The sequence below is a fragment of the Nicotiana sylvestris genome, chromosome 8 (genome assembly GCF_000393655.2).
Source record: "Nicotiana sylvestris chromosome 8, ASM39365v2, whole genome shotgun sequence".
Taxonomy (NCBI): Eukaryota; Viridiplantae; Streptophyta; class Magnoliopsida; order Solanales; family Solanaceae; genus Nicotiana; species Nicotiana sylvestris.
The window spans coordinates 161,364,399-161,436,487 of NC_091064.1; the positions used below are offsets into that span (position 1 = coordinate 161,364,399).

General features: G+C 39.3%; 2 protein-coding genes across 2 annotated transcripts; both read right to left on the minus strand.

Annotated features, from left to right (window-relative positions):
- Positions 1–14,002: 14,002 nt before the first annotated feature.
- On the minus strand, positions 14,003–14,629 carry LOC138875922 (secreted RxLR effector protein 161-like). Its single transcript, XM_070154801.1, has one exon. The coding sequence runs from the start codon at positions 14,627–14,629 to the stop codon at positions 14,003–14,005; it is 627 nt and encodes a 208-aa protein (XP_070010902.1).
- Positions 14,630–14,695: 66 nt separating this feature from the next.
- On the minus strand, positions 14,696–16,266 carry LOC138875923 (uncharacterized). The gene is made up of 3 exons (XM_070154802.1): positions 15,790–16,266; positions 15,441–15,643; positions 14,696–14,993 (listed from the first exon to the last, which is right to left on the minus strand). Exons 1-3 carry the CDS (start codon positions 16,264–16,266, stop codon positions 14,696–14,698), a joined length of 978 nt encoding a protein of 325 aa, XP_070010903.1.
- Positions 16,267–72,089: the final 55,823 nt, after the last annotated feature.

A 72,089-nucleotide genomic window follows, 5' to 3' on the forward strand; every position in this document is an offset into this window, starting at 1 on the left:
AAGGAACCTGCTCATTGTTCAAGTTTATGTTGATGATATCATTTTTGGAGCAACAACTGACTCTCTGTGTGAAGAATTTGCAAAACTTATGGGAAGCAAATTTGAAATGAGCATGATGAGGGGAATTAAACTTCTTCCTGGGTCTTCAAGTAAAACAGTTCCCAAAGGGTACTTCCATTTGTCAGCAAAAATACATCAGGGAACTCTTGAAGAGGTTTGACATGGAAACATCAAAAGTGATAGACACTCCCATTACAACTGCCACTCGACTGGACATGGATGAAACTGGATCTCTTGTGAATCAAACAATGTATAGAGGCATCATTAGGTTTCTCCTCTATCTTATTGCCAGTCGACCTGATAGTGTTTTCAGTGTGGGGCTGTGTGCGAGGTTTCAATCAAATCCCAAGGATCTCACTTGAAGGCTACCAAAAGAATACTGAGATATCTCAAAGGCACGCAGGACCTGGTGCTATATTATCCATCAGGTGACAGTTTTAATCTGATTGGGTATGATGATGTAGACTATGTAGGTTATCTTGTGGACAGAAAAAACACTTCTGGGATGGCTCACTTCTTAGGATCATGTCTTATCTCTTGGGGGACAAGAAAGCAAAATTCAGTGGCTCTTTCAACAGCTGAAGCTGAATATGTAGCTGCAGCATCCTACTGCACTCAGCTCCCATGGATCAAGCAACAACTGGAGGATTTTGGAGTTCTCACTAAGAGTGTGCCCCTCCTATGTGACAACACCAGTGCACTCAACATGGCAAAGAATCCAGTTCAACATAAAAGGACCAAACATATTGATGTGAGACATCATTTTCTAAGAGATAATATGGAGAAAGAGTTGATATGCATGAAGTTCTACAACACAAAAGATTAAATTGCAGACATTTTCACCAAGGCACTAAGTAGGGAATAGTTTGAAAGAAATAGAGTAAATCTAGGACTGTTGAAGCCAAATTAAGAACCTGATTCCTCTTTGGCTGGCTCGTAGTCTTAAGAAATAATTAGTTTAAAGTGTTTTCTGGCTCTGTCTAACTCACTTCAATACCATTGCAGTTAAACACGCATAATAAGCATAGAAGCAGTAGATGCAGTGCATGACTAATAAAAGAGGATTAATTCTTTTCAAAAAGGGGATGGTATGAAGAAAATGTTTTTTTTCAAGAACCAGGTTCTTGTAATAAAGGTTAGTAGTTCTGTGCATCCCTTTTAATACACGTCTTAAAAAGGTACAAAATACAACTGCCATATCATCAACTTTTCAGATCCTGGTGTCACGTCCCTTCAATTCAAATGTTCTATCTCCCTATGAAACATTGCAATTCTCCACGCCCAACCGCCGTTTCAGAACCGGTGCCTATTCCTCTCCCTTCATAATTATTCTTTTCTTTTTAAAAAAACCCTCTCTTCTGTTCTTCTTGACCATAAGCCCTACTCTAGATTCACCCAAAAGGGAAGGATCGTTACACCTCTTCTCCCAATGGCTGAGAAATCTTCCGATTTCTCTGCCTTAGTGGTTACTACCTCTGACCTATCTATGGAACCTCTCGCTTCTACTAAGCCTTCGTCACCCTCTATCACTCCTACCGCTACAGCCACACCTTCCCCAGTTTTCAAATCTCTTCCCAACTCAGAAACCCTTGACACTGTTGTTTCACTTCCCCGTCGTTTATTGTTCCCACCAGTCAAACCCTAAGTAGAGAATAAGGTCAAAATACTGAGATCACAAAAGGTTCTGCCATCGCTGCAGTCAATTTCATGGTTGTGGAATCATCGATTGAAGAATAAAAGACTGTGTTTGTGGTATCCGCTTATGGGGTATTGCACGAAGTTATTTCCTAGAAACATAAGTAACAAAGCGTGTGGGAAGAAGGGGCCATTATGGTTGTTAAAGGGGATGCAGTAGTATACACTACTGGGGCATCATATACGGAACCTAATCCCTCTTTGGAGGACTCAGGTCAGGACTCTCATCCCCAGGACAGTGTTGTTCCTGCATTCGATGCTGTGCCCCTGGAAATTCAAGCACCAGAAATGCGATCTAGTGATGAAGAAGACCTGGACAACGTGGCCCTTGATGCATTCATAAGTAAGCGAAGAGTTATATCCACCCCTGAGTCTGAAATCAAGCGGCCTACTACCAGGCTTCAAGTCGAGGCCTATGATTCTGCACTCTAAAAGAGCAAGAAAAGTAGTAAAAAGAAAAGAAGAAAGTTGGTAAAGGATGGTGTACATGTAAGAGATGAAGTTATTCTTGTAGTTGAGGTAGAAGAAGGAACCCTTGAGGAACCTGGTTCCCTTGTTAGGCGGTCCTCGAAAAAGGCTGAGTCTATTTCCATAGAGAAAGGGTCCACTTTTAAGTCCAAGATGAAGGAGGTAATGAGTGATGAGGATACTCTTGTCAAGTCCAAGGGGAAAGGTAAAGTCAGTGGAGAAAAGCATAGGAAATGCAAGTCTGAAACAATTGAAGAACCTAGTTCTAGGAAGAAAGCAAGAAGTGAGGTCTGCCTTGGCTTTGAGCGCGTAAGGCATCAAAAAGTTCTATTGGGTCGTACGTTTGACCCAACAATCTCAGAGATGGCTGGAATGCGCCAAATTGTAGAAATGGTGGAGTTTCAACAATGGATGCATATATTCTACATTGATGCCCCTAAAGTGTATGAGGAGGAGGTACAGAGTTTCTTCTCCAGTCTCTTTCTTGTCGATAGTGACCATGTTTGTGCTTTGGTTAATGGGGTAGACATCGTCTTTGACGTGAAATTGCTTGGAGAAATTCTGCAAGTTCCAATAGTTGTGGTGTCGAATGTACGAGATGTTTGTCAGTACAACTTCAGAAATGTAGTGGTGAAAGATAATTCTAATCATAAAGGGGACCAAATCCATAAGAAAGCACTACTTCCTGTATACCAGCTACTGTTTGAGCTGGTTAACAAAGTTATGTTGCCTCGAGCAGAAAAGAGGTCTGTAACTTGAAAATTTGATATATTCCTAATGGAGCAACTGGACGGTTTCAACCATGTGAGTCTGCCTGCCATAATGATTGAATACATGCAGAAGGTTGCCAATTTCAAGGATGGTAATCATGGGCTTCCCAATGGATTCTTGCTTACTCAAGTGTTCAAATTCTTTAAGGTTCCACTAGGACCAGGTAAAGTTGGGACCCAGACATTCTCACAGACAACCTTGGAAGAGTGCGAGTGTATTGAGAAGTATGGGGGGGGGGGGTAGGAAGTACTTTAGCTGTGTCTCAACTCATCAATGGCCAGAACATTGCAGATGAGGAAATACGTCGATTGAAGGCCAGGAATGCTATCCTGGAAGGTCAGCAAGCCCGAGCGGTTCCCATGTCGAATGATGAGATCTCAGGGCCCAAGTTGAGAACCTGAAGGCTGAACTGCTCAACGAGCAAAAGTCAGAAAACACCCGAATAGACCTTGTTCTCCAGACACTTGTTGCAGCTTCCAAGCCTTTTCCTCCTAGTGCCCCCTAAGAACCCCTTCAATGACCAGTTTTCTGAATATGTTTTTTTTCTTGTTTCTGTGTTGATGGTTGGTGGATGTTTTTTTGTTTCTTTTGATGGTTGGGATGTACTACTGCTCCTGTGAACAAGTCCAATGTTGCCTCTTCCTTTTTCAAAGGAAGATGCATATTAAAAATTATTAATATGAATCCTTTTTTATTATGTCTCGTACTTTCTCTTTGTGTTCTATACTTTTTCATGATTGTGTGCACATATGTAGCATAAGTTAGCTTAGCTAGATATCTTTGTGTTGTTGTTCTTTTTAATGATGCCAAAAGGGGGAAAAGAAAGACTCAATTGGGGGACTCAATTGGGGAACTGGTTCTTATACTCAGGGGGAAACACATTGGCAATTGGGGAACTAGTTCTTATACTCAGGGGGAAACACATTGGGTAATTGGTTCTTATCTGGTTGGGTTTTTACTGCCCCAATTCCGATTTATAATTGTTTAAGTTTGTCATCATCAAAAAGGGGGAAATTGATAGATCTTAAATGCTCTTGCCTGATGTTTTGATGATCTAACAAACTTACTGTTAAGAACCAGATAGGGAACCTGACCTACTTGGATTGCTGCAAACTTTAACGGATTTCAGCTAAAGATGAACTGCTACAGCTTCAGAAGCTAGGAACCAAATAAGGACCTGATGCTCTTGTAGTTTCCTCATAAGCAGTGCAAAGTCATTTGGACACAGCTAGAAATGAAGTGACCGTCAGCACTGTTTCTGCTGCACTGTACCACATTGTCAGCCCACTCATTCTCTAACCAAACAATGTACTCACATCATTTCAAGCGATGTGATCAAGATGTACCAAATGAGCTTTATACAAAAACATCACTGGAAGGTTTCTGTTTCCCATTCAAGCATCTTGCAAAAATAGAAAAATCATCCTCACAAGCTTGAAGAACAAGGTTGAATGCCCCTACAGACTAGTTCCTAAAATATTGATTATCACTGTCCTAGTTGAGTTGTAACCTTGTTATTGTATTTACTATATCTCCTAAATCGCTTATCTAGAAGCATGCTGATTAGGAGTCCTCTTATAAATCCGTAAACTCATTGAGTTTATATTGTGACTCAATTTAGTCATAAGGAAAAATCTTTGTAATCGTAGAATTAGAAAGTGGCTTGTGGTGATAGCATCACAAGTTAGAAAAAGCCTTTGTAACTAGGATAGTCACAAAGTGGCTTGTGGTAAAGGTACCACAAGTTAGTTGAGTAAATTCTTTGCAATAGGGAGTATTGTAAAGTGGCTTGTAATAGGTAATATTACAAGTTAGTGAATTAAAAGCCTACAGGGTAGGTCGTGATTTTTTGATCCCCTTGTGTGAGATTTTTCCATGTAAAAATCTTCTGCCTCATTTGATTACTGCTTTACTAAGTGCTCTCAGTAGAATCTTGTAGAGGACCAGGTACTCTACGATTTGGTGGATCCATACAAACTAACAGAATCTGACCAAATCTATGCACTGGTCAATGGTGTTGATATTGTTCTGGATGTTGCTCTGCTTGGAGACATTCTTAAGGTCCCTACTGATGGTATATCTTCTTTCAAAGATGTCTATGGTTTAAATTTTAGGCACGCTATTGTAAAGGAGGGCGCAGTCCAGCAGGGGAACGAGTGCATAAGAAAGCTCTGCTTCCTATTTATCAGCTCATGTTTGAGTTGGTAAACAAGGTCCTTTTACCCCGTGCTGAGGGAAGATCCATCACTTCCAAGTCTGATCTATATTTGATGGAAGCATTTGATGGGTTCTTAGCTATTAATCTGCCAGCCATAATAATTGAACACATGCAAAATATGGTAGCTTTCAAAGATTGGAACCATGGTCTTCCTTATGGATTTCTTCTCACGCATATCTTCAAGTTCTTTGATGTGCCTTTGGGATAGCCCAAGATGGGGACCAAGAAGCAGATGTTCTCTCAAACTACTTTGGAGGAATGTGAATGTGTCAAAAATGGTGGAGGGGTAGGAAGTACTTCAACAATCTCCCAGCTTATCAATGCCCAAAATAGTGCTACTTAGGAGATTAGGAAGTTGAAGGCAAGGAATGCCATTCTGGAGAATTAGGAGGCTCAAGAGGAACCAGGGTCAAATGCAGAGGTTGCTCGTCTGACCAAAGAAAATGCTGATGTCAGGAAACAAGTTGAGAACCTGAAGGAAAAACTGCTCACAGAGAAAATGTCGGTCAATGCCCTAATTGATCTCGTTCTCAACACTCTTGCTGCAACTTATAAGCCCTCTCTTTCTAGTATCCCCTAGGCTAACCCTTCATGACCAGTTTCTAGATTATCTCTTTTGTTTTTGACAACTCTATGGCAGTTGTTTTTGTTCTTCTTTTGTGATGTGGATGAAATTTCCTCGTACTACTCCTGATGATAACAGTCCAAATTTGCCTTTGTTGTAATGGCAAAGGCTTCTATTTTATAAAACGTAATGAAAACTATCCTCTTTTGCTATTAATGCTTATGTTTCTCTGCTTCTCTTCTCTATCATGTGGTATGCACATATGTGGCATGAGTTAGATAGGCTAGACTTCTTTATGTTGGTTGCCTACTTGGTATTTTTTATGATGCCAAAAGGGGGAAGTATAATTGAAACTGGGATCTGATTAAGGGGGAAACATAAAGTCAGGGGGAACTTGTGAAGTTCCCTTTACTTCATCTGGTTTATTTTGCTGTAAATATGTGTTATCAACTTCTAAGTTTGTCATCATCAAAAAGGGAGAAATTGATGGGTATATAGTACCTTAGCTTTATGTTTTGGTGATCTAATAAACTTGCTGTCAAAGAACCAGATAAGGGACCTGACACACTTGGTACACAACTCAAATCAATGTACTCCAACTAATGTGAGTTGCTATGACTTCAGAAGATAAAGAATCAACCCAGGGACCTGATCCCCCTGTGTTTCTCTGACAGCAGTACAAAGTCAATTGTCTACAGCTGGAAAGTGACTGTTTGCACTGTACACACAAACAGTGCAGCACAGTATTATGATCACTCCCTTTTGACCAACCTAGTGATTACATCATTCAAGTGATGTCATCCAAGTTGTATTAACAAGTGTATTGCAACAAAATATCACTTGAACACTTGAGAATTTTTTCAAGCACTCTAACCATTCATCTGTCAAGCATTCAATTCTAAAGTGCATCAAGAACAAAGAACAACACTACTACAGACCAGTTCCTACAACAAGTGTCTTGTATGTCCTTAGTTGAGTTGTAACTTTGTAATTGTTCTTCATTGTAATTTCTACTTTGCTTATCTAGAAGCTTTAACTAGGAACCCCTTGTAAACCATAAATCTTTAGTGTTTGTATCGTAACTAGACTTAGTCATGAGTTGAAGCCTTTGTAGTAGGTATATTGCAAAGTGGCTTGTAATAGGTGTATTACAAGTTAGTGAGGGATTAAGAGTTTAATTCCTAGATTGTATAGGTTGTAATCTAAAATTGCTCATAGTGAAGTTGAAATCCTACCAGTGTAGGTCGTGATTGTTTATCCCACTGAGTAGGGATTTTTCCATGTAAAAACTCCCTGTTCTATATACTTACTGTTTCATTAACACTATCAGTGGAAACCTATAGAGGACCTGGTCTATATATAGTTTGGTGGACTTATATATTCTATCAAAAATAATATCTAAAAATCTAAACGTACAAACGACAATCATGAGCCTCTAAGGAGTAAAAGTAAAGTAATATCGGCATTCCCTTAAAATAATAAAATATCTAAATGACTGAAAGACTGAAGATATTCAACTACTGTTGGGATAAATCAATGGAATCTATTTAATAGATCTATAGGAATCCTAAAATCTACTCACGAGCTTCGTCACATGCATGCTCAATAACTGTCATATGAGGTGGTAGGACCAAACGAGCTAACTACCTCCAAGGATACCTAGTAAGTCTTGTGTACCACCTCTAAGCTGAGGACAAGACTTTCTGGACTAAACAATTATAATAACTATGCAATAAACATAACTTAAGCAATTGAATAAACTAAAACTAAAGACTTGAAAAGTTGAGCTAATACATAAAATTTTGGTTAAGTTCAAATGGATGAATATAGCTAAGTTTCTTTATCTTAAACATTTTATCTACAAATAATATTACCTTCCAGTGTGGAGATGATTGGCCCATTCCTCGGCCCTGGTGACTTTTACACTCGGGTAGGTTGACCACTTCTCCCAAATATATAAATCGGGTGGCACTTGTAAGTGCAAGGATGGATTTCCCATTCCTCAGTCCAGACAGATTTTACACTTGGGGAAACCGATCATGTTTTTATTTTTGAATTTGAATTGAATCTGAACGTGAAACACTTGTGAGTGTAGGGAAGCTAGTCCTGGCAACCACGACACTTACACTCGCTAGGCCCTCATCAATAAGATGGCTATACTAGCTCAGGCACATTAGGCCCTCATGGATAGAGTGTCCATTAGACCAACTCAAGCACACTAAGGCCCTCGAGGATAGAGTGTCCAATAGACTATTTTCTCTTTTTGTATGTGATCACATATATAAAATCTAAGTTAAATTTGAATAAATACAGACAATGACATAACAACCATCAAATCAAACTAAAGATTCATTTACTTTTAATGTTATGCGCTAGTTGAGTTATCATACAAGGAAAATATATTTTTGTAAGATAATATGTATCATGAACTAATGATAGATTCATATCATTTAAGAAATCAAGGATTTTCAAATGACCATCTCAATATTTTCACTTAAGAACATTCAAGCACCTTCTTAATTATCAATAATTTTCTTACTAAGTATTTTTTTTGTCAGGTCCTTGACTTAGGAAAATTGTAAATTCAACTTACCTAACTGAATGTTCAAGTTTCCTATTCAATAATCCTTGTAACCAATGTTCCAAAATATACATTTAAGATTATACAAACCATCAATCCTCGTCCATCTTCATAGGCTACAATTACCCTAATTTTAAATTTAATTGGATTATTGACATGGGAATTGGGTTCTTGCTAATCGGTAGTCCCATAAGATCACTTAGAACAATATTTATCATCTATTTCATCCAATCTTCTTCCTTAAAGTTTCAGACTTGTTATGCCCCAAAATCGAGGAGCGCGACCGGCGCTCAACCGAGTAAACCCGTCTGAACAAGCCTGTTAGATTTCCTTCTACCCAAACTAGTTCATGAATAAAGAAGAGATGAACTCCATTAATCAAATTCTGAAAATATTTTATTACGACTTCCATTTCATTTCCATTAACAACTTTATTCATAATTTTTCAAAATATTATAAGTTTACATATATAGTGAATGAAAACATGTTTTCCAAATACCAACATTTCTAGTTTTTGACTCCCAACATCAACCACCACCCACAATCTGTCTACGGAACCTCTAAGTACAACTGAAGAGTAATATGAAAATGCTGGTAACAAAGCTCCGGCTATACCTTGAAATACAAAGTACATGAGAAACAAAAGATAGAGGATCCCGAAATAAAGTGGGGCTCACCAAGTCAGCTGAAAAGAGTATATTGCTATAACTGATCGATGTCGCCTGCTGTGGAACCACCTGTATCAATTAACAATACAGCACCCCCGTCAAAAGGGACGTTAGTGAGAATAGTACTAGTATGTAAGCTAAATACTATCTCCATAGAATGAATAGTAATTATAAGGGTAACAGTCAAGAATATAATATGAGCTTCAAATAACACCAAAACATCAAGTTAAGGATCACATAGATCTTTAAGCCAATTTCCATGTTATTAGGTTGGGTGATCTTTAGTGCCGATATGCCACAATCCACAATACCATCATGTTCTTACATGGAGTTCGATCTTGACCCGATCGGCTAGGTCATTTCATTTGAGACATCAATCATATCTACAATTACAATTACCACTTCCAGCACAGCTACCACCATGTGTATAATATGGTGTTCGATCACGGCCCAATCGGCTAGGCTATCTCATAAGAGACATCAACCATATCCACAATTTCAATTACTATTTCCAGCATAATTACCACCATGTGTACGACATGGCATCCGATCACGGCCCAATCGGCTAGGTGGTCTTATTTGAAGACATCAACAACAATAACAATTTTAATCATAATTTCTTGCACAATTACCACCATATGTACGGTATGGCATCCGATCATGGCCCGATCGGCTTCGTCTCACTTGAGACATCAACATTTCAATCAATCATCTCTTTCTACATTTCTTTACCATTTTGCAATACTGTTAGATTGTATGGATCCACCAAATCATAGAGTACCTGGTCCTCTACAAGATTCTGCTGAGAGCACTTAGTAAAGCAGTAAGTAAATGAGACAGAGGATTTTTACGTGGAAAAATCTCACACAAGGGGATCAAAAAACCACGACCTACCTTGTAAGCTTTTAACTTTACTAACTTGTAATCTTACCTATTACAAGCCACTTTACAATACTTCCTATTGCAAAAACAACTAACTTGTGGTACCTTTACCACAAGTCACTTTGTGACTATCTTAGTTTCAAAGGCTTTTTCTAACTTGTGATGCTATCACCACAAGCCATTTTGTAATTCTACAATTACAAAGACTTTTCCTTATGACTAAATCTAGTCACAACATAAACTCAACGGGTTTACGGATTTACAAGAGGATTCCTAATCAGTATGCTTCTAGATAAGCGATTTAGGAGATATGGTAAGTACAATAACAAGGTTACAACTCAACTAGGACATCAAGCATCAATCTTTTAGGAAATGGTATGTAGTGGCGTTCAACCTTGTTCTTCAAGCTTGAGAGGATGATTTTTCTGTTTTTGCAAGAGGCTTGAATAAGAAACAGAAACCTTCCAGTAATGTTTTTGTATAAAGCACATTTGGTACATCTTGATCACATGACTTGAAATGATATGAGAACTTTGTTTGGTTAGAGAGTGAGTGGGCTGACAGTGTGGTGCAGTGATGCAGAGACAGTGTCGTCGGTCACTTCATTTCCAACTGTGTCCAAATGACTTTGTGCTGCTATGATGAAACCACAAAAGCATCAGGTCCTTGTTTGGTTCCTAGTTCCTGGAGCTGTAGCAGTTCATCTTTAGCTAAAATCTGTTAACGCTTGCAGTAATCCAAGTAGGTCAGGTTCCCTATCTGGTTCTTAGCCATAAGTTTGTTAGATCATCAAAACATCATGCAAGAGAATTTAAGGTCTATCAATTTCCCCCTTTTTAATGATGACAAACTTCAACACTTATAAATAGGAATTGGGGCAGTAAAAACCAAACAACCAGTTTCAAAGAGTTCCCCCTGAGACTATGCCTTGTCTTAAAGAATAATAGAGCATAAGAACTAGTTTTCCCCTTTTGGCATCATTAAAAAAGAACAACAACACAAAGAAGTCCAGCTAAGCTAACTCATGCCACATATGTTCACCTAATCCTAAGAAAGAATAGAACACAGAGAGACAGTACGATACATAAGAAAAAGGATTCATATTAATAATTTTTAATATGCCTCATCCTTTGGAAAAAGGAAGAGGCTACATTGGACTTGTTCATAGGAGCAGTAGTAGTAGTACATCCCAACCATAAAAAAAGCAAAAAAAAACAACCACCAACCATCAACAAAGAGACAAAGAAGAAGAAACATATCCAGGAAACTGGTCACTGAAGGGGTTCTTAGGGGGCACTAGGAGGAAAAGGCTTAGAAGCTGCAACAAGTGTCTAGAGAACAAGGTCTATTCGGGTGTTTCCCGACTTTTGCTCGTTGAGCAGTTCAGCCTTCAGGTTCTCGACTTGCGCCCTGAGATAAGCATTTTCTTGGGTCAAACTGATCACCTCATCATTTGACATGGGAACCGCTCGAGCTTGCTGACCTTCCAGGATAACATTCCTGGCCTTTAATCGACGTATTTCCTCAGCAGCACTGTTCTGGGCATTGATGAGCTGAGACACAGTTAAAGTACTTCCTACACCCCCATACTTCTCAATACACTCACACTTTTCCAAGGTTATCTGAGAGAATGTCTACTTACGGGTCCCCACTTTACCTTTTCCCAGTGGAGCCTCAAAGAATTTGAACACCTGAGTAAGCAAGAATTCATAGGGAAGCCCGCGATTACCATCCTTGAAATTGGCCACCTTCTGCATGTGTTCAATCATTATGGCAGGCAAACTCACAGGGTTGAAACCGTCTAGTTGCTCCATTAGGTATAGATCAGATTTTGAAGTTACAGACCTCCATTATGCTCGAGGTAACAGGACTTTGTTAACCAGCTCAAACAACAGCTAGTAGACAGGAAGTAGTGCTTTCTTATGGATCTGGTCACCTTTCTGATTAGAGTTATCTTTCAACACTGCAATTCTGAAGTTGTACTGACAGACATCTCGTACACTCGACACCCCAACTATAGGAACTTACAAAATTTCTCCAAGAAATTTCACGTCAAAGACAATGTCCACCCCATTGACCAGTGCATAAACATGGTCAGTATCGACTGGAAAAAGACTGGCAAAGAAACTCTGTACCTCCTCCTCATACACTTTAGGGGCATCAATGTAGAATAGATGCATCCATTGTTGAAACTCCACCATTTCCAGAATTTGGCGCATTCCGGCCATCTCTGAGATTGTTGGGTCAAACGTACGACCTATCAGAACTTTTTGATGCCTTAGGCACTCAGAGCTAAGGTAGACCTCACTTCTTGCTTTCTTTCCAGAACTAGGTTCTTCAACTATTCTAGACTTGTGTTTCCTATGATTTTCTTCACTGACTTTGCCTTCCCCTTGGACTTAACAAGAATATCCTCATCACTCACTGCCTCCTTCAACTTGGACTTAGAAGTAGACCCTTTCTCCATAGAAACAAACTTAGCCTTTTTCGAGGACCGCCAACCTAGTTCCTCAGGAGTTCCTTCTTCCACCTCCACTATAGGAATAGCTTCATCACTTACAGGTACACCATCTTTCACCAACTTTCTTCTTTCCTTCTTACTACTTTTCTTGCTCTTTTGGAGTGCAGATTCGTAGGCCTTGACTTGAAGCCTGGTAGTAGGTCGCTTGATTTCAGACTTAGGGGTGGAGATAACTCTTTGCTTACTTATGAATGCATCAAGGGCCACATTGTCCAGGTCTTCTTCATCACTAGATCACATTTCTAGTGTTTGAATTCCCAGGGGCATAGCATCGAATGCAGGAACAACACTGTCCTCGGGATGAGAGTCCTGACCTGGGTCCTTCGGAGAGGGATCAGGTTCCTCATGTGATACCCCAATAGTGTATACTACTGCATCCCTTTCAACAACCATAATAGCCCCTTCTACCCACACGCTTTGTGACTCATGTTTCTAGGAAATAACTTCATGCAATACCCCATTAGTAGATACCACAAACACAGTCTTTTCTTATTCAACCGGTGCTTCCACAACCATGGAGTCGACGGCAATGATGGCAGAACCTTTTGTGAACTCAGTATTTTGACCTTGTTCTCCACTTAGGGTTTTACTGGTGTGGGCAACAAATGATAGAGAGAACGGAACAGTAATTTCAAGGGTTTCTGAGTTGGGAAGAGGTTGGGAAACTAGGGAAGGTGTGACTGTAGCAGTAGTAGTGATAGAGGGTCACAAAGACTTAGTAAAGGCGAGAGGTTCCATAGATGGGTCAGAGGTGATTATAGTTGAGGCAGAGAGATCAGAATTTTTCTCACCCATTGGAAGTGGTGGTGTGATGATCCTTTCCTTTTGGGTGAATCTAGAATAGGTCCTATGGTTAAGAAGGACAGAAGAGAAGGGTTTTTAAACAGAAAGGATAATTATGAAGGGAGAAGAATAGGCACCAGTTCTGAAACGACAGTTGGGCGTGGAGAATTGTGATGTTTCAGAGGGAGATGGAACGTTTTGAATTGAAGGGACATGACAGTCGGATCTGAAAAGTTGATGACATGGCAGTTGTATTTTGTACCTTTAAGATGTTTATTACAGGATTCACAGAACTACTAACCTTTAGTACAAGAACCTGGTTCTTGAAAAAAAACATTTTCTTCAAGCCCTTTTTGAAACGAATTAATCCTCTTTTATTAGTCATGTACTGCATCTACTGCTTATATGCTTATCATGTGTGTCTACCTGCAATGGTATTGAAGTGAGTTAGACAGGGCCAAAAAACACTTTGAACTAATTATTTCTTAAGAATACAAGCCAGTTAAAGAGGAATCAGGTTCTTAATTTGGCTTCAACAGTCCCAGCTTTACTCTGTTTCTTTCAAACTGTTCCCTACTTAATATCTTGGTGAAAATGTCTGCTATTTGATCTTCTGTGCTACAGAACTTCATGCATATCAACCCTTTCTCCACATTATCTCTCAGAAAATGATGCCTCACATCAATGTGTTTGGTCCTTTTATGTTGAACTGGATTCTTTACCATATTAGTGCACTGGTGTTGTCACACAGGAGAGGCACACTCTCAGTGAGAACTCCAAAATCCTCCAGCTACTGCTTGATCCACAGAAGCTGAGCATAGCAGGATGTTGCAGCTACATATTCAACTTCAGCTGTTGAAAGAGCCATTGACCTTGTCCCCCTAGAGATAAGACATGATCCTAAGAAGTGACCCATCCTAGAAGTGCTTTTTCTATCCATAAGATAACCAGTATAGTCTGAGTCAGCATACCCAATCGGATTAAAACTATCACCTGATGGATAATATAGCACCAGGTCATGTGTGCCTTTGAGATATCTCAGTATTCTTTTGGCAGCCTTCAAGTGAGATTCTTTAGGATTTGATTGAAACCTCACACACAGGCCCACGCTGAAGACAATATCAGGTCGACTGGTAGTGAGATAGAGGAGAGACCCAATGATGCCTCTATACATTGTTTGATTCACAGGAGATCCAGTTTTATCCATGTCCAGTCGAGTGGCAGTTGCAATGGGAGTGTCTAACACTTTTGATGCTTCCATGTCAAACCTCTTTAAGAGTTCCCTAATGTAATTTTGCTGACAAATGGAAGTACCCTTTGGGAACTGTTTAACTTGAAGACCCAAGAAGAAGTTTAATTCCCCTATCATGCTTATTTCAAATTCTCTTCCCATAAGGTTTGCGAATTCTTCACACATAGAGTCAGCTGTTGCTCCAAAAATGATATTATCAACATAAACTTGAACATTGAGCAGGTTCCTTCCTCATTTCTTTAGGGAAACAATGTTGTCAATCTTCCCTCTCTTAAACCCATTTTCTAAGAGAAATTTTGACAATCTTTCATACCATGCTCGAGGAGCCTGCTTTAACCCATTCAGAGCTTTGTCCAATTTGAACACATATTCAGGGTGCTCATGACATTCAAACCCAGGGGGTTGCTTCACATAGACTTCTTCCTTAAGTAGTCCATTAAAAATGCACTTTTGACATCCATTTGGAACAAAGTAAATTCCATATGAGAAGCAAAGGCGATCAGAATTCTGATGGCTTCCATGCAAACCACTAGAGTAAATGTTTCATCATAGTCAATCCCTTCCTCCTGATTATAACTTTGGACCACTAGTCTGGCTTTGTTCCTTGTGGTAATTCCATGGTCATCGAGCTTGTTTCTGAATACCCACCTGGTTCCTATAATGTATCTATCTGGGGGTCTGGGTACCAGGTGCCACACACTATTTCTCTCAAATTGATGTAGCTCGTGTTGCATGGTTGTAATCCAATATGCATCTTTTAAGGCTTCCTTGATGTTCTTGGGTTCAATCTGGGAGAGAAAGGCTGAGAAGGCAAGTGAATTTCTATCTCTTGACTGGTTTAAACTCCGAAATCTAGAGGAGTGATTATGTTGTCTATAGGGTGAGAACTTTGATGTCTCTAGTTAGATGTCTGGGGTTCATTATGAGAGGAGGAAGGTATGTTTGGCTGATTTTCTTTTATCCTTCTCTCAGATGCCAGTGGAGTTCCCTGAACTGCATCATCCACTCTTTCTTCGGCTTCAGTGATTTTAATTGAAGTGATTGGTTCTTTGATGATGAGGCAACATTATCTTTGTTTGGCTCCTTCACTTGACTCATCATGTCTGCCTTTCCGTTTGTCATGTTAGTGACTTCACCAGGAACAAGTAAGGGTTCTCCATCTTGATCTTTCTCAGCACTCTTCTCAAATGATGGATGAGATTCATCAAAAATAACATGGACGCTTTCTTCAACACATTGAGTCCGCTTGTTATATATCTTGTAAGCTTTGCTTTGAGAAGAGTAGCCAAGAGATATCTCTTCGTCACTTTTGGCATCGAACTTACCAAGCTGATCATTTCCATTGTTGAGAACATAGCATTTGCATCAAATGTTCTTAGGTAAGTCAACTTGGGTTTTCTTCCATTCAGCAATTCATACGGGGTCTTGTTCAGAATTGATCTGATCATGTACCTGTTCACTAAGTAGCAGGCAGTGTTGGTAGCTTCAGCCCAAAAACTCTTTGCAAGTCCATTGTCAATCATCATTGTTCTTGCCATTTTTTCCAGAGTTATATTCTTTCTTTCTACTACTCCATTTTGCTGTGGAGTTCTGGAAGCTGAGAAGTTATGAGTGATGCTGTTTTCATTGTAGAATTCATCAAATTTGATATTGTCAAATTCTATCCCATGATCTGATCTAATGCATACAACTCTAGACTCCATCTTCACCTGGATTTTCTTCACAAAAGCCACAAATACTTCACAAGTTTCATCTTTTGTTCTGAGAAACAAAGTCCATGTGAATCTGGAATAGTCATCCATGATTACGAAAATGTATCTCTTTCCTCCTCTGCTTTGTACTCTCATAGGTCCATACAGATCCATATACAGAAGCTCAAGCGGCTTTGAGGTGCTCACATCTCATTTTGACTTAAAGGAGGACTTTACATATTTTCCTTTAGCATAGGAATCACAGACTTTTTGAGTTTTGAATTGTGACATTGGCAAACCATGGACTAGGTCCTTCTGAATTAGTTTGTTCAGAAGGGAAAAAATTGCATGGCCTAGTCTTTTGTGCCATAGTTCAGCATCATCGTCAACCACCTTCAGATAACTCAGATCACCACTCTGTAAGGATTCAAAATCAACCACATAGATGTTCTTGTATCTTTTGGCCATCAGAACTATTTCACCGGTCACAAGGTTAGTGACTGTACATATCTTGGACAAGAATTCAACCTTGTTTCCTTTATCGCAAATTTGAGAGACACTCAGGAGACTATACTAAAGTCCATTGACACGGTACACATTTTCAATAGAGTGAGTGAGTGACTTTCCAACTTTTCTAACTCCAAGAATGTACCCCTTTTTTCCATTGCCAAAAGATACACTCCCTCTTTGCAGGGCTTTTAGTGAAATACAGTTTTTGGGGTTCCTAGTCATGTGTTTCGAACACCCACTATCCATGAACCATTGTTGACCACTTCCCTTCACTGTTCCCTGCACAAAAGAATAGGAGTTAGTTTTAGGAACCCAAGCAAGTTTGGGTCCCTTGTAGTAACCAAGAGGATGAATAAGAGCTCTCTTAGTCCATGCAGGTAATGTGTGTTTCTTGTGAGTGGAACCTAGTCCTTCTTTTGAGGTCACAGTTTCAGCAACCACTTTATCTTTTGGTACTGATTGATTCTTGGCATGGACACCTTCCTTGAAGTGCCCAGTGTTCCCACATTGGGTACGAGGCCAGTTATTAGATGCAGTGGTGCTCTTACTGTGAGGGTTGTGAGGAGTTTTCTCCCTTGGGAACCCTGCTCCCCGCCCTTTTTCACTGTCATTAGTGAGCAAGGCAGTGGTAGCTTCTAAGGACCAGGTCCACTTTAGAGACCTTTCAAGATCATTCATTACTTTTTCTAGATTGGCTTGGAGGAACTCGTTTTTCTCAATTTCAGCACACATCCTATATCTCAAGGCCTTCACCTCATCTTCAAGCTTGAAATATTCCTCACTAACTATCCCCTTTCCTCTTTCAGAACTTTCAGGTTTTGAATTAGTCAAAGGCTTTACTATTAGTTCCCTTTGGTCTGCAGTTTCTTCCAAGAGATCACTCTTTTCTTTTCTAAGAATTTCAATGGTTTTCTTTTGATCAGTAATTGCAGCCACTAAGTCTTCTCTAGTATGTTCAGATTCTTCTAGCTCTAAGAACAAGGAATCCCTATCCTCCGCAAGACTACAAAAGGCAGTAATTAAAACAACGGCTAAACACATGAGTTTTTTTTGGAGAATAGGATTTCAGATTTTTCTAAACATTCCTGAAGTTTACATCTTTGTTGCCATTGTCTTCATCATTATCTGATGGAGCCATCAAAGCAAGCGTCAAGTCATATCCAATCTCCTCGCCTCCAAATGCCATCGTTGAACTATCATCAGTATCAGATTTATCTTGTTTTACTTGTGCAGTTCCCTCATAAGCTATTTGCAAAGCCTACCATATTTCCTTGGCAGTGTCGCATGTAGAGATTATGTCGTACTCTTTAGGTCCCAAACTATATACCAGAATTTTCTTAGCACGAAAGTTCTTCTCTACCGCTTTCTTATCTGCTTCAGTATATTCTTTGCTGTTTTTTTTATTGAAAATGGAAATTCATTTAGTACCTTTATTGGAACAAACGAACCATCGCAGATGACATCCCAAAGCTCACAATTCTCAGCCATGATGAAATCATGCATTCTAGCTTTCCACCACTAATAGCATTTTCCATCAAACTTGGGTGGGTGGTATAAGGATTGACCTTCTTCAAAATTTAGTGGAGCCACCATGAGGATCCTTCCTAGGTGTTAGCCTGATAGGAGGAACCTGCTCTGATACCAATTGTTAAATTGTATGGATCCACCAAATCGTAGAGTACTTGGTCCTCTACAAGATTCTGCTGAGAGCACTTAGTAAAGCAGTAAGTAAATGAGGCAGAGGATTTTTACGTGGAAAAATCCCACACAAGGGGAACAAAAAACCACGACCTACCTAGTAGGCTTTTAACTTCATTAACTTGTAATCTTACCTATTACAAGCCACTTTACAATACTTCATATTGCAAAGAATTTACTCAACTAACTTGTGGTACCTTTACCAGAAGCCACTTTGTGACTATCCTAGTTACAAAGGCTTTTTCTAACTTGTGATGCTATCACCACAAGCCACTTTGTAATTCTACAATTACAAGACTTTTCCTTATGACTAAATCTAGTCACAACATAAACTCAATGGGTTTACGGATTTACAAGAGGATTCCTAATCAGTATACTTCTAGATAAGCGATTTAGGAGATATGGTCAGTACAATAACAAGGTTACAACTCAACTAGGACAACAAGCATCAATCTTTTAGGAACTGGTCTGTAGTGGCGTTCAACCTTATTCTTCAAGCTTGAGAGGATGATTTTTCTGTTTTTGCAAGAGGCTTGAATAAGAAACAGAAACCTTCCAGTGATGTTTTTGTATAAAGCACATTTGGTACATCTTGATCACATGACTTGAAATGATGTGAGTACTTTGTTTGGTTAGAGAGTGAGTGGGCTGACAGTGTGGTGCAGTGTGGCAGAGATAGTGCCATCGGTCACTTCATTTCCAGCTGTGTCCAAATGACTTTGTACTGCTGTGAGGAAACCACAAAAGCATCAGATCCTTGTTTGGTTCCTAGTTCCTAAAGCTGCAACAATTCATCTTTAGCTGAAATCTATTAACGCTTGCAGTAATCCAAATAGGTTAGGTTCCATATCTGGTTCTTTGCCATAAGTTTGTTAGATCATCAAAGCATCATGCAAGAGAATTTAAGATATATCAAATACATTGGAATGAGTGGCCTAATTTATTAAGTCATCCTTGACACTTGGCCGTATTTCACAATTCACACATTCATTTCTTTCCTTCCATGGACATCATCATAATTATCAACAAATAGAATGTTCCAGAAATCACAATTTTAAGTTCATTAGAAATGAAGACTTTAAACACAATAGATTTCTTTCCAATAAATGGAGTAAAATGATTGGCAATCGAAGTACATGTTAAAATCATAGACAAGTAACACACCATTTAATTCTTGAAATACTTTCCCCCAAAGAGGGCAACATACAATTTCAACTCACGAATATGTAAGAGCTCAAAACATGTTGGGAATACTTACAAGACATATCATTAGTTAACACAAACATATTTGGGCATGATTTGGGTACATAATTTTTTAGGCACATCTACTTTCGAAGCCATTTATAAACACTTCGAGTCAAGGCTCACTTCATAACCTTTCTCACATCAATCATTTCATTTCATCGGCACCGTTGGCCGCCATATAACTTTCTTTCTTGGCACATTGGCCCCATTTCATATCCCCAATTCACTTATTTTACTTTCAAACATCTTTATATTTTACCAATAATAAATTTTCAATCAAGACTTTAGGTACACATACGAGCAATTATGAGGTTTAAGCATATCGAGTTTTCTCACAAAATTTGGCATACTAGCCTTTATTTGAAACACGACTCAAGCCGTAACATTTTAATATGCAACCCATACTTAGAACATATATCTTTATCATAAGGCTCATTTCGAAATAATCAAGTTTATAAGTTTAGGTAATAACCCAGAATATAGAAGTTATGAACTTTGAGTCAACCATACTTGAACTTATGGAGACATTTATGGAATTCAATGCCAACATACCTCAATTGAGCTTCCTCAAACTCAAAAATGTTCCGAAATTCTTTTCAACTTCAATCTCTTAGATGAAGATCTTGTGATTAGCTTCCTTGATTCTTGAAGATTTATGCAAGATTGGATGATTAGAATGTTCGGTATCCTCCTTATCTCTCTAAAATGCTCTCACCTCTCTCTAAAATGCTCAAAATATCATCACAAAATAATCCCCAAACCCTATTTATCAAAATGGGGTCAGGTTATGAAAGTAGAAAATTGAAGCCTCCGAAAGCAGCTATGCAATCGCACAATGCATCGCCAAATGGGTATGTGTATCGCACAACGGATCACATAACTGATGCCCAAAAGTGGTCTACATTGGGCAGATCAGCAACAATTTTGCAGTTCGCGTACTTGTTTTGTGAGCCGCATAATTGATTTGCGGTCGCACAATTGGTCACCGAATTGTATTTTTTCAGCTTTTGGTAATTTGTCATAACTTTGTGTAGGAGTGTCCAAATGACGAGCGATTTGAAGATTTAGAAACTAGACTCAAAGACCTTTCATTTAATAGGTTTTTCATCACATAACACCATATAAATATGTAGATATGCTCGTCCAAAGTGGGATCTTGTACGTACTTATTTGGAATTTTAATCTATCATATAATTTTCCAACTTGGCTTAGACTTAGACCTTTTCTTAGACCCCAAATCTCTTATAATATTTCTCATACACTTATTACCATCTCCAATTGGTATCCATCATATTAAAAGTCTTCGTTCACACACAAAATAATATAATTAGCCAACCTTGGCACCACAATATCTTAAATTACTTAGCAAAATTTTTCGAGGCCTTACAAAACTAGCCTTTAATAATTTTTTACTATTTTACCATTAACTTTATTAATACTTGTAGTCCATATTCTCTATAAATTTCAACAACATTAATTTAACAAGATAAATCGTCGAAAATTACCTTTGGGAATGATTCTCCAAACCCTATTTCTTTGTGGTTCTTGATGGGTTCTCTTGATTCCTACCAAAAAATCTATGATCTTGATATTAGATCTCATGTTCAGACATGTCAAGCCTTCAATTTTGATTATAAGAACTCACTATATGGTTAGAGTGGTCAAAAGAGGTTGTTCGAGTTGTGCCCTTCATTTAGAAGATGAGAAAAATAATCTAAATCATATGTTGGAGTCTTTTATAGGCTGAACTTCTAGGTGGGTGTGCCCTTTCGTGCTAAACCATGAATATGACTGTTTATAAAAATTTCTACAGGCAACCTCGTACCTTTTCATGCTAAAGCACAAATATTGTTGTTACTGAAAATCTATACATGCAACCTCGTGTATTTTCCTCCACTCCAAGCCTTCATTAATGTATACCATCAACTTTTTAATATATTCTAAGGGATATAACCACATGGAGGTTTACACATACCAAAATTTTCTACACATCATTAGGCATGTACTTAGTTGAAAATAAAGTTATAAAATTTATGGGACTTTACATCCCCCCATATGATATTCATCCTTGAATATTTGATCTCGGTCAACCTTGAGAAAGAGGGAAATCTTATAGGATTATGAATACTCATTCATATATAACCATGTAAGCATGAATATCACTCCATACAACAAGCTACGGTAAGTGCAACTAGAGTCACGTGCCTGAATTCTCAAATAAGTATGATATTTATCCTCATGTCCTACTCGGATTCTCAAGAAACTTCCTCAACTAAATGTTACTCCACGTAACTTTTATCGAAGCAATCTCTTTATTTTGAAGCTTATGAACTTGTCTATTTGCTATCACTACATGACCCTCTTTATAGGATAGAATATCATCAAATTTGCTCCCTTGTCTATCAGTGACTTGAATCAGGTCATAAAAATGTTTCTTCAACAGTAATACATAAAGTACTAGATGCACTGATGATAACCCTGGTGGTAGTGCTAGTCGATATGCCACGAGCCTGATCCTTTTCAGAATCAAATAAAACCCAATATACCTAGGGCTAAGTTTTCTTTTTCTACCAAAATGGATGATGCCCTTTATTAGTGCGACTTTCAAATACACGAAGTTATCTTCTTTAAACTAAAGGTCATAAATTATGGTACTTTTATTTGGGTTTACCCTTTACTCAGCTGGGTCACAATTGTGACTAGCTTCTTGTTGTTGGAGAATATATTATTTCTATGTGAAAGACGTATCATAATCAACTTCTCACGAGTTCCTAACATGTATTGAAATCTCAAAGGAAATTTCTAACTCTTTTGGTTTTTTTCCAAATCTCAGAGAATGAAAGTATGACACATAAGAGACAATAGAATCAAGGTCTATCAAAGTATAAAAAAGACGATCACAATGACTGCATTTGATGCCTCTATATTCTGCCGGTTTATGGCGGCATAGATCCTAGTTGGTTTGCTGCATGCCTAAGCTCATTCCCTACCTATACCAACACTTGCAGAGTTATTAGACCAAAGTAGATGAGGGTAGCAAGATTAGTAGATATACGAGTTACCTGAATATCTGTTGCCTACTTGAGTTGAGGGAAATATCTCATGATATGGCCCGCATCATTACAGTGGTGACCTTTCCTTTGACCAAATCGACACGGTTCGTAATGTATTTTTTGATAAATAGGGCATTGAAGGTAAGACTGAACTGTCTGACTTTGAGTAGGAGCATTGCGTCCCTAATAAGCCTGATTTCGAGCCTACTCATTCTTCTTGGAGAGAATTGGGTAGGGAGAGAAATGAGCCATTAATTGACTCTGAGTTATGTGATTTCTATTCTTTCCTCCACATGTCTACCCATTATATCCACCTATGATATTTGACTTTTTGTTATCTTTCCGTGTGGATCAAGATGGGGGCATACTTTGCTAACCTGTAAACTTTATCATACTCAGTACCTATTATCATACCCTGTCTGAGATTTTTAGTTTCTCTCCAGAGTTTATCTTGTGGGTTGGTGGCAAGAACCTTTACATGAAAGCTTGCTTAAATCGTGGCCAAGAGATCAATAGTATATGAGGACCTCTAATTTTCTCGTAAGTTCTCTACCAGACTCTTGCAGCTTAAGTCAGCCGATACTCAATCAACTCAATAGCCTAAGTATCCAGACAACCTAAGAAAATAAATATTATTTCAATTTTCTTAAAAAGTTATATTGGCTTTGCTTTCGGATCCATGCCTGTGAGTGGGAGGGTGAAGTCCAGTGAATTCTTGTGGCTTAACTCTAGTTGTAGGGCACTTGATAATATTACCTAGAGCAATTAATTGTGCCATATAAGTTGGGGGAGCCTGAAATTCATCTTCACTACTTCTGCATATGAACCATACTGATCCTGAAACGGCTCATGTGCAGGTGGCGCTTAACCACTCTAAAGCCTCAAAAATCCTATCAAGTGTGGCTTCTAGTTGTTTGGATTGATTTGTTCTATTTGGGACAAGCGGAGGCGGAACCTCTACTTGCTCCTAAACAATTTGATGAACTAGAGCATGTCTTCATCCTAAGGTCCAATCTTGGTCTTGGTTACCCCTACCTATGGAGTTCTATCCATAACCTCTACCTGTGTCTCTGTCCCTTCTTTGATTACAACTGGTGGTACTGGGGCCACTGATGTATCTCACACCACTTGGGGTACCCTTTGTTGATTAATCATTGGTACACCATCATCGTTAGCAGTAGATAACAAAAGTAGATCTTATTCTAACTATCGTGTTTTGCTAAAATGAAAGGGGTAATTGTTATATCTAGCGCACGATAAGAAACAAAGATGAGAATTTTTCGAATATGTTTTGTAGTCTCCTAGGCATTAGATGTGTTGCACTGACACCCACACATAGAACTCTACAAAACACAGCTCATGACTCCTTGGGATCTCTAATCCTGGTTGCTTTGCTACCAACTTGTCACGTCCCAAAACTAAGGTGGTACGTGATATCACTCAATCTACCTTACTCGTCGAGTAAGACTTATTCTATCTAATTGTACATGCTGATAAGGTTATTTAAACAATCAAAGTATGAATAAGTCTTATATTAAAATCATTTGAAAATAGCTAAATATAAATCCACAAACGGCAACCATGAGTCTCTAAGGACTAAAACTAAAGTAATATCTTAAGAGTATTCCCCGAAAATAATAAAATATCTGAATGACTCAAAAACTAAGAATAGTCAACTACTACTCGGATAAATCAATGGAGTCTATCAACTGGATTTATGGAAAGTTCAAAATCTATCCACGAGATTCGTCATTTGCACACTCAATGCTTGCCACACGATGTGGCAGGCCTAAACAGGCTAAGTACCTCCAAGGATACCTAGTAAGTCTTATTTACCATCCCTAAGCGGAGGACGAAAATTTTTTGGACTAAAATGTTAAAATAAAAATGTAATAAATATAATTTAAGTAATTAAGTAAATCAAAACAGATGTCTAAAAGTTGAGTTGATACATGAAATCTGAGTTAAGTTCTAATGATTGAATATATTGGAGTTTCTTTATTCTAAAATTTTTATATACAAACAATAGTACCGGCAAGTGAATGAGGGTTGACCCATTCCCCTGCCCTAACGACTTTTATACTTGGAGAGATTTGTCACTTTTTCCAAATAAATAAATTTGGAGGCACGTGCAAGTGCAAGGATGGTTGTCCTATTCCTCGATCCTGGCAAATTTTACACCCGGGGAGGTTGACCATATTTTTTCTTTCTGAAACTTAACGTAGATCACTTGCCAGTGTAGGCTAGCCCTAACCATCGTGGAACTTGCACCCACTAGGCCCTCACCGATAGGACGGCTAGACCAACTCATGCACTCTAGGCCCTCATGGAAAGTGATAGGTTACAAGCACCTTGGGAACAAGTACTTTGCTTTATGTTTTGATGATCTAACAAACTTACCATTCAGAACCAGATAAGGAACCTGTTACACATCTACAAGACCTTGAGATCACAAAGGTGAATGTTATTACTGAATCAAAAGACCTGCAGGAGCTGACCATAGAAGAGCTGGTTGGAAATATAAAGACATACGAGATGAAGAAAAAGATAGACAGTGAAAGAAGAGAACCAAAGAAAGAAAAGAACCTAGTACTCAAAGCAGTAATGACTCAAGTGAGGAAGAGTAGAAGGAACAACTTAGGGAACAGGTCCCTACCAGTTCCCGAGGAGATTGTATGAAGTCAACTCTCCAGTAGGAAAGTTGCTGCATGCACATGCTATTGTGCAGGAACAATGCAACAGTTAACTTTCTGTGGAAGGCTTTTTACCTACCTTGCTTACATCATTGTAAGTGATGTCACACACGTATAAATACAATTAAGGAAGTTAAAATGACTTACTTCATGAGAGAACTAGATAAAGGACCTGAAGCATGTCTAGTACAACCATTCAAGTTAATCGACTCAAGATAATATGGGCAGTGTGCTTTAGATTCACAGGAACCAGATGAGGGACCTGATACCTTGGTGTTCCCTTGACAGAAGTATAAGTCAATTGTACAGCTGGAAAGCAACTGCAAAAAGTGACTGCCTGCAACAGTGCAGTAGACAGTGCAGCAGTCACTTCCCATTGAGATTGGACATCACTAAGGTAATATCTTTTGTAGTATAAACCTTATGCAAGGTACAAGCTTCAGGTTCCAACACTTGAAGAATCAGAAACAAAAATAGTCTCTCAAGTGCTTGCAATAACCTCTCTCAAGAACAAAGCTACTGCAACCTCAAGGACCGGATCTAAGATTGAAGATATCTTAAGTCCTTAGGTTTGTTGAGTCTTTGTTATTTGTTATTCAATTGTAACTCCTATCTTGCTTTCTTAGAAGCTGTGTTTTAGGAAACCCAAAATCACAAACCCTCCAAGTTTGTGTCTTGGCTAGAGTTAGTTGAGTTGTAAAGCCTTTGTAATAGAGTTATTACAAAGTGGTCTTTAATAGGATTATTACAAGTTAGAGTGTTTAAAGTCTTTGTCACTAGAGAGTGATAAAGTGGCTTGTGGTGAGAGTATCACAAGTTAGCCAAAGTCTTTGTAACTAGAGAGTCACAAAGTGGCTTGTGGTGAGAGTGCCACAAGTTAGTTGAGTTGAATCCTTTGTAATAGAGGTATTACAAAGTTGCTTGTAATAGGTGTTTACAAGTTAGTGAAATTGAAAGCCTACAAGTGTAGGTCATGGTTTTTGTCCCCTTGAGTTGGGATTTTTCCACGTAAAAATCCTCTATGTTTTTTACTTTCTGTCGAGCTACTGTGATAACAATTAGAGAACCTGATTCATTGTACTGATTGGTTGCACAGTCTGTTGCTCATAGTAGGAACTGCTAGAGAATCTGGTTCTCTATACAATGGGAACTTATCCTATGTCTCATCTACATACTGGTTCCGTAGTTAGCACTGTACCAAACTGATATAGGACCAGATCGCTATATAGTTTGGTTCTTCAGTATTTTCAGTAGAAACTCATGGAGAACCCGGTTCTCTATACAGTCTGGTAGATGCTTAGTTTCTAACAATATGTATCATAGCATGTTCTTTCTAAAAGGTTAACACCTAGAAAGTATTTACATGGATGCTCTACCAGAATTTGAGGAAGGTCGATCAACCTACAGGCCACCAAGATTTCAGAAAATGGTTAGTAGAAATGGAGGCATTCCCAAGAAGGGTAGCTCTAGCAGAAACACTAAAGGATACGATTGTTGACACAAGTGCAGAAAACCAGGACATTTTATCAAAGATTGTCCTCTCCAGCATCAGGTCCATTACAAACACAATACTGACAAGGTGGGTAAGAGGAACATAGTCCCCGACAGAAAGTTCAAGAGAAGAGATGTCGCTGACAATATTGTAAAGCAAGCTCTGGCTGCCTGGGGAGATTCCTCTAGTAAATCTGAGGGTGATAATGAAAAGGAAGACACCTCCATGATGTTTGCTGAAAGAAAAGCTGCAAAATATGATTCCATATTTGCATTGATGGCAAAATCTGATGACGATGAAGAAGATGATGATGATGATTGTCACGCCCCTGTTTTCTTGCAAAATCGGGTTTATGACATTTGGGATGACAACTCATTCCCTTTTGGGAATTCGGGTTTGCATTTGAAGAATCGCCACCTAATGATTAAGCTACATTAGGATACCAAGAAGGTTTGATTTGAGTAACCAGAGATTGGGTAAGGGATTGAAATTATTTCAAGGTGAAGGTGTTAGGCACCCCTCAGAATCCACTAGTGTGGTTCCTTGCCAGATTATTGTTGTGAATTTAGGTGCAAATAACATGTAGGCAAATAAAACTTCAAATAAGAGGGTATTTTCACATAATGGTTACAAACAAAATTGGAAAGAATTAAAAGGAAGCTAATTTTCTTAAAAGAAATAGTTTGAAATCTTTAGAAGAAAGAAAAGGGAAAAGGGGGTCCTAGGTTTATTAATAATATGGATCACCCCACACAACATCCGGTAATCACTCCTTAGTGAGGGGCTACACAAGACGTTATCGCGTGATCATCATATCCATATCTACCCTTCCCCCCCCCCCCCCGTTGAGGTATTAAAGCGCGAAATGGTCTCGATTACTTATTGCATGTTATTACCCGTCCCAATCCTATCAATCCGGAGGCATTTAGGACTACTAATCCTAAGAGGGAGGGATATTAGGCTTATTTGTAGTTTCAAAGGTAAAATTCTAAGGCGACATACAAAAACATGTATAGCAAGTTGGGGAAAGCACATAACAAGTAAAAGGTTCAGATATACCCCCCTAGAACAAAGAAAGCACATAATTAGCATGACTTTCACATACTATTTATGGTCTAAGAAAGAACTTAAAGGTTGAGGGAGACAAATTTATTACATAATTTAGATAAGAAGCCCGAGTCAGGCCTACCTGCTGGTTGTAGTTAATAACACAGATTTAGTTTATAGCTTTTATCCTAAGGCTTGCCTAAGTGTCGGACAAGGATCCTATAGGCATGGTATCTATTGAATTTAGGAAAGCCATGAAATAATAAGGTCTAAAAATAAACTGAGTACATGCTAGTAAAAAAAGGGAAAGTCAGAGAAAGCGCACTTTAACGAAAGTTATAAGTTCTGAAACTGATGATACTCGTTATTATTGATTTTATATCTAACATTAAGTGAGGCGAATCAGATTCAATTAGAAACTCCTATAGGCATGCTTTCTAGGCGTTACTGATTTTAAAACTTTGAAGACGTTGTATAAAATGCAGAAGACTTATTTAAAACTATGAACATGATATCTAGATGCTGAATTCTATTTAAGACATGATGCCCAAGTGCAATTGAATGTTTAAGTCCTATGAGCATGGTATCTAGGTGCAGAAATTTGTTTAAGACCTATGAACATGATTTCTATATGAGAAAATGGATATACAGGATTCAGAAAGACCTATAGGCATATTTTCTATATGCATATGCAGAATTCAGATTGACTTATATGCATGATTTCTAGACGAGAGTAGCAGACCTATGATCATGATTTCTATATGAAAAATGGACATTCAGAATTCCCTATAGACGTGCTTTCTATATGCATTTGAATGTGCAGAATTCAAAAATATATGGACGTGGTATCTATGCAGAATTCAGAAATCCATATAGGCATGGCATCTATGTGAGAGTACAGAATTCAGAAATACCTATAGGCATGACATCTACTTTTTGCATACATAGTTACTCGCCCTTTCACTAACCAGCCCCAAATGTTTATTACAAAATTATTACAACCCAGAATAAAGTAAAATACATCAGAAGAAAATAAAAGTACAACCAAAGGAGAGCCTGATTCAGATTTCATGTCTGAAATATGAGGTAAACCAACTCCATAAGATCAAGATCCAAAGCCTTTCTCCCATTCGAGTGTGTCAAATATTCCTAAGAGCCTCAAAAAGACTCCGGGCAATGCTCACACCCAAATGTATTATCATATTAGGACAAGTGTAGTGCGGAAGGGTCAGCCCTCAAGTGTCCAAGTTCAGAGGGAACTCAAGGTCCCAAGGCAAGGCTCACAAGAGGGGGGAAAACTTAAAGACAAAGAGGGAGTGCAAGTGCAGAAAAGAATTCTGAGAGAGGGAAAGGGGAAGGGAAACATATACAAATAAGTACACATAGGGGTACAGGGGAACAAGGAGATAGTAAAGAGCCAAGGGCAGTTGTGGGCATACCTAGCAATGGTGAATGTTGGCATACCCATAAGCCTGTTAGAACACACTATTAGAGGCTAGGATCCCAAGGGATCAAGCTTAATTCATGGATAATAATTTTCATATTGCCATGCCTTAAGCCATAGCTCAAACACATAGGGGCCAGGGGTTTGGGATAGATAATAGAAATAGGCAAAAAGAAATTAGCATGCTAATTTAAGTGTTGAATTATACAGAAATAGTAAGTAGGCATAGATACAAAAGCAGTATATAAACAAATTGTCGTGGTGCTAAAGCTTAAATCAGAACATACCAGTTTCAAAGAAACAAATAGAGAAAAGCAGTAAATCTTGTAAACGGGCCACGATGCAAGCAAATAAGAGAAAATACTATTGTGTGTAAGTGTAGTTTCAGAAGAAAACTATGAGTGAGGGATGGATTCTTTTGTGCTAATGAAAGAGTAGTGTATTTATAGTGTGAAAAATACACAGAAATAAGGTAACAAAACAATTAAGGGACTGGGGTATCAATTAAAAAATCAATCAATACAAGATTTCCCTTAATTAAGGAACTCAGATTCAAACAGCAAAACTATTTAAGGGAAGAAATCAAATAAACATCTTGTGCAAAACATGCAATTAGGGGTAAATACATAAGAAGTTACTTAAGGGCAGAATTCTGAAATACACGGTTACATAAATAATGTAAGAAAAATCAATTAGTAGCCAGTAAATCAAGGATCAGAGATTTTGTAATCACTGGTCCATGAATGAACCAAGTCAGAAAAGCTGAGAAAAGTTTTAACTTAAGTCGAGTCACAGGGAAATCAGCAAACAAGGAAAGAAATCAATCAAACCTATACAGAAGGAAGTCTGAACTAATCACAAATTTGAAAGCCATTTTAGAGGGATGTTCAGTACATATAAAGAGCATACAAACATGCTAAGCTGAAAGAAAATGACGTGTCATTGCAAAATCAGTAGATAATGGACTACAGGAGCATGGTAGTCACATAGGTTAGCAATGTAGAAGAGAAGTAGCATCAAATAGCATACAAAAGGTCCAGTGTAAAAGACCTTAGAAGAGTTTAGTGGCAAATCAGAATTGCTTAAAGAGACAGAGGTTGAAACAAAGATTTCGAGACTTAGTTGAGAAACAAATTCAGAAACTCGAAATAGTTAGGGTTTCTGAAATCAGATGGTTTTAAAGATGAAGAACAAACATATCACATAGCCAATGTTCTCAAACTTGGATGAACCCCAAATTCTAGGGTTTTACCATCAATCGAGTGCCGAGATGAGAGGACAAGTAATCAAGAAGAAGATACTAGTCGAAAACAAGTTCCAAGATCTCAGAAGGGAACTAGGGCCTTCGACATGCTTTTTCAGTAATGGAAACTCATGAGAAACATAGTAAAAGAGTAACATGTGAATCACAGTAGAAGAGCTCAAAGAAACATAGTAGAGGAAGCTAATAAGAAACATAGTAGAAGAAGACTAATCAGAACACAGTAGGAGAAACATATAAAGAAACATGGTAGAAGAAACTAATTAAGAACATAGTGGAAGAAACTTAATAAGAAACTCACAGAGAACACAGTAGAAGAAACGTAGTAAAAAACACACAAAATAAAAAGAAAATCAGAGAAGCCTCTAAATAACTCAGAAACCCTAGGTCAGAAAAAAAGGGTTTTGAAAACATAGCTTTGAAAGAAATATCAAGAAATCGTTTAAAACTTAGGGAAAACATGGATCTGGAACAGATCTAAAGAGATCAGAAAAACCTCAAAAGCTAGGGTTTTAGAGGAACCCAAATGGTGAGAAAGGCCTGGATCAAAGAAGGAGGAATCGAAGCCAGGCTCGAAATAGACATAGCTTGCCAGAGCAAGGCCGGAGATGGCCATAAAACTTGAATCAACGAGGCCTGGATGAAGCTTCTTCATGGTTATTCCATGAAACCTCCGCAAACAAGCGTGTATGCATCATAGAAGGTTGGTAGGTGGTGATACCACCATAGATTCAGGCCAGGAGATGGCCGGAGAAGATGGATGGGACTCATCGGAGAGGAGGGGGAAGGGGAAGGGGAAGGGTAAGGTTCTAGGGAGAACTAGAGATAGAGATATAGAGAGAGAGTCGGTTGAGTGAGGGAAATGAGCGGGGTTTGGGGGGGGGGGGGGTCATTTGGTTTAATTTAGGAAGGGTGAATGGTGGTCGTTGATCAAAATGATCAACGGCCTGGATTAAATGGGGATCCGGGCGAGTTATTCAAATGGGTTATCTGTCGGGTAGATTTAGGATTTGGGCTGGGTAATTGGGTTTGAGATTGATTTTAATTAGGTGTTCAAATCTGGCCAAAATTGAAATACAAATGGGCTATCATTTAAATAACCATTTTCCCTTATTTATTTTATAACAAATAGTAAAATGATTTCTAGAAATAAATTAAAAGAACTAAAATGATTAATAATACATAATTAACCAATTAAAAATACTGAAGTTAATTTTTATAAATATAAACACCATTAAATCTTTAAAAAGGATAATATCGCAATTACGTGCAATTTAGCTTTAAAATTATTAAATAAATTTATAAAAAATATGCAAAATTATATTAGCTATATTTAATGCAAATATGAGAATCCAATAGATGAATCACCAAAACGATAATTTTGGGAACAATTATTGGGTTTTTCTTGCAAAAATAAGGCAATAAATTAATTTAAAAATCCTTAAAATTAAGAGAGAAAATATTAAAACCTTGGGACAAACTTATATATGCATATTCATGCTATTTTGAAAGTGTTTTGCATATTAAAAATATACAGGGAAAAATTGGGTATCAACACCTACTCCCTCTTTACCTGGAAAGGATGAAAGAGTTGTCGGGTAAAGATATGATGACCAATTTTGACCGAACGAAAGGGTTCGAGGAGACTTAGGCCGTACTCTAGTTTTTGAGCTGCCTACATATCCCTGGTTTTACTAGAATCAGGCCATATGTAGTTCAGAATCCATCGGCGGAGTAGGCTTGATGGAGACTTTCAAGAACGGACGCAATATTCAGGTTGGGGTGGATGGCTAAAATCTGATAGGGATGCGGGAACTGGAGCGGGATCGTTCCTACTAAGATGGCCATTGCTCGCCGGTTTACCTGAAAATAAACAATACAAGCATATATTTTGCGTAAAATTAAACATGATGCAAATTCCCGTCGGACCATGAATGTTTGTCCTTGGACGGTTAGGATGACGTCCTCAGACCATGGTGTCCTGGGACGTGAAGCGTATAATAAAGGATTTGCAGGCCATAAAATGATGCTCTCGGGCTGTGAGAATGATGCCTCTGAACCATGATGCCTTTGAATAATGATATGCAAGATATTAAAAAGGAAAGGGAGGGGGAATCCTCAGGCCATGGCATGGTGTTCTCGGGTTATGAAAATGGTGCCTCCGAACAATGACGCATTTGGACAATTTGGCAATCTTTCAGCCCATGAAATGCAACAGGTGGCAATCTTTCAGCCTATGAGATGCAAATGTAGGGTGGCGATCTTTCAGCCATGCAAACATAAATAAAATGGTGATCTTTTAGGCCATGAGATGCAAATGTAGAGGTGGCGATCTTTCAGCCATGAAAACGTAAATAAGATGGCGATCTTTTAGCCAATGCAAACGTAAATAAGGTGGCGATCTTTCAGCCATGCAAATGTAGAGATGGCGATCTTTCAGCCAATGCAAATGTAAATAAGGTGGCGATCTTTCAGCCATGCAAATGTAGAGGTGGCGATCTTTCAGCCATGCAAATGTAGAGGTGGCGATCTTTCAGCCAATGCAAATGTAAATAAGGTGGCGATCTTTCAGCCATGCAAATGTAGAGGTGGAGATATTTCAACCATGCAAACGTAAATAAGATGACGATCTTTCAGCCAATGCAAACATAAATAAGGTGGCGATCTTTCAGCCATGCAAATGTAGAGGTGGCGATCTTTCAGCCAATGCAAATGTAAATAAGGTGGTGAACTTTCAGCCATGCAAATGTAGAGGTGGCGATCTTTCAGCCAATGCAGAAATGCAGATGGAGGTAGAGCTGAACCTCGGAAGGCAAAATAGTAGCCTTATGCAATGCAGAAATGTAGATGGAGGTAGAGCTTAACCTTGGAAGGCAGAATGGTAGCCTTATGCAATGCAGAAATGCAGATGGAGATAGAGCTTAGTCTCGGAAGGCAGAATGGTAGCCTTATGCAATGCAGAAATGCAGATGGAGATAGAGCTTAGTCTCGGAAGGCAGAATGGTAGCCTTATGCAATGCAAAAATGCAGATGGAGACAGAGCTTAGTCTCGGAAGGCAAAATGGTAGCCTTATGCAATGCAGAAATGCAGATGGAGATAGAGCTTAGTTTCAGAAGGTAGAATGGTAGCCTTATGCAGGAAGTAAAGGCAAATAATAATAGAATTTTCTTAGCTGATAGCGGATCGCGATATTGCGACTGTTGGGGATACTGTATCTGCCAGGGACACTGCGTGCCGATAGCAGCTGTGAGTAAGTGCAACGGTTCTAAGAGTCGTATTTCTAAGCAATGTGAGTCTCGTGAGTGTATAGTATATTTGATGATTTTGCAACTCAAGTGCCTGCATCCAAAGAAAAATCATGAGTTTTGTAAAGGGGGGTGGTTAGTTCGTATCCCCGTTGGCTCTACTTGACCTGCTCGGCTTGGATCTGGTGATACTGTACGTATCATTGGGGTAGCGTTGCTAAACAAAGTGATTTCAGAAATAAACATGCATTATTTTGTAAAAAATATGACATAAGTGTATAATCAAGAACAATTTTTAGATGAACTGGCGACTGTGACGTGGTCCAAGACATGGCAACCTTCATTGTTACGGAATTTTGAGGCTCCTCCTCAAAATTCTGCCCCAGTTTACTAGGTTGCTGCTTCTGACTGTTGCTACCGATGATTGGCTGAAATTAACTTCGGAATTTTGAGGGTCCTCCTCAAAATTCTGCCCCAGTTTCCAATTGCGGGGGGAAATGAAAGTTTTGTTGAATTGTGACCGAATCCATAGGGCTGCCTACGTATCCTCTCTTAAACGAAAATTAAGTCAGGTGTAGTTCAAATTACATCACAAAGGAAAGCATAAAGATGACACATAGTAGCACTTGACTGCATCTGAATTGATCGGCTTTGGCCAGACTTTTCCGTCCATTTCCGCAAGTATAAGGGCTCCTCCTGTTAGAATTTCTCTTTGGCTTCATCTTGATGCGGGAAAGTTTTCTTTAATACCAGCTGCCCCGGTGTGAACTGTCTTGGCTTGACTCTTTTGTTGAAGGCTCTGGACATCCTGTTCTGATAAAGCTGACCATGGCAAACTGCATTCATTCTCTTTCCATCTATAAGAGTTAGCTGCTCGTAACGATTATTTACCCATTCTGCATCGTCTAGCTTTGCTTCCTGTATGATTCTTAATGAGGGAATTTCCACCTCGGCGGAAATGACAGCTTCTATACCATAAACCAGCATATAGGGGGTTGCCCCAGTTGATGTGCGGACTGTGGTGCGGTATCCCAATAAAGCAAATGATAGCTTCTCATGCCACTGCTTATGTTTCTCTATCATTTTCCTTAGTATCTTCTTGATATTCTTATTGGTGGCTTCTACTGCTCCGTTCATCTGAGGTCTTTAGGCTGTAGAATTCTTGTGTTTTATCTTGAAGGTTTCACACATGGATTTCATCAGGTCACTATTGAGATTGGAACCATTATCAGTGATGATTGATTCCGGAATCACAAACCGACAAACGATACGGTCGCGGACGAAGTCTGCCATGACTTTCTTAGTCACTACTTTGTAAGATGTTGCTTCGACCCATTTGGTGAAATAGTTGATTGCTACTAGGATAAACCTGTGCCCGTTGGAGGCAGTAGGCTCGATTGGTCTAATAACATCCATTCCCCAGGCAGCGAACGACCACGGTGAGCTTGTTGCAGTAAGCTCTCTTGGAGGTACCTTTATCTTGTCTGCAAATATCTGACAACGGTGGCATTTCCGGACATACTGGATGTGGTCTGTCTCCATAGTCATCTAAAAGTAACCAACACGGAGTATCTTCTTTGCTAAGACAAAACCGTTCATATGCGAGCCGCAGGTCCCAGCATGGATTTCTTCTAGTAGTTTAGATGCTTCCTTTACATCAACACACCTTAGTAATCTCAAATCAGGAGTCCTCCTATATAGGATTCCTCCGTTGTGAAAGAAATTGTTGGACAACCTTCGAAGTGTGCACTTCTGAGTAGTGTTCGCAAGTTCTGGGTATTCTCCTTTTGCCAAATATTCCTTGATATCATGAAACCAAGGCTTTCCATCTGCTTCTTCTTCGACATGAGCACAGTAAGCTGGCTGATCATAGATCTTTACCGGAATGGGATCAATGAAGTTCTTGTCTGGATGTTGTATCATGGATAATAGGGTGGTCAATACATCGGCGAACTCATTCTGGATTCTGGGAACATGTTGGAATTCCGTCTTTGTGAACCTCTTTCTTAATTCCTATACATGATGCATATAAGGGAGTATCTTGGAGTTCTTGGTCGCCCATTCTTCTCGGACCTAATGTATAAGCAAGTCTGAATCCCCCATTACTAGAAACTCTTGAATATTCATGTTGATGGCCATTTTGAGACCTAAGATGCAGGCTTCATACTCAGCCATATTGTCAGTGCACAGGAATCTGAGTTTGGCAGACACCGGATAATGCTAACTAGATTCTGGTACGAGGACTGCTCCTATGCCAACTCCCTTGAAGTTTGTTGCTCCGTCGAAAAACATTCTCTAACCGACATAGGATTCTGCAATATCTTCTCCTATGAATGATACCTCTTCGTCAGGAAAATACATTTTCAGGGGTTCGTATTCTCCATCCACGGGGTTTTTAGCAAGGTGATCTGCTAGTGTCTGTCCCTTGATTGCCTTCTGAGTTACATAGACAATGTCAAATTCACTCAACAAGATTTTCCACTTGGCTAGCTTTCCAGTGGGCATGGGCTTCTGGAAGATGTACTTCAAAGGATCCATCCTTGATATGAGATATGTAGTATAGGCACAGAAGTAGTGCCTCAACTTCTGAGATACCCAAGTCAAAGCACAGCATGTGTGCTCTAATAGAGAATACCAGGCCTCGTTCGGGGTGAACTTCTTACTAAGGTAATAGATGGCATGTTCTTTCCTCCCCAATTCATCATGTTGCCCCAGAACACAACCGAATGCTCCATCCAATACTACGAGGTAGAGTAATAGAGGTCTACCTGGCTCGGGTGGGACCAAGACTGGTGGTGTTGACAGGTACTCCTTGATTCTGTCGAAAGCCTTTTGGCAGTCATCAGTCCATTTGGTAGCGGCCTCCTTCTTTAACATCTTAAAGAATGGCTCACAAATAACTGTAGATTGTGCTATGAACCGGCTGATATAGTTAAGTCTCCCCAAGAAACTCATCATGTCCTTCTTGTTCTTTGGCGGTGACAACCCTTGAATAGCTTTGACCTTTGATAGATCCAGTTCTATTCCTCGGCAACTTACAATGAACCCAAGTAGTTTTCCGGTAGGAACCCCAAATGCACATTTTGCGGGATTCAGTTTTAGATTGTATCTTCTCAGTCTATTGAAGAACTTCCTCAAATCTTCCATGTGATCAGTGGCTTTCTTGGACTTGATGATAATATCGTCTACATATACTTCGATCTCCTTGTGTATCATATCGTGGAAAATGGTGGTCATGGCCCTCATGTAGGTGGCCCTGGCATTTTTTAATCCAAACGGCATCATATTGTAACAGTACATCCCCCACGGCGTAATGAAAGTCGTTTTCTCAGCATCTTCTTCATCCATCCAGATTTGATGATACCCCGCAAAACAATCTACAAATGACTGCAACTCATGCCTGGCGTAATTGTCGATCAGGATGTGTATGTTTAGAAAGGGGAAGCCGTCTTTTGGACTGGCCCGATTGAGATCCCGGTAGTCGACACAGACGCTGACCTTCCCGTCCTTCTTTGGTACCAGCACAATGTTGGCTAACCACGTCGGATATTCTACTACCCTGAGAACCTTGGCTTTGACCTACTTAGTGACTTCTTCTTTGATTTTCAAGCTCATATCAGGCTTGACTTTTTTGAGTTTTTGCTTCACCAGCGGACATGTCGGATTAGTTGGCAGTTTGTGTGCCACAATAGATGTACTCAGACCAGTCATGTCATCATACGACCAAGCTAATATGTCTTCATATTCCCTTAGAAATTCTGTGTATTCCTTCTTTTCTGATGGCGATAAGTGGACATTGATTCTCGTTTCTTTGACGTTCTCTGCATCTCCCAGGTTAAGAATCTCGGTCTCGTCCAGGTTGGACTTAGGTTTGTTCTCAAAATTCTCAACTTCCTTAATAATCTCTTCCGGTATTTCATCTTCCTCTGAATCTGTATCTGTTTGTTGCGTTGTCTCGTTGCATGTCACAGCCATTGGTTTATCAAGATAAGTAATAGTAATGCTGTATAAGCAAAGTAATGAGAGAGAATAATAAGAGTAAGATTTATAGGGAAAATTGAAATGCTTTGAAAAATTCCATAACTGTTTTGAACATTGAAGATCTTATTGCGAAATTTTAAAATGCGAAAGGAAAGTCAACTAGTAAAAATGAAAGATAGTGCATGATGCTTGTTCAGCCTTGCTACCCCGAGGCTTTCCGAGCTCTGGTGGTTCTGATGGTCCAGTTATTGAGGCATGATCCTCTGCTCACTGCATGTATGGAAGGGCCTTCCTCCCCCTCCTCCTCGAAAACAACACAACAATTCCTATCATTGTCTTCCAGGAACAAATTCCTTACTGCTGCAAGTGCTTCCTCTTCTTCTGGCCCATAGATAACATCGGCTGGCTGGAAAGTCTGCTTCAAATGTGGTATTGGCTGCTCCAGCAGACAGTAAGGACCTCACCATGGTGGGGACCAGTTGTTGAATTTCTCTCAAGTGTATTCATATCCCAGACCGAAGGTGGTGCCATGTTTCTTTAGTTTGATAGGCTTAACGATTCCTTGGAGGTTCTTGCCAAGTCCCTTGCCAGGTTCGTATCTGCTCCAGTTCAATATACTTTCAATTTTATTGTCCCACCATTTGTCCTTGTCGGCGGCGTTGACTCGCTCGATGTGGTGATAGGTATCCCCGCCTATCTTTCTTTTGCCTCTGATTGTTGGGATGGTCTGGCGACTATATATGGGATTGCTACCGTCGCCTTGAATGATCACCTCTTGGTGGTTCCACTCAAATTTCATCGCCTGATGTAGTGTTGATGCTACGACCCCAACGTCATGAATCCACAGTCGCCCCAACAACAAATTGTAAGATGCCGACACGTCTATTACTTGAAAATAAACATTGAACCAAGTAGGTCCCATTTTCAAACACAGGCTGATTTTGCCAATGGTGGACCTTTGGGAGCCGTCGAAAGCTTTGATGTTCATGGCCCCGTCCTTGATCCCATGTAGCCCCTTTCCCAATGTCCTCAGAGTTACCAATGGACAAATGTTAAGGCTGGACCCTCCATCAATCAGGACTCTGGTGATAAAATAATCTTCGCATTGCACGGTGATGTGAAATGCCTTGTTGTGACTCAACCCTTCTGGTGGCAACTCATCTTCATGAAAAGTGATCTTGTGACTTTCCAATACCTGCCCTACCATGTTTGCCATCTCTCTTCCAGTGATGTTGTTTGGTACATATGCCTCACTTAGTACCTTTAACAGAGCATTTTTGTGTACCTCAGAATTTTGTAGCAAAGCAAGTATGGAGATCTGTGCCGGTGTTTTATTCAGTTGGTCGATGATCAAGTATTCCTTGGCTTGTATCTTTCTCCAAAGATCATCTGAGAAGTATTCTCGGAGGTTATAGCAGGGATAGTGGTGACATAACCAGCAGCTTTGAGCCTCTCGTACAACTGGTCAATGGGTTCGGTAGTGGCTATATACTGTTTAGGAGGTCTGCAGTCAAAATTTGGTCGAGATCTAGGAAAGTTTTGGCGTGTAGGAGGTGATTGATGGTGGGATGGTTGAGCATTGTAGGCTTGGTAAACATGTGTGGGTTGGGAATATCTGGGTGAAGTAGGTTGATATGTGGGAGGTGGAGGTGATTGATAAGTGGGCGGTGGAGTTTGGTAAGAGGGTGAGGGCGCCTGGTAGTTTGGAGTAGGCTGATATATGAGTGGAGGCATTGGATAGGTTTGGTACTTGATAGGGGATTTGGTTCTCTGTGCCACCATTGCGGCACCTACGTCCCTTTTCTTGGACGTACCACCAGACTGTAAAGCCTTATTGGTAGCTTGCAAGGCTTCAAAGTTTGTAACCATACCACTTTTGATGCCTTCTTTGATTTTTTCTCCCAACTTGATAATGTTAGAAAATTTGTGGCTCTCAATCATCATCAGCCTTTCATAATACTGCGGGTCCTGAGCTCGGACAAAGAATTTGTTCATCTGTTCCTCTTCTAAGGCAGGTCTGACCTTAGCAGCTTCGGACCTCCAACGAATAGCATACTCGCGAAACGTTTTTGTAGGCTTCTTCTTTAGATTCTGAATGTAGAACACATCCGGCGCATTCTCCGTGTTGAACCTGAACCTGTCCATAAAGTTGGATGCCATGCTTACCCAGTTTGATCATTTCTTTGGATCCTGACTGATGTACCAAGATAAAGCATCTCCTTTCAAGCTTCTCATGAAAAGCTTCATGCGGATTCTCTCGTATTTCCCTACTCCAACCAGCTTGTCACAGTACGTTCTCAGATGGACCCTTGGATCTCCTGTACCATCAAATATTTCGAACTTCGGAGGTTTTTACCCCTCGGGCAATTCAACATCGGGTTGTATGCAGAGATCTTCATAGTTCAACCCTTCAATCCCCTTACTTCCTTCGACGCCCTGGATCCTGCTTGTCAATTTCTTAAGTTCTTCAGCCAGATTCCTGATGAGTGAGTCTTTATCATCAGATTCGGGTGTGCTTGAGATGGGTTGGGTGGAGTGTGGCACGATCTTCACGTAGATGGGGGTGTTATGATGGGTGTGAAAGTGGTCATCTGTGGAGTTCAAAGGTTCTGGGATGAGCAGTGGAGTATTGTTGGAGGTGTGGCAAGTGTTGCAGTGGTGGTGAGGAGCGGGACAGTTTCGTGGCTTTGGGATATTCTGTAGAGGTGTGGGGTTCTGAGCATTTGGTAAATTAACGCCGGGAGTGGTGAGGGAAAATGACAGATTCACCAAATTCTGAACCTGATCAAGTTCTTCTTGGAATTTTAGCAGCTTTTGTTCAAGCTGGGATGCACCTTCTTTGGAAACCTAAGTACCATGAGTGACCTCTACCCGTTCAGTTGAGTTTTCCTTTCTGGCGTTGTTCGAATCTTCCATCTTCCCTTTGTTCTTACTTCTGATAGGACTAAGAGGAGGAGTGGGTGGAGGGTCCCTAGATTTTGTTGGATAAGATGATGTTGCCAGAGTGCACGAACTAACCTTTGGGGAGGGGAATAAATAAGTAAAAACAAAAAGGTAACAAGTCAGCGAGGATTATAAGAAAATGTTGCAATATTTAAACACATAGTGCAAGAATGTAAATCATGTCCTATTTGGGAACCTCTGTGTGCCTGAGGTAGGCCTAGCGACGAGTTGATTTGGAGAACTTAGAATGCTAAATGCCTTATTTTATTGATAAAAAGTAGACGAATCCCAAATTGACCCTAAATAACAGGAAACAAAGTCACTAATGGCCATTGGCCTTATTACATTTCTTAAAGTAAAAGAAAAAATCCTATCTATTTGGTCCCGGAAGGACCTTCCCTAAACTCAGCATCTTTGGCTCCGTCGAACAGCTTTCCCAGCTCGCGAAGTCCCAGCAATAGGTAGGTTCTGGCTAGATGTCCGCCCTCATTTCCCTCAGCATTTTGGCAATCCTCGATCCTTTTGAGGAACTTCCTTTCTAGCTCCACTATATCTTGCTCCAAGTATCACAGTCGCTTGTTGGCACTAACAGCAATGTCTTTCCACTCCTCGATCAGCTTTTGGTTGGCTTCTTGTATTTGACCTGTGCCTCGGCCCTCTCATCTATGATCATGTGGCCCCTACCAAGTCCTGGCTGACCCAGGCCATCGTGATTAGATTCCAACCAGCCTGAATAGTATGGAGTACAACCAGCATGGTATCTGTCTGGTTTGATAGTATATCTTCCCATGATGATCTTTCAATGCCACATATGTTGAGCTTGGCACTTATAAGGACTATCATCAGCTTGGAAGTCAACCCGGAAGTGACTCATCTTGTCTACCCTTGGTATAACCTGCTTCCTACCAGCATGTCTCATAACTCGGAGAGGGACATAAGGCTAGGTTCCTCTCAGACCGATTAATATCAGAAACGGCGCATCCTTGGATCGGACGATGAACTCCTCAGTAGGGAACCACTTGAACATCCAGTGTACTTGATCCTCAGTTAGATTTTCAAATAGCTCTAACCATACCTTGGCATCTTCTGGCTGCGAACATGTTGGGCATGTAGTTCATTCACTTCGGATAATGGAAAGCGATATGATCGTCCCAGTCTCTTCGCTGAATTTCCTGTCGGTATTCACCCTTTTGGAGATGATCCATGATTAGTAGTCCTAAATGCCTCCGGACTGATAGGATTGGGACGAGTAATTATTCAAAGGTAAAATTCTAAGGCGACATACAAAAACATGTATAGCAAGTTGGGGAAAGCACATAACAAGTAAAAGGCTCAGATATACCCCCTCGAACAAAGAAAGCATATAATTAGCATGACTTTCAGATACTGTTTATGGTCTGAGAAAGAACTTAAAGGTTGAGGCAGACTGGTTTATTACATAATTCAAATAAGAAGCCCGAGTCAGGCCTGCCTACTGGTTGTAGTTAATAACACAGATTCAGTTTATAACTTTTATCCTAAGGCTTGCCGAAGTGTCGGACAAGGATCCTATAGGTATGGTATCTATTGAATTCAGGAGAGCCATGAAATAATAAGGTCTATAAAACAAACTGAGTACATGCTGGTAAAAAAAAGGGAAGTCAGAGAAAGCGCACTTTAAGTCAGACCTATGAACATGATTTCTATATGAGAAAATGGATATACAGGATTCAGAAAGACCTATAGGCATATTTTCTATATGCATATGCAGAATTCAGATTGACTTATAGGCATGATTTCTAGACGAGAGTAGCAGACCTATGTTCATGATTTCTATATGAAAAATGGACATTCAGAATTCCCTATAGACGTGCTTTCTATATGCATTTGAATGTGCAGAATTCGAAAACCTATGGACGTGGTATCTGTGCAGAATTCAGAAATCCCTATAGGCATGGAATCTATGTGAGAATACAGAATTCAGAAATACCTATAGGCATGGCATCTACCCTTTGCATACATAGTTACCCGCCCTTTCACTAACCAACCCCAAATGTTTATTACAAAATTATTACAGCCCAGAATAAAGTAAAATACATCAAAAAAAATAAAAGTACAACCAAAGGAGAGCCTGATTCAGACTTCATGTATGAAATATGAGGTAAACCAACTCCATAAGATCAAGATCCAAAGCCTTTCTCCTATTCGAGTGTGTTAAAGTTCCCTAAGAGCCTTAAAAGGACTCCGAGCAATGCTCACACCCAAATGTATTATCAGATTAGGACAAGTGCAGTGCGGAAGGTCCAGCCCTCAAGTGTCCAAGTTCAGAGAGAACTCAAGGTCCCAAGGCAAGGCTCACAAGAGGGGGGAAGAACTTAAGGACTAAGAGGGAGTGCAAGTGCAGAAAAGAATTCTGAGATAGGGAAAGGGGAAGGGAAATAGCTACAAATAAGTACACATAGGGGTACGGGGGAATGGGGAGGTTGTAAAGAGCCAAGGGTAGGCTGTGGGCATACCCAGCAATGGTGAATGTTGGCACACCCATAAGCCTATTAGAACACACTATTAGAGGCTAGGATCCCAAGGGATCAAGCTTAATTCATGGACAATAATTTGCATATTGCCATGCATTAATCCATAGCTCAAACACATAGGGGCAGGGGTTTGGGATTCATAATAGAAACAGGCAGAAAGAAATCAGCATGCTAATTTAAGTGTTGAATTATACAGAAACAGTAAGTAGGCATGGATACAAAAGCAGTAAATAAACACATTGTCGTGGTGCTAAAGCTTAAATCAGAACATACCAGTTTCAAAGAAACAAATAGAGAAAAGCAGTAGGTCTTGTAAACAGGCCACGATGCAAGCAAATAAGAGAGAATACTATTGTGTGTAAGTGTAGTTTTAGAAGAAAACTATGAGTGAGGGATGGATTCTTTTGTGCTAATGAAAGAGTAGTGTATTTATAGTGTGAAAAATACGTAGAAATAAGGTAAGAAAATAATTAAGGGACTGGGGTATCAATTAAAAAATCAATCAATACAAGATTTCCCTTAATTAAGGAACTCAGATTCAAACGGGAAAACTATTTAAGGGAAGAAATCAAATAAACATCTTGTGAAAAGCATGCAATTAGGGGTAAATACATAAGAAGTTACTTAAGGGGAGAATTCTGAAATGCACGGTTACATAAATAAGGTAAGAAAAATCAATTAGTAGCCAGTAAATCAAGGATCAGAGATTTTGTAATCACTAGTCTATGAATGAACCAAGTCAGAAAAGCTGAGAAAAGTTTTAACTTAAGTCGAGTCACAGGGAAATCAGCAAACAAGGAAAGAAAGCAATCAAACCTATACAGAAGGAAGTCTGAACTAATCACAAATTTGAAAGCCATTTTAGAGGGAAGTTCAGCACATATAAAGAGCATACAAACATGCTAAGCTGAAAGAAAATGACGTGTCATTGCAAAATCAGTAGATAACGGACTACAGGAGCATGGTAGTCACGTAGGTTAGCAATGTAGAAGAGAAGTAGCATCAAATAACATACAAAAGGTCCAGTGTAAAAGACCTTAGAAGAGTTTAGTGGAAAATTAGAATTGCTTAAAGAGACAGAGGTTGAAACAAAGATTTCGAGACTCGGTTGAGAAACAAATTCAGAAACTCGAAATAGTTAGGGTTTATGAAATCAGACGGTTTTAAAGATGAAGAACAAACATATCACATAGCCAATGTTCTCAAACTCGGATGAACCCCAAATTCTAGGGTTTTACCATCAATCGAGTGCCGAGATGAGAGGACAAGTAATCAAGAAGAAGATACTAGTCGAAAACAAGTTCAAAGATCTCAGAAGGGAACTAGGGCCTTCGACATGCTTTTTCAGTAATGGAAACTCATGAGAAACATAGTAAAAGAGTAACATGTGAATCACAGTAGAAGAGCTCAAAGAAACATAGTAGAGGAAGCTAATAAGAAACATAGTAGAAGAAGACTAATCAGAACACAGTAGGAGAAACATATAAAGAAACATGGTAGAAGAAACTAATTAAGAACATAGTGGAAGAAACTTAATAAGAAACTCACAGAGAACACAGTAGAAGAAACGTAGTAAAAAACACAAAAGAAAAAGAAAATCAGAGAAGCCTCTAAATAACTCAGAAACCCTAGGTCGGAAAAAAATAAAGGGTTTTGAAAACATAGCTTTGAAAGAAATATCAAGAAATCGTTTAAAAACTTAGGGAAAACATGGATCTGGAATAGATCTAAAGAGATCAGAAAAAGCTCGAAAGCTAGGGTTTCAGAGGAACGCAAACGGTGAGAAAGGCATGGATCAAAGAAGGAGAAATCGAAGTCAGGCTCGAAACAGACATAGCTTGCCGGAGCAAGGCCGGAGATGGCCATAAAACTTGAATCAACGAGGCCTGGACGAAGCTTCTTCATGGTCAGGCCATGAAACCTCAGCAAACGAACATGTATGCACCATGGAAGGCTGGTAGGTGGTGAGATCACCATAGATTCAGGCTAGGAAATGGCCGGAGAAGATGGATGAGACTCATCGGAGAGGAGGGGGAAAGGAAAGGTTCTAGAGAGAACCAGAGATAGAGAGACAGAGGGAGAGTTGGTTGAGTGAGGGAAATGAGAGGGGTTTGGGGGGGTTGTTTGGTTTAATTTAGGAAGGGTGAATAGTAGCCGTTGATCATTTTGATCAACGGCCTGGATTAAATGGGGATCCATGCGGGTTATTCAAACAGATTGTGGGTCGGGTAGATTTAGGATTTGGTCTGGGTAATTGGATTTGAGATTGGGTTTAATTAGGGGTTCAAATCTAGCCAAAATTGAAATACAAATGGGCTATCATTTAAATAACCATTTTCCCTTATTTATTTTATAAAAAATAGTAAAATAATTTCTAGAAATAAATTAAAAGCACTAAAATGATAAATAATACATAATTATCCAATTACAAATACTGAAGTTAATTTTTATAAATATAAACACCATTAAATCTTTAAAAAGCTAATATCGCAATTACGTGCAATTTAGCTTTAAAAATACTAAATAAATTTATAAAAAATATGCAAAAATTATGTTAGCTATATTTAATGCAAATATGAGAATCCTATAGATGGATCACTGAAATGATAATTTTGGGAATAATTATTGGGTTTTTCTTGCTAAAATAAGGCAATAAATTGATTTAAAAATCCTTAAAATTAAGAGAAAAAATATTAAAACCTTGGTACATACTTATATATGCATATTCATTCTATTTTGAAAGTATTTTGCATATTAAAAATATACAGAGGAAATTGGGTATCAACAATGATGAGGTAAACTTCTTTGATGTTCAAAGAAATCTAAAGTATTATTCTTCGAAAACTTATGTCTTTGGCTAATGTTTTAATTGATGCGTATCATAGTCTTATAAATGATAAAGATGACTTAACTATGGAACTGAGAGAAGCAGAACAATCGAGAGAAGATCTAGAAGTTCGGGTTGTAAACTTAGAAGAAACTATTGAGAGTATGAAGAAAGAAAAAGATGTCTTAACTTAAAAAATTGAAAACATAGGACATGAGAGAGAGATAATCTAGTGGTTGTTGTGGTCAATCTAAAGGAGACCATTGAGTGTGTTAGAAAGGAGAAAGAGGTTTTAACTGAGAAGGTTGTTAACATTGAGCATGAGAGAGATGACCTATCAGTTGTGGGTGTAGACCTGAAGAAAACAATTGAGGAACTAAAAAAGGAAAGTAGGCTTGGGAACACTCAAAAGGGAAAGAAAGTTGCAAGTGAGGCATACATTAAGCTTCAAAGTGGGTTAAATTCAGTGAAGTCTAGTTTGTGTGCTTAGCTTGAGAAAAAAAACAACTTTAAGAAGAACTAGGTAGAGTGAAGAGTGATCTTGAAAAATCACTTAAGTGGACCTGGTCCTCTAATGCTATCATTGCCTTGTACACAAACAATGGGGGAAATAGGCAGGGAATCGGGTTCCAAAGGGAAAAGACTCCCTACAACCCTCATAGCAAGTACGTTAATGTACCTGACAATTGGCTTTGCACTCACTGTGGCAACACTGGGCACTTTAAAGAAAATTGTAAGGTCAGAATTATAAGGTTGGAAAGTCTCTCAAATCTGTGATGAAGGGAATAAAGTAGAGTTCTTGTCTAAAGTGTGCATAGTTACTAATATGGTAACTGGTGAAGTGGTCTTAGTAACCAAAAGACACAAGAATATCTACGTTGTTGATTTTGAGTCTCTACAAGCTGGTGATATGAGCTGCTTGAAGAAGGACCTAGTTCGTGGTCTGCCAAATTCAAATTTCAAGGAGCACAGAGTGTGTGATGCATGTGCTAAGGGAAATATCTGATGTTTCAAATGGCAAGGTTGATATGATGAGTGTTGATACCTAATTTTTCCCTATATATTTTATATATGCATAAATACCTTCAAAATATCATATATAGCAGATACATATATATATATATATAAGCATGCACAAGGTTTTTATAATTTTTCCCATAATTTTAAGGATTTAAATTGATTTATTTCCTTCCCTTTTATTCATAAAATCCCCAATAATTATCCCCCAAATTATTGTTGTAATAATTTAGTCATTTAATTTTTATATTTATGCCAAAATATAGTTAAAATATTTTTTATGCATTTTTATAATTGCATTTTGTATTTTTAAAGCTAAATTGCATATAATTGCAAATTAGCCCCATTAATATATAATTACGTTTATAGGCGTAAAATTGATCTCTTATATTTTTAAAATGTTAAATATCTATTTTAAATCTTTTTAGTACATAAAATTATTTTTCAAAAATTATTTATTATTTATTATAAATTATATGGGGAAAATTGGCTATTTAAAACATAGCCAGATTTACATTTCAATTGTAGCCTAAATTAAATCCAACCCCAGACCAATTTCTTACCAAACTACCCGACCCAGACCCTAAACCCGCCTACCCAACCCAGGACCCGTCAAATCCTAGCCACGGCCCTTATCCGTTCCTTTCTTTTTTATCCCAAACGACTCCTAACCCTAGCCCATAACTCAGAGACTGTCGCCTCTGTATTCTCTCATCTCCTCTCTTCTCTCAACCACCCAACCTAACCCTAGCTCCTTTCAACTGCCTACCTTCTTCTCCGGTCTTCTCCGGTGATCTCCCTTTAACTCCTAAGCCTCCAATATCTCCTCTATTGACATGCTCATCTTATCTGAGGCCTTCAAGGGCCCTGGGCCACACCAACTTGTATCTAGGGTTTGCTGTTTGGCTGTTCTTGGCTACTTCGGTGTGATTTCGAGTAAAATCACATTATATTTGTTACGATCTTTGGGTTTCTAAACAGGTTCTTTCATCTCTAGTTGGGTTTCTTTTGAAACCCTAATTTTTGCTTACATCTCCTAGATCTGTACAATTTTTAAATGATTTGAGTCTTTTCCTTTGATGTTTTACACTGTTCTTGAATCTCTTTTACAAGAATCATCGATTTCAAGTTGTTTTCACCTTCTTCTAAAATTAAGGCTTTCGGAACTTCTTCTAAAACATTGTTTAATTGATTCTTTATGTTTAAACTTCTATTTCTTGCATATTTCGACTGATTCTATGATTTTACTACTTTTTCAACTCACCTTTGTTAAAAGCCCTAATTTTTTCCAGATTTTCTTTGTTTTATTCTATGTGTTAGCATGACTATTCGATTCTTGTTTAAGTTTATGTGGTTACCTTGCCTTGAATATGTTCTTACTGAGTTCTTAGCCTAACTCATACCACCTCTATGCGATTATGTTCATCTTGATTATTCAAGACTTGCCTCTTTCTATCGATACTATGTAACCTGCATGTTTAGTTGCTCTTACTCTATTTATATGTTGAGTACTGAATCATGACTTCCTCTTGATTGATTCTGGATTCTTTATTTTATAGTTTGATTGAAAGATCTTCCTTTAAACCCTAAATTTCTACCTCGTCTGTTCAAATTAACTGATTCACCTACCTTGTTTGTTGTGGTACATTATTCTTACTGAACTGTTTCCTTAATGGGAGTTTTCTGAACTTAGCCCTAATTGTCTACCCTATACTTACTAAATTTGAATCTTTCTTTATTAGTCATACACTGATTTCTTTCCTTATTTATCACTTGTTCTTACCGTTTGAGTTAATTCCCTTAATTAAAGGGAGTACTTACCTTGATTTCATGACTGATTGATTCTGAGTATTGCAATTACTGATGAACTTTGATTTTTACCTTATTTGCTACCTACTTTCAAACTATATATACTCACTCTCTTTCATTAACACAACACGAACACTCTTGGTTAAAAACTCTCTCTCACACACACACACACGCTTAAACCTTTCTGCTCCCTTTTTGTGCTACTTGCTACTACTCTAAGTTAGTCGGTTGCAAGCCAAGGCTAACCATTGTGTTCTCCTGCTCTTTCACTTTGCTTATTGTCTTCTTTACTGGTATGTTCTAGTTTCAATTCAAAGTTCCAACAACAATATGATTCTTTTATTGTTTCAGTTCATTCTATTTCTAGTTTGCTTCTATCTACGATTTTGTTGTGAAACTTGTAGTTGATATGTTATTAGCATGTTATGTACATCCCTTCTTTAGGATCGGTGTATTACCCCTTTGTGTTGTTTCTGAGCATATCTATACCAAATATCTCTACCTGTTATGTGCTTACCATCATGTACTTCATGAATCCCCAAATCCCTATCACCCTTGTATGTAAGTTTGTTCTTCATGTTTGGTTCTGTGACTATGTCTGGTCAGCTATTTCTGAGCATGTTTGTACCAATTCCCAAGACTTTTGCTTGTTATGCAATCAAGTGTTCTATGTATCCCCAAATCCCTTCACCCCTATTTGTGACTACTGAACTTGTTTTGGTTCTGTGACTCCTGGTTGTGTATGAACCTGTCTTAAAGGTGTTGTACTGTTATTCACTACTCCAATCTCTTTTTAAAATGTCTCTGTTGTTTTTTTACTAAATTATTTTCAGACAAACTTCCTTTTAATACAGTTTTTCCACTAAAACTTTTCAACTTGTGTCAAGAACTTTCACTCTACTCCTAAGTCAATAAGTTCTGCCCCCTCCAGTATGTGTACAGCCTTGGAATCCTCTTGAGAACCCTCTAAACTCTGGAGGCTGGCATTTTCACACTACACATATTCAATTTTGGTTACCAAGTCTAGGTGTAAGCAATGTCCGGGATCCTTGAGATCCTTAGGAAACTTTGATGCACCTAGACTATGATTTTGTCTATGGAATTGAGGCATTTGAGGCTATTCGAGGCTTTGGAAACTTGGGCCTAATTGAAGGCTCCCTATAGAATAACTTCTTCTTTTCTTATTTACTTATGTAATTTATTCATATGGCATGTAATAACTTGTAAATAAATATTGGGGTAAGAACTGAAAGGGATGGGTAGCTACATGTTTATGGGGTAATACGAGTAGAAATTATGCTTATAGGACTTTACATTCTAATATGATTACCTTACCAAGTAGAAATCATGCTTATAGGACTTTGCATCTCGTCATGTTTATCTCACCATGTTAGAAATCATGGCTATAGGTTTCAAATAATTCCGTAATAGAAATCATATCTGCAGGTCTTAAAATCAGCCTAACAAATAGATGTCATGCCTATAGGATTTAACTTGTATTCTGTTATAACAAGTGTTTATGTATGTTTCTATGCCTGCAAGTCCTTAAAATCAGTATTAAACTTAGATATCATGCCTATAGAGAAAAATATCAAATCTTGCCTATGGATCTCGCTTAAGTTTAGTTTAAATAACTCAATATGGTTCACGTTTAGTTCACTTCTGAATTGGTTTAATTAAGTGGTATATTTCCTGAAACAAGTTCATTCAAAACTGCCTCATTTTATCATTAGACAGCATGCCTATAGGTATTAAAAGTCTATCTCAAAACTCGCCTTATTTCACTATAAGACGTAGTTATCAGTGTTCCGCGTAGGCAAGCCTATAGGGCATTTTTTTAAAACTTGCAATTCTGAAGTTGTTTTTGTGACTTAGTGTCTTTCTGATCTTAACAGGCTTTAAAAACCAATATGCAACTGCTAGGGTCCTTACTTCTGAGTCTAAAAATAAGTTGCTTGTTTTCTTCATATTCACCTAGATATCCTGCCTTAGGATACGGTTTAATAAAAAGCCCTTAATTATGTTGTCGTGCTGTTTATGTGCCTTGTTTGAGGAGGAAACTTTGAGCCTCTATTTGCTCTCTTTTATCTTATGTGTTGAAGTCCTAGTTGTTTTGCATGTCGCCTTAGAATTTTCACCTTTAAAAACTTAGGGATCTGTCTAGAACCACCTATAGGTAGAGGTCCTAAATCCCTCCAGGACCATTAAGAAGGGACATGTAACAGCACGCAATAGAGATCACCGACCAAACACTCGCTTTTCATAATCACTAAGGGTATGGGAAGGGTAGATATGGGATATGATGACTACGTGCTAATGTCACATGTAGTCCCTCATCGAGGAGTGTTTACCGGACATTGTGTGGGGTGATCCTATAGGCTAACCAACCTAGGACTCCTCTTTTTTCCAAAATTCCTTTTTTTAAACCTTTGTTTTATACAACTTGTTCAAAAAACTTTATCTTATTACTCGAGTTATCCAACATGCTTTACTTGCAACCTATTTGATTCAACTGTTTATTTGTAATTGACTAATTTATAAATATAAGTTCGGCGGGGACCCACAGTTGTGGACCAAGAGGGGTGCCTAACACCTTCCCCTCAAGGTTATTTCGAGCCCTTACCCTAAATCTCTGGTAATGCAAACCAATCCATGATTTAATTACTCAAGGTGCCCTAACGCACCATAACTCGTTAGGTGGCGACTCTTCAAATACCCAATTCCCAAAAGGAAATGAGTTATCACACCCCATGGAATGTCGAAACCCAGACCTCTCTCCACGGAGGGAAAAAAAGAGGGCGCAACAGCATGGCGACTCTGCTGGGGATATCTTTTAGGCTCTTACCATAATGAACTTATCTTTTACAAATTAGTCCAAGCATGCTTTATCCCTTACCCTTCTCCCTTATTTGAATTTAATTTACCATGTTTTAAGCATTTATGGTTCTTTATCCCTGAAACTGACTTGTCTCTTTGTTTTCTTTTTCCTGTAACTGTCTTTCAATTATTTAAATGCTGTATTTATTTTCCTACATGAAAATACTTGACTACATGTTATTAATTGCTGCATAAATCATGTTTTGCATTATATTCCACTTGTGCATATCAAATCCTATAGCAATGCTTTAATGAGTGGTTGCGCTCTTCCTATTTACTACCCTTAAATTCGGAAAGGCTTATTTACGGTAAAACCAATCGATCAGCGGTGCAGTCGACGGTTTCGTGCCTTCCCCTTCGAGTTGTCTGCTTGAGGGTACCAGTCTAAAACCCCATAGAAACCTTACTCTGGTTAAAATTGTGAATGCATCATGGTCAAACCTAGTCGGATCAGTTATGTTTTCCACATAATGATCATTTAAGATAAGCCTTATCTAAAGTCCATCGGGTTTTCCATAATCTCAATGGATGCAACCACATTCTGTGCATTAATTTGGAGAACTAAATGCCAATATGTTGATCATAAATGTATAAATAGTCGAGTCCAGTAGGGGTAAGGTCTAACCCTTTTGTTTTGCAGAAAATGAGGCACGAGATCCCCAGCTTCAGTATTGTTAGTACACCCTTACTCTTGCTAGACTGGTGGTGGAATCTTCTACCAGATGACCAAATAAATGAATGGAAAGAGAGGGCCGCAAAATCTAGCGAAAAGTTGGAATATCTGGAATACAGCCTATTGGAATTGGAAGGAAAAGTGAGGAAGAGATTCACCGACTGCCAAAACACTAAGGGAACGAAGGAGGACATTTAGCAAAGGCATTCTTACTGGTGAACCTACCCGAACTGGAGGATTTGATCAACGAGAACATTCAACCTGAGGAAGGTCCTTCTGAGACCAAATAGATTAGGTTTACTTGCTTTCCAAATGTAATAAGGCCAAGTATCAGTAGTGACTTATCTTATTATTATCTTAGTGTCGTTTTGGGATTCGACTATTTTTATGTTATGAAATGAAGCAGTTATTGGCATTAAAAGTTCTCCAAGTTTATTTGTTGCTAGGCCTACCTCGGGCACAACGAGGTTCCCAATATAGGACATGAGTTTACATTTCGCAATATGTGTTTAAATACTGCCAACGTTTCAGAATCCTCACTAACTTGTTACCTTTTTGTTTTTGCTTATTTTTATTATTATTCTCATCCCCTTAGGTTGGTTCACTCATACTGGCCTCTTCAGCATATCATACTAGATGCCCTCCACCTCCTCCTCCTCCAAGCAACACAAAAGGCAAAGGAAAGACAAAGATGGATGACTTAAGTGGAATCCAAAAGGAAAATATTGAGAATGTAGAGACTTCAGATGGTCGTATTACTCCGGCCCAAATGATCTGGTTTTGAGACTAAAACAAAAGATACTAGAACTGCAAGGAGAACTTGAGCAGGTCCGCAACTTGGCAAACCTATCACTCACCCTCAATGTCCCTAATATCCACCAACAAAACACAAAGAACCCAACACCTCCTCAGAATGCACAAAACCAACAACCACAAAATCCTACTGCACCAAATTAATATGCAACTTCACCCCAAAATATCAATCCGCTGCCAATACAAACTCCACTACAACATCATCATCAACCAATTCCGTACCCACCAACCACTACTTACCACACTCCCCAAAACACACAACCCATTCCCGATCCCCAAAACTCCACAAATGATCATCAATATTCCCAAGTCCTTGACACCCATCAAAGCAATCTCATATACGTGGAAACTATACCTTATTCTACCCAACCAATCTCCTGTGCACCGGAACCTTCCGATAAGGACCTGCTCATTAAGAACATGGTTGAAGAACTCAAGAAGCTAATGAGTCGAGTTCAAGGTGTTGAAGGTGACAGAGGGATAGAAGGTTTAAACTATGAAGATCTGTGCATACAGCCGAATGTCAAACTACCAGAGGGGTACAAACCTCCCAAGTTCTAATGTTCGATGGTACAGGTGATCCCAGGGTTCATCTAAGGACCTACTATGACAAGCTTGTCGGGTTCGGGAAATATGAAAAGATCTGGATGAATCTCTTTATGAGGAGCCTTACTGGGGACGCTTTGTCTTGGTATATAAGCCAGAATCCCAACAAATGGGCTAATTGCGTAAGCATGGCATCGGAGTTCATGGACTGGTTCAGGTTCAACATAGAGAATGCACCAGATATCTTCTATATTCAGAATCTTAAGAAGAAACCTACTGAGACTTTCCGTGAGTACGCTACTCATTGGAGGTCGGAAGCAGCCAAGGTCAGGACCGCTTTAGACGAAGAACAGATGAATAAATTCTTCGTCAGGGCACAGGATCCACAATATTATGAGAGACTGGTGGTCATCAAAAATCACAAATTCTCTGATATCATCAAGCTCAGGGAAAGGATCGAGGAAGGAATCAAAAGCGGGATGGTAACGAATTTTGAGGCACTGTAGGTCACAAATAAGGCACTACAATCAGGTGACATATCGAAGAAGAGAGATGTTGGGGCAGTAATGGTGGCTCAGGGCCCAAAATCTCCACTTACATATCAAACACCTCCTCCCACAAACCAAACACCTCCACCCATATATCAAACACCCCCACCCATATACCAAGCATCACCGCCTACATATCATCCCTCTTCTCCCAATTATTCCCAGCCAGTCACTGTCCATCACACCTATAGTTCCCAACCATCCCACTTACAATCACCACCAGCTCGCCAAAATTATCCAAGACCAAGACCCAACTTCAACCGCAAGCCACCCAGACAATACACCGCCATTGCTGAGCCCATCGACCAACTGTATGAGAGGTTGAAAGCCTCAGGTTATGTTACTCTTGTTCCCGCTGTGGCACTAGAAAATTCATCCCAATGGGTCAATCTAAACAAAACTTGTGCATACCATTCCGGTATGAAAGGGCACCCCACTGCTGAGTGCCGAACATTGAAGGATAAGATCTAGATGCTCATTGACAACAAGGTCATACAAGCAAAGGAAGTTGCACCTAATGTTCACAACAATCCTCTCCCTGATCACAGAGGTGATGGTGTACATGTGATAGAGACAAATGAAGAATGGGACCCCGAGGGGTCGATCGGGCTCATTCGAAAAGGCGATGACTTTAAGGTTGCAGTCACACTTACTCCTATAGTGGTTCAGACTCAGGCACCAATTGGTGTTGAGGTAATTACCTCAGTTCCATTCGAGGTGAAAGTGGCTCCGCCCGTAGCCACCTCCGCTCCATTTGAAGTAGAAGTGGTCACACCTTTTACTGTGACAGTATCAACTATACCCCCATTCAACTCAAAATCAATATCTTGGGATTATGTTGCCGAGGCTCGGTGGAAAGGGAAAGCCAAGTAAGAGGAATCTAATGCTACACAAAGGATGACTAGAACCGGAAGAGTCTCTACACCTGAACACTTGGGAGGTTCGAGTAAGGAGGCCACTACTAGGCAGCCTATCATTGAAGCTGGGCCAGATGACTTGCGGAGGAAAGTGCAAGCAAAGGAATACTCTGTTGTTGACCATCTGAACAAAGTCCCTGTTCAGATATCTATTCTGACACTATTGCAGAATTCAGAGGCACACAAGAACGCCTTGATGAAAGTGCTGAGCGAGGCTTATGTACCCAATAACATCATGTTGATACCCAATTTTCCCCTGTATTTTTTATATGCAAAATGCCTTTCAAATAGCATGTATATGCATATATAGGTATACCATTTTTTTAAAAGATTTTTAAATCAATTTACTGCCATATTTTATCAAAAAACCCAATAATTATTCCCAAAATTATCGTTTTGGTAATTCATTTATTGGACTCTCATACTTATACTAAAATATTGCTAGTATGATTTTTTCACATTTGTACAAATTTATTTAGTATTTTTAAAGCCAAATTGCATATAATTGCAATATTAGCCTATTTTAAGATTTAATTACGTTTATAATTACAAAATTAAGTCCAGTATTTTTAATTTAATATTTATATATTATTAATTAATTTAGTACCTTTAGATTGTTTCCAGAAATCATTTTACTATTTTTTATAAAATAAATAAGGGAAAAGTGGCTATTTAAATACTAGCCCTACTTATTTCAATTTTAGCCTAAATTCTACCCCAATTGAACCCCAGCCCAATTCCTAAAATTACCCGCCCTTGACCCAAATAAATCCAACCCGTCCGGCTCCCCGTTTAATCCAGGCCGTTGATCAAAATGATCAACTGCCACATTCTCACCTTTCTTTTTTTAATTCACCAACCCCACTAACCGTAAGTCATTTTCACCTACCCGCCGCCTCTGAAACCCTCCCCTCCCTCAAACTCTCTCGAGTCTTCTTAGAACCCTAGCCGCCTCTTACTGCTTCCACCCTGAAAGCCACCGGAATCTATGGCTTCCAGGGCTGGGGGAGTCTTATACCTACCTCTTGTTGCTTTTACACACCTGATCTCTGAAAATTCAAGGCCTGACCTTGAAGGTTTGTACCCAGACCTCTGTCGATTCGAGGTTCCACGGCCATCTTCGGCCTTGCTCCGGCGTACCATGGTTGTTTGAGCCTGATCCTGACCTCTTCGACTCAGATCGGTGACTTTTCAAAGTCTTTCTCATTTCTGGGGTTCTTCTGAAACCCTAACCCTTCGAGGTTTTTTCGATTCCCTTAGATCTATTCCAGATCCATGTTTTCCTTAAGGTCTTAAACGTTTTCCTGACTTTTCTTTCAAAAACTACTTTCAAAATCTTTCTTTTCCGATATAGGGTTTTTTGAAAGTATTTAAGTGTTTTCTAACTTTCTTTTTCCTTTTATGTGTATTTGCTTCTACTGGGTTCTTGTATTTTCTTCTATCATGTTGTTACGTGCTTCTTCTACTGTATTTTCCTATACTATGTTTGTATGTTTTTCTACTGTATGATTTCTCTACTGTGTTCTGATATGTTTCTCCTACTATATTTTCTTACTAAGTTCTTAAGTTTCCTTATTAAGTTCCTTTTACTGAGCTCTGTTTAATGTTTCTTCTAAAATTTCTTAGCATGCTTCTTCTACTGTTCTTATCGGTCTTCTCTATTATGTTTCGTATTAGCTTCTTCTACTCTATTTTTCTTTGAATTCTGCTACTATGTTCTGCGTGTTACTTGCTATCATTATTTTCTCATGAGTTTCTGCTGCTGAAAGAAACATGTAAGAGGTTTCATAGAACTGAAACCTCTGAGCCTGTTTCGATTACTTGTCTTCTCATCTCTGTACTTGATTCAAGGTGGAAACCCTAAAATTCGGGTGTTCTGCCAAGTTTGATTATGTGATTTAATTGAACTAGGAATTTTATTTTAGAACCCCTAACTCTTTCAGACCAACTTCAGGTCTCTGAACCGAGTTTGGACATCCGTGTTTGCATATGATTCTGACCTTTGGCTAAACTCTTCTAAAACTCTTTCTTCACTGGATCTTTCTATTGATTTTTACAATGGCACAACATTTTCTTTCAACTCAACATGTTTGTGTGCTCTTTATATGTGATGAATCTTCCTCTAAAAAGGCTTTCAACTCGTGATTGATTCAAATTACTTCTAAATAGGTCTGATTGATTCCCTTTCCATTGTTTGTTGATTTCCCTTAAGTTAAAAACCTTTCCCATCTTTTTGACTCAGTTCATTCATACAAGATCCCTGACCTTTGATTTACTGGTTGTTAATTGATTTTCTTGCCTTGTTTGTGCAACCGCGTATTTCAGAAATTCTATCCTTAAATAACTTTTATGTATTTACCCTTAATTGCATGTTGTGCACAAAGTGCTTATTCATTTTCTTTCCTTAAATTGTTTTTACCCATTTGAATCTGAATCCCTTAATTAAGGGAAGTCTTGTGTAATTCATTGACAATCAGTTCCTTGACTATTTTCTTACCTTATTTCTTCATGATTTTCACTATAAAAGGCACGACCGTTTTTCACAAAGAGGACATCAGAATCCTTATGAACTCATACTCTCTCACAATAACTTTCTCTTTTTGTCTGTATTGTGGCCTGTTTACATGACATACTACTTTTCTTTGTTTGTTTCCTTTGAAACTGGTATGTCCTAGTTTAAGCTTCTGCACCACAACAATGTGTTTATTTACAGTCTTTGTATCCATGTCTACTTTACTACTTTCTGTAGAGTTTAACATTTAAATTAGTATGCTTATGTATTACTGCCTGTTTTTGCTATGAATCATTGCTCCCTATTTCCCTTTATGTGCTTTGAGTTACAGTTTAAAACATGGAAATATATAAGTTATTGTCTATGGATTGAACTTGATCCCTTAGAGGATCTTAACCTCTAAACAATGTGTTCTAATAGGCTTATGGGTGTGCCACCATTTCCCATTGCTGGGTATGCCCACTAACCTGTCCTTGCCTCCTTACCACCTCCCCATTCCCTATACCCCTATTTGTATTAATGTAAACTGTTTCCCTTCCCTTTTCCCCTTTTCAGAATTCTGCACTTGCACCCTCTCTTAGTCTCTAAGTTCTGCCCCCCTCTTGTGAGCCTTGCCTTGGGACCTTGAGTTCCCTCTAAACTTGGACACTTGAGGGCTGACCCTTCTACACTGCACTATGTCTTCATCTATAATACATTTGGGGTGTGAGCACTGCCCGAAATCCGTATGAGGCTCTTAGGGAACTCTGACACATCCAAATGGGAGAAAGGCTTTGAAATAAGATCTCTTGGAGTTGGTTTACTTCATACTTCAGACAGGAAGTCTGAATCAGGCTCTCCTTGATTGTACTTTTTTCTAATTGTATTTTTTCTTTACTTTACTCTTTTTGGGTTGTAATAACTTTGTAATGAAATTCTCGGGGATGGCTAGTGAAAAGGGAGGGGTAACTATGTATGCAAAAAGGGGTAGATAACCTGCCTATAGGAGTTTATGAATTCCTCCATTCTCATATAAACACCATGTCTATAGGAATCTTGCATTCTCATATAGATACCATGTCTCTAAGAATTTATGCATTCTCATGTATAGATACCATGTCTATAGGAATCTTGCATTCCCATATAGATACCATGCCTATAGGTTATTTCTGAATTTTTGCATATCATATAGATATCCTGCCTATAGGTATTTCTGAATTTCTGCATATCATATAGATATTCTGCCTATAGGTTCTTTCTGAATCTTGCATATGCATTCCTCATTAGGCAAACATGTTTATAGGTCTTAAATAATCAACCGCAATTAGATATCATGTTCATAGGCTTTAAACGAAATTCAGCATCTAGATGTCATGCCTATAGGATTTCTGCATTTTTTACTATGTTTATAAAAGTGTCCAAAATCGACAACACATAGAAAGCATGCCTATAGGAGCTTTAATCGAATCTGAACCGCTTCACTCGCTTATAAGTCTAAAACCAGTAACAATGACGCATGCGCTTTTGCTAAAACTCGCCTTTATTTAATAACAGACGATTTTTCTCAAATCAGTATGTATTCATGTTTACTTCATTGTTTCTGGAATCAGTAGATATCATGCCTATAGGGTCTTCGTCTAACACTTAGGCAAGTCATAGGGTGAAAGTTTATAAACTGAATCAGATTTTATATGTTACAACAAGCAGGCAGGCCGGATTCGGGCTTCTTATCTGAAATATGTAATAAATCAGTTTGCCTCGATCTTTTAAGTTTAATCAGACCCCAAACAGTATGTGTAAGTCATGCTAACTACTTGCTTTTCTCTGCTTAAAGGAGGTCTGTTTGAGCCTTTTCATTTGTTTATATGCTTCCCCATACTTGCCATATATGTTTAGTTTGTCGCCTTAGTATTTTTACCTTTTGAAACAACAAGTAAGCTCAATATCCCTCCACTTTAGGATTAGTAGTCTCAAATGCCTCCGAGACTGATAGGATTGGGGCGGGTAATAGCATGCAATAAGTAAACAAGACCATTCTGTACTTTAATACCTCAATGGGGTGGGAAAGGGTAGATATGGATATGATGACCACGCAGTAAAATCTCGTGTAGCCCCTCATTGAGGAGTGATTACCGGATGTTGTGTGGGGTGATCCATATTATTTACAAACCTAGGGCCCCTTTTCCTTTATTTATTTGTTTTGTTGTTTATTCTCAAATTTCAAACTATTTTCTTAAAAAAATCAACTTTTCTTTTAGTTCTTTTAACTTCACCTATTTTGTATCCATTACGTGAAAATCCCCTCTTGTTTGAAGTTCTTATTTGCCTACGTGTTATTTGTACCTAAAGTCACAACAATGGTTTGGCCGGGAACAACATTAGTGGATCTTGAGGGGTGCCTAATACCTTCCCCTTGGGATAATTTCAAGCCCTTACCCAATCTCTGGTTGCTCAAATCAAACCTTTCTTAGTGTCCTAATGCACTTAAATCATTAGGTGGCGACTCTTCAATTCAAACTCAATTCCCGAAAGGGAACGAGTTGTCCTCCCAAATGTCATAAACTCGATTTCGCGAGAAAAAGGGGGCACGACAGCATGGCGACTCTGCTGGGGATTTCTTTTAGGCTTTTACCATTTCAGGCTATTATTGTGACTTTACGCTTCTCTATATGTCTTTATTTGCTTAATGCCTTTAAGTATTTAATTCCCTCTCCTATTACAAAACTAACACGTCTTTTGTTTCTTTCCTTTATTTCTTTTACTTCTTTCCTTTATTATTGCTTTAAATTATGAAGAATTGTTGTAATTACTTCATAACGTGCAAATACATGACAACTTGTTTTAATTATTGCATAAGTATGTTTTCAACATCATATTCCACTCGTGCCAAACAAATACCATAGCAACGCTTATAATGAGTGGTTGCGCTCTTCTGATATTATCACCCTTTAAATCCGGCAAAGACATATTTGCGGTAAAACCAGTCGATCAACGGTGTATTCGACGGTTTTGTGCCTTTCCCTCTTGAGTTGTCCGCTCAAGGGTACCAGTCTAAAACTCCCATAGAAACCTCACTCTGTTTAATTGTGCATGCATCATGGTCAAACCTAGACGAGTCAGTTATGTGGTCCGCATAATGACTCTTTAAGATAGCCTTGTCCAAAGTCCACTGGGTTTTTCCAAAACCCAAACGGACACTACCACGTTTTGTGCATTTATTTGGAGAACTAAATATTTTTATGCCAATTATTGATATTTAATAGTCGAGTATTGGGGGTAGGGTCTTAACCCTTTTGTTTTGCAGAAAATGAAGAACGAGGTCCCCAACTTTGGTATGGTTAGAATACCCTCACTCTTGCTAGACTTGTGGGGGAGTCTTCCATCAAATGACCAAATCAATGAGTGGAAAGAGAGGGCCGCCAAAGCTAGCGAAAAGTTGGAATATCTGGAATACAGTCTACTGGAATTAGAAGGAAAAGCGAGGAAAAGAGTCACTGACTGCCAGAACGTTGAGGGAAACGAAAGAGAACACCTGGCAAAGGCATGTTTACTGGTGAACCTACGCGAACTGGAGGATCTGATCAACGAGAGCATTCAACCTGAGGAAGATCCTTCTGGGACCAAGTAGATAGGAGTTCATCTTTTTCACTTTATAAATGTAATAAGGCCAATGGCCATTAGTGACTTTTATTTCTTGCTTATTTATTGTCGATTTGGGATTCATCTATTTTTATCAATAAAATGAGGCATTTAGCATTTTAAGTTCTCCAAATCAACTTGTTGCTAGGCCTACCTCGGGCACAAAGAGGTCCCCAAATTAGGACATGATTTACATTATTGGACTATGTGTTTAAATATCGCAACATATTTTCCTTATAATCCTCACTAACTTGTTACCTTTTGTTTTATTTTTCATTTTTATTCCCCTTCCCAAAGGTTAGTTCATGCACTCTGGCATCGTCATCATATTCCACATGATCAAAGGGTCCTTCACCCATTCTCCTCCTAGTCCTATCAGAAGCAGGAACAAAGGAAAGATGGAAGATTTGAACAACACCAGAAAGGAAAACTCAACTGAACGGGTAGAGGTCACTCAGGGTGCTCAGGTCTCCAAAGAAAGTGTGTCCCAACTCGAGCAGAAACTGTTGAAATTTCAGGAGGAACTTGATCAGGTTCGGAATCTGGCAAACTTTTCATTTTCCCTCACCACTCCAGATATCAATTTTCCAAATGCTCAGAACCCCACGCCTCCACAAAACATCCCAAAACCATAAAACCACCCCTCTCCTCACCACCACTGCAATACTTGCCACACATCCAACAATACTCCACTGCTCATCCCTGAACCTTTGAATTCCAAAAATGACCATTTCCACACCCACCATAACACCCCCATCTATGTGGAGACCATGCCACACTCCACCCAACCCATCTCAAGCACACCCGAATCTGATGATAAAGACTCATTCATCAGGAACCTGGCTGCGAAACTCAAGAAATTGACTAGTCAAATTCAGGGTGTCGAAGGAAGTAAGGGGATTGAAGGGTTGAACTATGAAGATCTTTGCATACAACCGGATGTCAAACTGCCCGAGGGATACAAACCCCCTAAGTTCGAGATGTTTGATGGTATAGGGGATCTGAGAGTCTACTTGAAAACATACTACGACAAGCTGGTCGGAGTAGGGAAGGACGAAAGGATTCGCATGAAGCTTTTCATGAGGAGTCTGAGAGGAGATGCTCTGTCTTGGTACATTAGCCAAGACCCAAAGAAATGGTCGAACTGGGTGAGTATGGCATCTGACTTTACGGATAGGTTCAGGTTCAACACAGAAAATGCACCAAATGTGTTCTACATCCAGAATTTAAAGAAGAAGCCAACGGAAACATTCCGCGAGTACGCTACTCATTGGAGATCAGAATCTGCTAAGGTCAGACAGGCTTTAGAAGAAGAACAAATGAACAAGTTTTTCGTCTGGGCTCAAAACCCGCAGTACTATGAAAGGCTGATGTTGATTGAGAGCCAGAAATTTTCCAACATCATCAAGCTAGGGAAAGGATCGAGGAAGGCATCAAAAATGGTATGGTTACAAACTTTGAAGCTTTGTAAGCTACCAATAAGGCTTTACAGTCTGGTGGTACGTCCAAGAAAAGGGACGTAGGTGCTGTAATGGTTGCACAAAGAGCCAAATCCCCCATCAAATACCAAGTCTATTTGATACCTCCACTCACATATCAGCCTACCCCGAATTACCAAGAACCCTCACCCTCTTACCAAACTCCACCACCTACTTACCAATCACCCCCACCTCCTACATATCAACCTAATTCACCCAGATATTCCCAACCCGCACATGTCTACCAAGCCTACAATGCTCAGCCATCCCACTTCAATCACCTCCCACACGTCAAAACTTTCCTAGACCTCGACCAAATTTTGACCGTAGACCCCCCAAACAGTATACCGCCATTGCTGAGCCAATTGACCAGCTGTATGAAAGGCTCAAAGCTGCTGGTTATGTCACCCTTATCCCTGCTATAACCCCTGAAAACCCTTCTCAATGGGTCAATCCAAATAAATCCTGTGCATACCATTCCGGCATGAAAGGGCATACCATTGATGAATGTCGCTCTCTGAAAGACAAGATCCAGACTTTGATTGATAACAAGATCATTGTGGCAAAGGAGCCTACTCTGAATGTCCGCAACAACCCTCTATCGGACTATAAGGGTGGAGGTGCTCACATGATTGAAATAGAGAATGATTGGGATTCGAAAGGATCGATCAGTTTAATCACAGAAGGTGACAAACCAAAAAGCCAATAGTCACCCTTAATCCTATTGTAGTCCAGACTCAGCCTTCTGGGGATGCCGAGGTAAACATGTCTGTACCACTTGAGTTTGAAGCACCACCCCCTGCAAAGATGCCAACACCAATTGAGGTCGAGTTTGGGTCTCCAGCAAACGCACCCGCACTGTTTGAAGTTGCGGTTTTACCCTCCAAAATACATGCTCCGTTCGGAGTAATGGTGCCCATTCCAGTCGCAATGTCGGCCATAACACCGTTCCATACAAATGCCATACCTTGGGATTACATAGTCGAGGCGAGAAGGAAAGGGAAAGCCAAGTTCGGGGAAATAGTTACGGCACAGGGTATGACAAGAATCGGCAGGGTTTATACTCCAGAGCATTTATCTGAGTCGAGTAAGCAGGCCTCTGGTCGGCCGACCATCACTGAAACCGGGCTCGATGATCTCTAGAGAAAGATACAAGTCAAGGAATACTCAGTCATTGATCAGCTGAACAAAACACCGGCACAGATTTCTATCCTAGCTTTGCTGCAAAGTTCTGATGCACATAAGAATGCCTTGTTAAAGGTGCTGAGTGAGGCATATGTACCAAGCAACATCACCGGAGGAGAAATGGCAAACATGGTAGGGCAGGTATTGGAAAGTCACAAGATCACTTTTTATGAAGATGAGCTGCCACCAGAAGGGTTGAGTCACAATAAAGCATTGCACATCACCGTGCAATGCGAAGATTAGTTTATCACTAGGATCCTGATTGATGGAGGGTCCAGCCTCAATATTTGTCCGTTGGTAACACTCAGAACATTGGGAAAGGAGATACATACGATCAAGGATGGGGCTATCAATGTCAAAGCTTTCGACGGTTCCCAAAGGTCCACTATTGGGGAAATTAGTTTGTGCTTGCAAATGGGGCCTACTTGGTTCGATGTCGATTTCCAAGTAATAGATGTGCCGGCATCTTACAACTTGCTGTTGGGACGGCTGTGGATTCATGCCGATGGGGCTGTAGCATCAACACTACATCAGGCAGTGAAGTTTGAGTGGAATCACTAAGAGGTGATCATTCACGGCGACGGTAGCAATCCCATATACAGTCACCAAACCATCCTAGCGATCGGAGGAAGAAGAAAGATAGGCGGGGAAATCTATCACCACATCGAGCGAGTCAACGTTTGACAAAAACAAATGGTGGGACAACAAAATTGAAAGCATATTGAATTGGAGTGGATATGAACCTGGCAAGGGACTTGGAAAGAACCTCCAAGGAATTGCCAAGCCTATCAAACTGAAGAAACATGGCACCACTTTCGGTCTGGGATACGAGTATACTTGGGAGGAATTAAACAACTGGTCGACACCATGGAGCAGTCCATACTACCCACTGGAGCAGCCAATACCACATTTGGATCAGACTTTCCAGCCGGCCGATGTTATCTATGGGTTGGAAGAAGAGGAAGCACTGGCAGCATAGAGGAATTTGTTCCAAGAAGATGATGACATGGATTGTTGCGTCATCTTCGAGGAGGAGGGGGAGGAAGGCCCTTCCATACAGGCCGTAAGCCGAGGAGCATGCCTCAACAATTGGACCATCAGAACCACCAGAGCCCGGAAAGCCTCGGGGTAGCAAGGCTGAACAAAGCATCATGCAAATTTTTACTAGTTGATTTTCCTTTCGCATTTTGAATTTTTGCAATAAGATCTTCCAATGTTCAAAACAGTTATGAAATTATCAAAGCATTTTGGTTTCCTTACAAATCTTACCCTTATTATTTTCTCTCATTACTTTATTTATAAAGCATTACTATTACTTATATTGATGAACCAATGGTTGTGACATGCAACGAGACAACGCAACAAACGGACATATATTCAGAGGAAGATGATATACCAGAAGAGATTGTTAAAGTAGTTGAGAACTTTGAGAACAGGCCGAAGTCCAACCTGGACGAGACTGAGATTGTTAACCTGGGAGATGTAGAAAATGTCAAAGAAACACGAATCAGCATTCACTTATCACCGTCAGAAAAGGAAGAGTACACAGAATTTCTAAGAGAATACGAGGACATATTCGCCAGGTCATATGATAACATGACTGGTCTGAGCACATCTATTGTGGCCCACAAACTGCCAAATGATCCGACATGTCCACCGTTAAAACAGAAGCTCAAAGAGTTCAAGCCTGATATGAGTCTGAAGATCAAAGAAGAAGTCACTAAGCAGGTCAAAGCTAAGGTTCTCATGGTAATAGAATATTCGACATGGTTAGCCAATATTGTGCCGGTGTCGAAGAAGGATGGGAAGGTCAGAGTCTGTGTCGACTACCGGGATCTCAATCGGGCCAGTCCAAAGGACGACTTCCCCTTACCGAACATACACATCCTGATCGACAATTGCGCCAAGCATGAGTTGCAATCATTTGGAGATTGTTTCACTGGATATCATTAGATCTGGATGGACGAAGAAGATGCTGAGAAAACGGCTTTCATTACTCTGTGGGGGATGTACTGCTACAAGATGATGCCATTCGGGTTAAAGAATGCATTGGCCACCTATATGAGGGCCATGACTATTATTTTCCATGATATGATACACAAGGAGATTGAGGTGTATGTAGATGATGTCATCGTAAAGTCCACGAAAGCCACTGATCACATGGAAGATTTGAGAAAGTTCTTCAATAGACAGAGAAGGTACAACCTGAAACTGAATCCCGCGAAATGTGCATTTGGGGTTCCTGCCAGAAAACTACTTGGGTTTATTGTGAGTTGCCGAGGGATAGAACTGGATCCATCAAAGGTTAAAGCTATTCAAGAACTACCACCGCCAAAGAACAAAAAGGACGTAATGAGCTTCTTGGGGAGACTCAACTACATCAGTCGGTTCATAGTACAATCTACTGTCATCTGTGAGCCAATCTTTAAGATGTTAAAAAAGGACGCCGCTACCAAATGGATTGATGACTGCCAAAAAGCCTTCGACAGAATCAAGAAGTACTTGTAAACACCACCAGTTTTGGTCCCGCCCGATCCAGGTAAACCTCTATTACTCTATCTCGCAGTATTGGATGGAGCGTTCGGTTGAGTTCTGGGTCTGCATGATGAAACAGGGAGGAAGGAGTAGGCCATCTATTACCTCAGTAAGAATTTCACCCCGCACGAGGCTCGGTATTCTCTGTTAGAGCGCACCTATTGTGCTTTGACTTGGGTAGCTCAGAAGTTGAGGCACTACTTCTGTGATTATACTACATAGCTCATATCAAGGATGGATCCCTTAAAGTACATCTTTCAGAAGCCCATGCCCACTGGCAAACTGGCCAAGTGGCAAATCCTGTTGAGTGAATTTGACATTATCTACGTGACTCAAAAAGCAATTAAAGGATAGGCACTAGCAGATCACCTTGCTGAAAATCCTATGGACGGAGAATACGAACCCCTGAAAACATATTTTCCTGATGAAGAGGTATCATTCATAGGAGAAGATATTGCAGAATCCTATGATGGTTGGAGAATATTTTTCGATGGAGCAGCAAATTTCAAAGGAGTTAGCATAGGAGCGGTTTTCTCGCATCAAGATGAAGACAAAAGGAAATTCTCTCCCAACTGGCAGGGTCCGTACATAGTTCACCGGGTTCTAACAGGAGGAGCCCTCATACTTGCAGAAATGGACGGGGATGTTTGGCCAAAGCCGATCAATTCAGACGCAGTCAAGCAATACTATGTGTAACCTTTATGCTTTCTTTTATGATGTAATTTGATCTACGCCTGACCTGATTCTCGTTTAAGAGGGGATACATAGGCAGCCCTATGGATTCGATCATAATTCAATAAAATTTTCATTTCCCCCGCTATTGGAAACTGGGGCAGAATTTTGAGGAGGACCCTCAAAATTCCGAAGTCAATTCCAGCCATTTATCATTAACAGCCATCAAAAGCAGCAGCCCAGTAAACTGGGGCAGAATTGTGAGAAGGACTATCAAAATTCCGGAGCAAGAAAAGTTGCAATGTCTAGAACCACGTCGCAGTCGTCGGTTCATCTAAAGAAAACTATTCTTAATTATGTACTTATGTTATGTTTTTACTAAATCATGCATCTTTATTACTAAAATTGCCTTGTTTAGCAACACTACCCCAGTGATATATACAGTATTGCCGGATCAAAGCCGAGCAGGTCAAGCAAAGCCAGCGGGGATACGAACTAACCTTTTCCCCTTTACAAACTCACAATTTTTTCTTTGGATGCAAGCACTTGAGTTGCAAAATCATCAAATATACTATACGCTCACTCACAAAGTTCAGGAATACAACTCTCCGAACCGTTGCACTTGCTCGCAACTGCTATCCGCACACAACAATGTCCCCAGCAGGCACAATATCCCCAGCAATCACGATACCGCAATCCGCTATCAGCTAAGAAAACTCTATTGCCATTTGCCATTTTTACTTCCTGCATAAGGCTACCATTCTGCCTTCTAAGGTTAAGCTCTACCTCCCTCTGCATTTCCTGCATTGCATAAGGCTACTATTCTGCCTTCAGAGACTAAGCTCTATCTCCATCTGCATTCTCTGCATTGCATAAGGCTACCATTCTGCCTTCCGAGACTAAGCTCTGTCTCCACCTACATTCTCTGCATTGCATAAGGCTACCATTCTGCCTTCCGAGACTAAGCTTTGTCTCCATCTGTATTCTCGGCATTGCATAAGGCTACCATTCTGCCTTCCGAGGTTAAGCTCTACCTCTATCTGCATGGCTGAAAGATTGCCACTTTATTTACATTCTGCATGGCTGAAAGATCGACACTTCATTTACATCTTGCATCGGCTGAAAGATCGCCACTTCATATACATATTGCATGTCTGAAATATCGCCACTTCATTTATATCTTGCATCGGCTGAAAGATCGCCACTTCATTTACATCTTGCATGGCTGAAAAATTGTCACTTTATTTACATCTTGAATCGGCTGAAAGATCGCCACTTCATTTACATCTTGCATCGGCTGAAAGATCGCCACCTTCTGCATCTCATGGGTTGAAAGATAACCAATCTATCCAAAGGCGTCATTGTTCGGAGGCACCATCTTCATAGCCCGAACGCCATGCCATGGCCTGAGGACCCTTTTTATCTTTTGCATATCATCATTCCAAGGCATCATAGTTCGGAGGCATCATTCTCATAGCCCGAGAGCATTATTTCATGGCCTGCGAATCCTTTATATACGCTTCATGGCCCAGGTCATCCTCATCATCCGATGACAACTCTCATGGTCCAACGGGAATTTGCATTATGTTTAATTTTTACGCACAATATATGCTTATATCACTTACTTGCAGGTAAACCAGCGAGCAACAAACATCTCAGCAGGAGCGATCCCGCTCCAGTTCCCGCAGCCCTTGCAGGTTTCAAGCCATTCACCCCAACCTGAATATTGCATACGTTCTTGAAAGTCTCCATCGGCCTACTCCGCCGACGGGTCCTGAACTACATATGGCCTGATTCCTGTAAGCCAAGGATATGTAGGCAACTCAGGAGCCAGAGCTCGGTCAAATTCTTCAAACCATTCTGTTTGGTCAAATTGGTCATCATATCTTTATCCGATAACTCTTTCATCCTTCTCGGGTAAAGAGGGGCAGTTGTTGATACCCAATTTTTCTCTGTATTTTTTATACGCAAAATGCCTTTCAAATAGCATGTATATGCATATATAAGTATACCATTTTTTTAAAAGATTTTTTAAATCAATTTACTGCCCTATTTTATCAAGAAAAAACCCAATAATTATCCCCAAAATTATTATTTTGGTAATTCATTTATTGGACTCTCATATTTATACTAAAATATAGCTAGTATGATTTTTGCACATTTTTACAAATTTATTTAGTATTTTTAAAACCATATTGCGTATAATTGCAATAGCCTATTTTAAGATTTAATTACATTTATAATTAAAAAATTGAGTCCAGTATTTTTAATTTAATATTTATATATTATTAATTAATTTATTACCTTTAATTTATTTTCAGAAATCATTTTACTATTTTTTATAAAATAAATAAGGGAAAAGTGGCTATTTAAATACTAGCCTTACTTATTTCAATTTTAGCCTAAATTCTACCCCAATTAAACCCAATTGAACCCCAGCCCAATTCCTAAAATTACCCGCCCCTGGCCCAATTAAATCCAACCCGCCCGGCTACCTGTTTAATCCAAGTCGTTGATCAAAATGATCAACGGCCATATTCTCTCCTTTCCTTTTTTAATTCACCAACCCCACTAACCCTAAGTCATTTTCACCTACCCGCTGCCTCTGAAACCCTCCACTCTCTCAAACTCATTCGAGTCTTCTCAGAACCCTAGCCGCCTCTTACCGCTTCCACCCTGAAAGCCATCGGAATCCATGGTTTCCAGGGCAATGGGAGTCTTATACCTACCTCCCGTTGCTCTTACACACCTGATCTCTAAAGATTCAAGGCCTGACCTTGAAGTACCCAGACCTCTGTCGATTCGAGGTTCCACAGCCATCTCCGGCCTTGCTCCGGCGTACCATGGTTCTTTGAGCATGATCCTGACCTCTCCGACTCAGATCGGTGACTTTTCAAAGCCTTTCTTATTTCTAGGGTTCTTCTGAAACCCTAACCCTTCGAGGTTTTTCCGATTCCCTTAAATCTGTTCCAGATCCATGCTTTCCTTAAGGTCTTAAACGTTTTCCTGACTTTTCTTTCAAAAAACTACTTTCGAAATCTTTCTTTTCCGATCTAGGATTTTCTGAAAGTATTTAAGTGTTTTATAACTTTCTTTTTCCTTTTATGTGTATTTGCTTCTACTGGGTTCTTGTATTTTCTTCTGCCATGTTCTTATGTGCTTCTTCTACTGTATTTTCCTATACTATGTTTGTATGTTTTTCTACTGTATGATTTCTCTACTGTGTTCTGATATGTTTCTCCTACTATATTTTCTTACTAAGTTCTTAAGTTTCCTTATTAAGTTACTGAGCTCTGTTTAATGTTTCTTCTAAAATTTCTTAGCATGCTTCTTCTACTGTTCTTATCGGTCTTCTCTATTATGTTTCGTATTAGCTTCTTCTACTCTATTTTTCTTTGAATTCTGCTACTATGTTCTGCATGTTACTTGCTATCATTGTTTTCTCATGAGTTTCGGTTGCTGAAAGAAACATGCAAGAGGTTTCATAGAACTGAAACCTCTGAGCCTATTTCGATTACTTGCCTTCTCATCTCTGTACTTGATTCAAGGTGGAAACCCTAGAATTCGGGGGTTCTGCCAAGTTTGATTATGTGATTTAATTGAACTAGGTTTTTTATTTTAGAACCCCTAACTCTTTCAGACCAACTTCGAGTCTCTGAACCGAGTTTGGACATCTGTGTTTGCATATGATTCTAACCTTTGGCTAAACTCTTCTAAAACTCTTTCTTCACTGGATCTTTCTATTGATTTTTGCAATGGCACAACATTTTCTTTCAACTCAACGTGTTTGTGTGCTCTTTATATGTGATGAATCTTCCTCTAAAAAGGCTTTCGACTCGTGGTTGATTCAAATTCCTTCTAAATAGTTCTGATTAATTCCCTTTCCATTGTTTGCTGATTTCCCTTAAGTTAAAAACCTTTTCCATCTTTTTGACTCAGTTCATTCATACAAGATCCCTGACCTTTGATTTACTGGCTGTTAATTGATTTTCTTGCCTTGTTTGTGCAACCGCGTATTTCATAAATTCTGTCCTTAAATAACTTTTATGTATTTACCCTTAATTGCATGTTGTGCACAAAGTGCTTATTCATTTTTCTTTCCTTAAATTGTTTTTACCCGTTTGAATCTGAATCCCTTAATTAAGGGAAGTCTTAAGTAATTGATTGACAATCAGTTCCTTGACTATTTTCTTACCTTATTTCTTCATGATTTTCACACTATAAAAGGCACGACCATTTTTCACAAAGAGGACATCAGAATCCTTCTGAACTCATACTCTCTCACAATAATTTTCTCTTCTTGTTTGCATTGTGGCATGTTTACAAGACCTACTACTTTTCTTTGTTTGTTTCCTTTGAAACTGGTATGTCATGATTTAAGCTTCAGCACCACAACAATGTGTTTATTTACAGTCTTTTTATCCATGTCTACTTTACAACTTTCTGTAGAGTTCAACATTTAAATTAGTATGCTTATGTCTTACTGCTTGTTTTTGCTATGAATCATCGCTCTCTATTTCCCTTTATGTGCTTTAAGTTATAGTTTAAAACATGGCAATATGCAAGTTATTGTCTATGGATTGAACTTGATCCCTTAGAGGATCCTAACCTCTAAACAATGTGTTCTAATAGGCTTATGGGTGTGCCAGCATTTCCCATTGTTGGGTATGCCCACTAGCCTATCCTTGCCTCCTTACCACCTCCCCATTCCCTATACCCCTATGTGTATTAATGTAAACTGTTTCCCTTCCCCTTTCCCCTTCTCAGAATTCTGCACTTGC

Coding starts and splice junctions, on each gene's coding strand:
- LOC138875922 (XM_070154801.1), bottom strand. CDS start 14,629: ATGTGTGAAGAATTCGCAAACCTTATGGGAAGAGAATTTGAAATAAGC.
- LOC138875923 (XM_070154802.1), bottom strand. CDS start 16,266: ATGGATGACTATTCCAGATTCACATGGACTTTGTTTCTCAGAACAAAA. Junction 15,644..15,789: donor CAATGGAAATGATCAGCTTG/GTAAGTTCGATG, acceptor TCATTTGAGAAG/AGTGCTGAGAAAGATCAAGA. Junction 14,994..15,440: donor CAGTTCAGGGAACTCCACTG/GCATCTGAGAGA, acceptor CATTTACTCTAG/TGGTTTGCATGGAAGCCATC.